Raw genomic sequence first — 72089 nt, 5'->3', positions numbered from 1 at the left:
AGGGGAACAAGAATATCCTTGGCAGGGAATAGAGAGGCAAAGATTAAAACAGAGACAGAAGGAACACCCATTCAGAGCCTGCCCCACATGTGGCCCATACATATACAGCCACCCAATTAGACAAGATGGATGAAGCAAAGAAGTGCAGGCCGACAGGAGCCGGATGTAGATCTCTCCTGAGAGACACAGCCAGAATACAGCAAATACAGAGGCGAATGCCAGCAGCAAACCACTGAACTGAGAATAGGACCCCCGTTGAAGGAATCAGAGAAAGAACTGGAAGAGCTTGAAGGGGCTCAAGACCCCTTATGAACAACAATGCCAAGCAACCAGAGCTTCCAGGGACTAAGCCACTACCTAAAGACTATACACGGAGTGACCCTGTACTCTGACCTCATAGGTAGCAATGAATATCCTAGTAAGAGCACCAGTGGAAGGGGAAGCCCTGGGTCCTGCTAAGACTGAACCCCCAGTGAACGTGATTGTTGGGGGGAGGGCGACAATGGGGGGAGAATGGAGAGGGGAACACCCATAAAGAAGGGGAGGGGGATGGATTAGGGGGATGTCTGCCCGGCAACCAGGAAAGGGAATAACACTCAAAATGTAAATAAGAAATACTCAAGTTAATAATAATAAAAAAAAAAGAGCAGGGAAGAGAGGGTCTCCATGATGGAGGTGCGTCACTGTGGACCACTACACCGCTGCTAGGGTGAGCACATTAAATACACTGCAGTTTCTTTGGAGGGGCTTCCACCTGGGTTTCCTGCTTTGTGACTCGAGGGAGACATAGAAAAATGAATGCCACAAGGCTCTTCTCTATAGAACAAATGTTGTCCGTTTCTGTAATTAACATACTTATTTGCATATGTTTATAGAAACTTGGGAAAAGACTATGGAAAAATATACCCTGTGTGTCTGGGGAGAGAAACAAGTGAAAGGCAAGAAAGTTAAAAGTGCATAGACTAAAATATAAATAGTATATAATTGAGGTAATTTCATGGCTGCAACGTGCTGTATAATGTGAATATATAATGTATAACATGTCACATCTGTGCATATTATACCCAAATGTTCCCTTCAACTCAAACGACACAGGCATGCACAAGAAAACTCTAGAAAAAGAATAGTGACATCTGCCTTGTTCACTTTCCTATACTTACGAAAATTATTGAAATTATGTTTCTCAAGGCTCCTACATTCCCCCACTTTGAAGAAGTCAGTGACAGAACTCACTTCAGCAACATATAGAAATGTATTGATAACACTAGGCACCTCCTCAATGATTTAGAGAGAAACAGTAGAATCCTTAAAATCAATAAAGTGCCTGTCATCATGTAGAGAACTATGCTCGGGATAGAGGTGTGTCTCAGCACCTAGAACTTGGCAGGTATAAGACAGCTTCATCACCTAGCACCACAGTATAGACACAGTCCCTACATCCCACAAAAGATTATGCTTAGAGAAAAAGGTGAGGAAAGAATTCAGGCTATTCTCTGGGAAGAAAGCAAAGTAAATGTGGGTCTCACTTAGGAAGTCTAGAAAAGATAGTGAGGAAAAGAGAGGCCCCACCCAGGACTTCACAGCCTCGGCTGTAACTGTCACGTGTTAAAGATGCTGAGAACTTAGCATAGAACACGAGGAAAGCAAGGTGCTCAGGGCATCCATTCTCTAGTGCTTGGTTATGCAGGGCAGTGGGCTATAGAAGCTGGTGTTGCTGCTATCCTGAGGTCCTGACTGGTAGGAGTCACCCTTCTGACGGTCCTTTGTCCACTCACCCACATCAGAAGAGATGGATCCATGAAAGCCATGAAAGCTTCAGGACAGAGTGGGGTGGGAAGCATGGGCAGGTGCTCAGTCCATGCTGGGCGAATGCACGGATGAGGGGCTGAGTGAATGAAAGGTTACGAGTGAGTGAACGGATGTGTGAGACACAGGTGAATGATCACAGCCTCCTCCGACTATGATCCATCTGAGAACAATGTCCTTTTGGGTCTCAACATGCTTCCTGCAGCCAGAGAATGGAGAAAAATGATCTGCCCTTCATCAGGGTCCCCATCAAGCTTGGTCACATGGCTATGGGAGCCAGTCCACAGGATGCCAGATCTCTGTCATATGCCCAGTACTAGAGCTGGAGGGAGACTCAAAACACCTGGTAAGTATGGAACTAGTTCTTCCCCAAAGAACATGCAGAGAGATTGTGATTAGAATATGTATTGGTTGCAAAGCCTTGAGCAGAAGCCATGGCAGATTGGAGGGATTCTGGAACTTTCAGCTCTCAAGGACTTTGAAGAATTACTGAAAGATCACTAGACAGACACAGAAATAGGTCCTCTTGTAAGAACACATGTAGGTCCGACAAGGTGGCCAAGAGAGTTCAAGCACTTGGTGTGGAGGCTTGAGAACCTGAGTCCCATCCCATGGATCCACAGTGGACAGAGAGAATGGACTCCTAAAAGTTGTCCTCTGGCTTCCTCACATGCTTCCCCACTCCCACTTATCATATATGCATCCAAAAAGGAAATATAAGATAGATTTTCAGGAGCACATCTGTATAGAGAGATGCTATCAAGAGTCAGCCCTGAAGGAACACTATGGAAAAATGGGGCAGAAGAGTCTCCATTCAAGGCCACCAATGGCTTTCCAGAGCATAAGAGGGAAGCAGTTAGAGGCTGATCTCTGAAGTCAGACAGGCCCCTACAGTGTACTCCTATCAGATTCCTGACCTCACACAAGTCCTACCTCTCCTTATTTGCAAAAAGGGATAATGATGTTAATAATGGTTTTCAATATTGTGCAGATTAAATGAACACACGAAGAGCTGCAAGCAGCACTTGCTGCATCTTTATTTGACTGTGTGCTCATGTTCATGTGCACGTTCGTGTGTGTGTGTGTGTGTGTGTGTGTGTGTGTGTGTGTGAAGGTACACGTGTGGTACACGCACCTGGAGGGTGGAGGACAACCTTGGGTACTGTTCCTCAGGCACTCGTCCTCTTCTTTTGAGACAGGGTTCCCTCACCAACTAGTCTTTGCTGGCTGCCTGTGAGCCCTGCTGGTCCACTCATCTCCCTCTCCACAGCTCTAGAATTTCAAGTATTGACCACCATGCTCAGTTTTCTATGTGTGTCCTGGGGTCAAACACAGGTCTTTATGGTTGCATGGCAATTGTTGACCAACTGAACTGTCATCTCAACCCCAGCTGCTGAGCTTTTGTTTGTTTGTTTTAGCTTTTCAAGACAGGATTTCTGTGTATAATCCTGGCTGCCCAGGAACTCACTCTGTAGACTAGGCTGGCCTCGAACTTACAGAGATTTGCCTGCCTCTGTCTCCTGAGTGCTGGGACTACAGACCTGTGCCACCATCACCTGATGCTGTTGAGTATTTTAAGAACAATTCATACAGCCTGGTTCTTTTGTCCTCAGTCTAACCTACGAAGATTTCTAGAAAGGAGACCAAGGGAATGCTAGTCTCAGGCTGGAAGCTTGGGCTGAGGTTTTGAATACAATCATCACGAAAGCAGGCTTCTGCTATTTCCTACCTCTGTGACCTTGAACTCAGCTCTTTATAGTATAATAGAACACACCAGTTTCATGGAAAACACACATTAACCATGCCATGATAAATAGTCATTACTAAAGAGAACCACAATAAATAGATCCCAGAGGGTGAGGAATACATTAAGCATGACATTTCTTCCTTCCCCCATCTTTCTTCTCCTCTCCCAGATTTGTTCAAGGCTTCATCATTATCGTCTGGTGTTTCTATTTTAATCATGTTATAGGTTTACAGTACCTCCCCCTCCCCCCACATCTTTATATGCTATAATTTGGGTACTATTTTTACACAATGAGACCATTTTAACCGAGAACAGATTCAATTGTCTTTCGGCATATATCATTGTTTATCTTAATTAATGCTAAAATATTCTTAGGGGGGAAAACACATCCCACAGAGTATTATGCAAGGAAACTTAGCGTTCGCTTTTGCCTCCTTCTTGTCTGGCATATCAATTTATAAAGGTCTCAGCATCCTGTTATTTCAATGAAGATATTGCTCTTAAGTGCAGACACTCACTGTTCGGTGAGAATTCAGTCACAAGGTGTCAACAGCAGGTGGGGACTAGCACCAGTGAGACATATGTCAGGGCTGCATGACTGACATTTGAAAGAAGGTTACTTTTCTGTTGCTGCAACCAAATACCTGACCGAAGCAACTTAAGGGAGAAGGGTTTATTTTGGCTCACGGTGATAGCAGGGCAGGTGTGCCAGCAGGAGAGTGAGGCAGCTCGTCTCATAAACAGGAAGGAGAGAGCATTGAGTATTGGTGCTCGGTTCATTTTCTCCTTTGAAAATTCAGTTCAGGGTCCCAGCTCAGGAATGGAGCTGTTCACACTTAGGGTGGGGCTTCTTACTTCAATGAACACAATCTCTTGCAGATTTGCTAGATGTAATAGTTAATAATTTCCAACCTGACAGAATCTGGAATCAACCAGGGCAGACATTCAACAGTGCAAAACAGAGACAGACAGACGACCGACAGACAGAAGATAAATATGCCTCACAGACAGTGATGAGCATTTACCATTCTCTCTCCTCTCTTCTAGCAGGTGTTCCACATATCCTTTGGGGAAAGATTGCTTCTACTCTCAGTCTAGATGATTTAACTCCTGCCTCTAGCTCCAGGATGAACAAATGATGCAAGATTGCCCAATCAGTACAAACTAATTCCCTTCCTACAATGATTGGGCAAAGTGCCACTGTGTGACCCAGCAAGAGCCAATGAAATTACACCTGAGCACTTAGCAAAGAACCGTGGAAAGGTTGTTGGATCTGTATCTCCTGGGATGCTAGGCTGGTGAGCCACGAGGTGGATTTGTCATCTCTAAGTGCTTGCTTAAAGACAATGCTCACACAAAGGATCAGGGCTGACCTCTCACAGACCCTGCAGGACTGATCACTTAGAAACATCCAACCAGAAACCCTGGAGTCTTAAAGCTATCTCTTTCCACATAAAATTGGACTGAGCTGTGTTTCTGACCCTTGTAACCAGAGTTCTGCCGAGGGTGGGGCCTCATCGGGGAACTGTGAAGAGAGTAGCCTTTGTCAGGGGGAGGAGGAGGGTCTGTGGGGTTGACCACATCCAGGGAAACACCTCTGAGGGCATAGTCACACAGGGTCCACATGCCTTCTTAACACTGAGCATTTGTTTGGTGTCTGAAATCCCAAATAGCCTTTAAATCACACCAACAGCCCAGAGGAGGCCCCCAAAGGCTGGGCAACATCGTGGTGTGAAATGGAGAGCTTCACAAGGGCCCAAGGTGAGACCTGTGGTTGACAAGTGTGTACATTAATGGTGTAAAAGGCTGGGAGAAACAACCCACTGTGAAGGCGAGAAGATGAACCTGGGCTCCACCTGACTGGAGATGGTGCTCAGGGACCCTGACCTGAGCAAGGACACGTAAAAAGTGTCCACAGGAGTCAATATGTTTTATTGAAATTGCACTGTGAACCATGCACTGTACTAAATACTTGACCACTGTTTTGTATCTTTTCTGCAACATTGTAAACTACCAAGCTTATTGCTTCCATTTTAATAAGGACTTAGTATTTTTATTTCTTTCACACACACACACACACACACACACACACACACACACACACACGCAATTGTGTGGATCCCCAGGCACTACAGTTACAGGAGATTGTGAACTGCCTGATGTGGGTGCCGGGAACCTAACTCAGGCCCTTGGAGGAACAGCAAATGTTCTTAACCACTAAGACAGCTCTCCAGTTCCTTATTGTCTCCATTTCACAAGAAAAAGCATGGAAATGTACGGAGGAGAAGGAACCTAGTCAGCCATCTGCCTGACTCATTCTGACTTCTTTACCCATGATCCTGGCTCATCATCTTCATCTGCCCACGCCATATAGTAAAATGACCTTCATACAGCTTACACAAAAGATACACACGTGGCTCAATGTACGTGAGGTTTCGTCATGGCTGTCTTGCTTTGCACTACCTTGGCCAGAAGGTCATCTCTCCTTTCCCGTGGCTCATCTGCCAAGCTCAGGAATGCTGGGAAAATGATGTGGGGGTTTGCAGAGTGTAGGAGTCTCTTTGGGTCATCCCAAGGAAAGTGATATAAGAAACTTGCCTGAACAGAGGATCACGTGAGGCCTCAGCAGTTGAGAGCATCAGCTGCTCCTGTAGAGGATCAGAGTTCAGTTTTTGACACCCACATAGCAGCTCACAGCCACCAGTAACTGGATCCTATATCCCATGCCCTCTGGCGGCCTCTGTGGGCACCTGCACTCATGCGCGCGCGTACACACACACACACACACACACACACACACACACACACACACATCTTTAACCAAAATTTGCTTGCTATCACTTAATAAGGTAATGATTTTCGTGACTGTGATCCCCTCAAGTGTTGTGCATGTGACCCCTCCATGTACATAATGCAGACACAGATCTGTAACATCACTGTGATAAAACAATGACCTCTTTCTTATTCTTTTTATCCACCCATCAGCTCAGGGCCTGTCGGTCTTTTCTACCCTCAGCTACTCAACATTATTCACTAGAATGTCTCCTTATCCCCTCACCAACCATAACTCAAGGCTGAGAATCCAAATAATGACACGTAGTGAAATAGAGGAGATTTAAGCAAATTCGACTGGAAATAATGTGAAAAAATATTATTCACCCAGGACAGGAGGCTCTCTTTTGATCTTCCTTGGCCAGGATGCATTTGTTCAAGACGGTCCTTTGATAGCAAGACGCAAGCAGGGGCTAAAAGGAAACCTTGTGTCTTTGTTGGGAAATAATGAGTCTGATCAAGTCCCTTGCTTTTCTGATGCACAAAGGCGTCTATAAAGAAAATCATTTGTGTTTTCTGAGCCCTGGTGCAGAGCGCAGCTTTCTTTGGCTTGGCCTTTTAGATGAGGGTTTGGGGAATGGAAGATTTCCCTGAATAAGAAATCAGAAAGTTTGACCCCCACGGCTGCCTCTTTCTTAACATGATAACAATTGGCAATTACTTTCTGATCCGAAGCGTGAGCATGGATATCGTAATGCATAGTGTGCCCACTCTCCTTTCCTAGCCTGTCCTCCCTGCCTGTTACTTGAGGTGATTTTCCTTTTGTTCTTTCAGGCCCAAAGAGTCAGTCTAATTCATAGCTGGAAATACCTCTAGCAGGTACAGTTGTGTGTGTGTGGGGGGGGGCACTTGGCAAACTCATGAATTGGGCCCTATTCTTCTTCCCTAAGGGACATTAACGGTTCCCATGGAATTAGGAATGACCTGGCTGCTAGTGTTAGCCTGTTGCACAGTTGCTTGACACTCTGGCTGTAGAGAAGAAATGTGTCTTCAGAGTCGGGTGCCAGTGCGTCTAAAGCTAACAAAATACATGTGAGCACATTCATGTGGCTAAAAAAAATGAGGCTCTGAAATCCATCCTGCTTGGCCCAAGACCCTACTTGTTCTTGGTCACTATTCAATCTCTCCGATGCTCAGTGTTCTTACCTGTAAAATGGGAATATTAAAAGCAGTGCCTTTGGACAACATGGTTTCTCATCCTTGGTGTTATGAACATCTTGGGCCAGACAGCTCTTTGCTTTGAGAAGCCTTCACAGTCATTTTCCCTGTTTAGCAACAAGCCCAGCTTCTACCCAATAGATGCAAGCCACATGCGACCTCTCCCCACCTCCTTAGTTGTGACAATCAGAAGTGGTTCCAGATATCACCCGATGTTCCACAGAAAGTTTAGTCCTTCCTGCCGCCCTCATTGAGATCCCCTGTGTCAGAGGCACTGTGGGAACTAGATAAAATGATCTGTATGAAATATTGAGACATTGCTCGGGAGATGCTCTGTAGTAGGCTCCCACAAATACCAACTATATTGTAACTGTGAAACAGCAAATAGAAACTTAATGCAAGTTTTCAAAGACTTCCTTTTTTCTTTCTAAAGGTTCTTTCTGTTGGGGATGAGGTGGGCTATGTGCATGTGAGGTCTGAGGTACTGAAGCCCTGGAGCTTGAGTGCTGGGACCCAAACTCAAGTCCTTGGCAAGAGCAGCAAGTGCTCTTAACCATTGATCCATCTGTCTAGTCCTATTTAGAATTCCAGTTCTCAAGTCATGACACCAGAATCCTAAGTACCCCTGTCTACCTCTGATAACTCATTTTGTCTTATAGCAAAGCTTCCAGCTGCTACAGGACATGGTGTCTCATGCCTTTGATGCAAGCACTACAGAGGTAAGAGCAGGTAGACTTCTGAGAGTTCTAGGCCAGCCAAGGCTTACAGAGTGAGACCCCAACCCACAGACAACCAATAAACCATCTAACAGCTGCTAGGAAAAGGGAGTTTCACTGCTAGGTGACTGTGAACAAGTGGTGTCACCTGACCTTACCTCAGTGGAAATGGGAAAGTTGTTTAGAGAAGGATCACTGAAAGGGGAGACACCCAATGTCAGTAGTGTGTGAGCTATGGTCTCACCCAGAACAAAATGCTTGGCAGAAACAAAAAAGGAAGGAAGGAGGGGGATTACTTTTGTAACCTCAACACTTTCAGGTTTTAGTTTTCTGAGACAGGGTTTCCTCTCACTATGTAACTAAAAATGGCTTTTCTCTCCTGCTCCTCCTACCTCTACCTCCACAGGGCTGGGAATACAGGTGTGAGTGACTACTCCTGGCTTGATATTTGGACTCGATACCACAGAAGTAGCCTTTGAGTTTCATTGACTCTAATTTTAATCAGAGAGAGTTGAGGACAATGCCCTTTAGTCCCCAAGTTTTCCAGGTGCGGTCAACCAGCTTGGTCAAGTCAGTGGCTGCCCCTTTGCTTTCTGTGGGGACTTTGTGTATGCAAGTGCAAGTGATTGTTTTCGGCCTGCAGAAGGAGAGAGAATATCCTTCCTCTTATCAGAGATGGAAGTTGTCTTTCTGCGGTTGGGGGGCTACAAACAACAAAATACGTCTCCTTCTGTCCTTCCCAAGGATGACACAGTCTAACCAGCCATGGCAGAGGGAATGACTTGACTTTCATGGTGTAAATCTCTAATGAGACATGAGGCTGCTTGATCTTACCTTAGAATCACTGTGGGGTGTAGGTGCTGTCCCACTGACTAAACTAAGGCACAGTCAGGACCCTTGGCCTCGTATTCATAGTACCCACATGGGTGGTACCACTGGAGGAGTAGCAGTGCCGTAGCTACTTGGTACCCTGACTTCGGCCAAGGCAGGAAGCCGTGAAGACAAGACCTCTGAGCTTGGGTGCTCATCTGTCACCATTTGTCTGACTTTGAACCTTGCCCCTAACTTCTCTAAAAGGAGGCTCAGCAAAGACAGAGATGGAGATGATATCATTTGTGGTCTTTCTATCATCTGAAGCTGTGTGGAAAGCATAGTATTTGAGATGTAGTTTATCTTCAGTAGCTGCTTTTGTTGGTCTCAGTGGGTTAGAACTTTCTAGAATGCATATCATCCATATTTAAGGTTAGGTATGTCTCTAAGAACTCTGGGCTCTCTTCAGGTGTGGAGCTCTTGGAAGGACCTTGGAGGCCATTCTTATTTTGACTGGGGGTTGCATCCCCAACTTAAGGTTGGTTTTAGATGTTTAAAAGTATTAAAATTATTTAATTGAATAATTAGTGGTCATCTAGGTCTTGAGAATTTGAATGGCCAAGAATCAACAGAACTCATTGTTTGGGGACCCAGCCTTTGAAGCCAGACTCAAGACCCATTTGACACCATGCAAACACAGATAGGAATCTCACAGGGTTATTTGGAAACTCTAACTGGACCAGGCAAGCAGCGTGCTTAGCGTGCCTGGCACACCATGAGCCGGAGGAGCCGGCTCAGCCTCAGTAAGCATTTCCTCCTTGTGTGCGTGCAGGGAATAGCTCTGAAAGTCCTTTAAGTTTCTTCTCTCTGCTTCCTTCTCTGTTCTGCTGGAAGGTGACTACAATACAAGCCTGTGTGGGGCCAGGTCTATGGTCCACTCCTGTAATCCCAGCATGAGGGGATCTTACAGCAGGAGGATAATGAGTTTGGGCACAGCCTAGGTTACACCCAAGGCTCTGATTCAAAATATTAATCTTTCCTCACCGGAAAGAAAATTTCCACCTAGAAGAAAGTGTCATTCCTCCACACCCACGGTATCGGGTTAAGATGTTATTTTGCCAGGGTTGTTGTTGAATGACTCAGCAATGACTAAGTGTGCCATCTCTTCAAGTGATGCAACCACCTGGGAAGTTGTCAAAAACACCAGTTCCTGGCTAAGTTTGCCCTTCACTATGAAATTTGGGGAGAGGATTCCCTTTGCCCAGACCCTTAACTTTAACTATTCTAGCAGGACTAAAAGACAAAGCAACATCTAAATTAATCCTCATTTGAATATATCATGATTTATTTTTTTAAAGTATTGAGAATTTCACCCGTGAATATAATAGGTCTTTGCTGAATCTGCTTGCCCCTCCCTCCTCTATAAGGCCCCTCCCATGCTTCTAACCACCTTTCTTGCTCAACTTCATGTACTCTATTTTAAACCCACTGAGTTCACTTAGTGCTGTGGTTGTGTGCATGGGTTAGGGAAAATTCCTGGAACATGGGCAGCCTATCAGGGGCTGCATCTAGAAACAAACAAACAAACAAACAAACAAACAAACAAACCAAAACCCCCAAACGTCTTGACTTGCCCTCTTCCACAACCTGCCAATGGCTTCTCAGCAAGAGGGTGGGTCCTTTTGGGCCCCCCGAATCCTCCCTGGGATTTAGTCTGGCTCAATCTTGTGCTGTCCCAGCTGTGAGTTCATCAGTGCAGTGGTGCCGTTGTGTCCAGAAAATACTGTTAACAGTGGCCCCCACCACCTTTGGTTCTTACACCTTTCTGACCATTCTTCTTTGATGATCGTTGAGCCTTAGCAGAAGGGGTTCATATAGATGCCCCACTTAGGGAATACCCCATAGTCTCTTACTCTCTGCACATGGATCTATTGTTTTAAAAGCCATTCCTCTAATGACCAAGGCTAACACTTACTAGGCCCATGATCTAAGATGACAAACTTATTCTGGCTCTCACCTCCCATTTTCTTCACTGTTTTCTCAGTTTATGCCTTCACTTTTTGCCCAGAGGGATCTATGACAAGCAGAGATGCATTCCTCCCTCGTCCCCAAACTCATTTAACCTGTGTTTTAACATTCCTCAAAGAGGAATATAGTGTTCGATGTGGGCTTTGAAGTTCAAATCCCATTCCTGCCCCTTCCTAGCTATGAGTGTAATACTTCCTTAGCATTCACTCATTTCTTCATTGCCCTGAACAACTTCTAAGAGAAGACTTGGGTGCTGGTAGGGCAGGCATGAGCTCTGCCTTCTAAGAGTACAACCTGTGGGCTTTGAGCGCTCTGAGCAGGACTCATGTGAGGATGGGAAAGAGCTGATGTTAGGAGATCCCATAGCAGAGGACCCAAGTCTGGGAAGGCAGAGGTCAGGGAAGGTTTCCCAGTGGAAGCTATGCAGAAACTGAAATCACCTTTCCTTCTCCAGGTTTGAACCCTGGATCTTGGTTAAATTAAGCAGATACTCTCCTAGTAAGCCACATCTCCAGGCTCATACAGAAAGAAAACTCACACAGAAAATATGAGAAGATGATGCATACACGGTAGGAAGATGATCCCTTATAGAAGCTAAGAGATTAGAAGTAAACAAAGAAACAACCTAAGAAAAGTCCAATGGGGAAGCGGGGAAGGGTACGGTGAGGGGAGAAAGGGGGAGCAAGGGCCAGGGTGCAAATGGAATGTATGTTTTCAGTTATGGAGAATAGACTGCAGTCCTCAGGGTAGTAGGAGCCTCAAATTGTACAATCAAGTTTCCAAAAAGTACCTACAGGGTGTCTACAGAAAATTACAACGTATGGCATAGTTCAAGAAACAAGGAGAAAGGATATTGCGCGCTTTTGTCTTAAGGAAATGACGAATGTTTGAAGATACAGATTTTTTTTTACCCCGGTTTGAACTTATGCAATACAGAACTGCATGGTATCTCATTAATGTACATCATGTTTTAATGTATTAGTCAAAGTGGATTTTTAAAAAATGGACCATGTTGTGGAGAACGGTTTGTGTGGGAGGAGAGAAGCAGGAGAATGTGAAGGACGACACCATGATCCAGACAGATTGCTAGAACAGCTCTCCCCCAAGCCTGGGACCTTTGTTAGGATATTTCTTAGTGCCCCGAGTCCTTGGAATGAATGGAGTTGGCACATGCCAGAAAACCAGTCAAGGCTTACAGAACACAGTGTAACACTGCCCACAATGGTTGCTGGGTGGAGGGAATCTTGGAGACTTCAAACCTAAATCTAAAGAATTAATAATCAATCAAATGGGGATTTAGAATAATTCCCTGGGTTCTGGCTTGAGCCTATAGCAACTGATTAATCACAGGGGTTGGTTGTGGTTTGAATTCGATATACACCCCCCTCCCCTCCAGGTTTGTGTTTTGAAGCGAGCTGTAGTGTTTTGTACACTATACAACCTTTAGGCAGAAGGGTCTATCTGGCAAACAATCACCATTAGATTTGGGCCTTTGAAGGTTATATTCACTGCTGGTTTTGGCTGTGGTATCAGTCTGATAGAAGCAGCCTGCCACATGTGTCTACAGAGAGAGCTGCTCCCACAGGCCCTGGTGTAATGGACTGAAACCTCTCTGAAACAGGGATCCCAAATAATTAAGCTTCCCTGCTTAATTAAGCTGCTTTGGCAAGGCTACTTTTTGTCCTAGTGCATAGAGAATAAGTCAATACAGGGATGCTCTCTGCAGAGAAAACTCCTTAGCCCAAGTCTCAGTTTCCTGACCTGTAAGATGGGGCTGACTTTTGATATCTTCTAAGAATGTAAAGGGAGTCACCTGATGCCTGACACACAGGGGTGATCAGTGCGCTTGACATACAGAGATCACTTTTACAGGGTGCCAAGTCTGTTGTAGGACATGTGTGAAGAGTCCCCGGAGTCCCTAGGTACAATCTCTGTCCCCAGGGATGGCTGTGGCAGCAGAAGTATTAGCAACACAAGTGGAAAATGTTCAGCCTGGAAACAGACAAGCAACTGCAATTGCTAATTTGAGTTTATTTTCTAAAAATGCACCATGATTCTCAGTGTGGTGCACTCACCTGCAGATCTGGTCCTTAATGAGCTATTCTGCCGTTGCTGGTACGAGGGCTTTAGCGGTCAGAGGGGCAGACGGGTGATGAAGCTTTCTTCAACCAAGGAGAATGGGGACGGGGGTCAGAAAATAGCAGAAAGAAAGTTAGTTTGCCCTTTGAGCATCTGATCAGCACAACTCCTTAGGGAGGTTGTTACTTCAGCCCCATATCCTAGGAATCATGGCTGGCAATAGCTGGAGGTGGCGTCATGGAGACCACATTTATTTTTTCTTTTGTGGGAAAAAATATGTAACCATTTATTGGTCATGGTGGGTGTGTAGCTGCCATCCCAGCACTTGAGAGGCTGAGGCAGTTTGAAGTCAGCTTGGGCTACATAGCCAAGTTCAAGGTTAACCCTGAGAGAGACTCTGTCTCAAAACCAACAAACAGCCATGCTGCTAGAGACACTGCAGGCCTCTCAGGACCACAGTCTCCCTCTGCCTCCCCTGCCGGCTTCTCCTACTTCCTAATGATGGAAATGAACCAGTTCTAGCCCATGCCTTTGAGAGAAACAGGGGCAAGCAGCCACTGGCAACCTACAGCATCTAACTCATTCTCGGTGAGGATTCTTTCTTGACTGAGTGATGAATGAATGAATGAATAAAGGGAGGAACAAATGAATGGAAACTGGCATCACAGAAGCCTGAGTCCTTGGAGGGGAACTTGCTTTTACAGTAGGCTTGAGCATAGTGGTTTTAGCCCCTCCTGTTTGAAACGACTTGTTTGGGAGAAATAGAATGACAACTTAAGGACTATTAAACCACGTGGGCAGGAAAAACTAACCATGCTTATCCCTGGAGGGATCTGAAGGACTCTGGTAGTTTTTGCTCAGGCTTTCATTACAGTCTTCAAAAGCAGGACGAGGTGTCATCAGGGGATGGTTTTGCCTTTTGTGGTTTGAGGGAGCTTCTTTTTTCACACAAACATATTTGTTTAAAATACAAATGAACAAATATGAGTTTTGGAGGTGAATCTGAATGCTGGGCTGGCTGTGGTGGCATTCAGAATATCGCTTATGTCCTCTGAACTCGGTATCACAGCTGCGAGAACTCGCCTCCTGGAGCATCATGGGGATGGAAAGTCTAGTGCCTGGAATGGAGGGGCCATTTGATAAATGACAGGTTCTGCTGCCGTTATTAGCAGCAATGATAACAGCGACACACAGGAGCATGACAAATCAGGGTGCACAGAGGTCCCTTATATCCGGGACAGTCCTTGAATCTGATTTTATTTATGACCTGTCTGGTTATGCAGGGTGGCTTAACATATTGATTCCCTGAAGACCATATGGCTTAGCTGTGTAACGAAGGCCTTTTTAATAAACTCCTCTTACTGACTATTTGTGCAAGAGGCAGTGGTGTGGTCTCAGCCATGAAGGGATGCCAGGAGCTTGTGGTACTTGCCATTTACTAAGCTCTTCCGATGCAGTCATCAGTCCACAGTACAATGTCATTGCATCTGACCATCTCTGTTCCACAGAGGAGAGAGCAAAGGGCAGGCTGGGGAAATTCTTTACAGCCACACGGCTGGTAAGAGAGTCAAACTCAGGCCTTCTGGATCAGGGTTGAAAATCTTTTCATTAGACCTGATGTATCTCTTGCTGCAAGTTCTGGAAGGTACAGAAGAACAGTGAGGCTTGGAAGAAAGATGGACAGCATTGTTATCTGTCATAACCCACTGGGGTATAGAAGCCCAGGAATGGAGTGTGGCTCCTCTTGCTGCTACAGTGCATGCCAGAGACTCCTGTGAAACATGAAACAGAGTACAGGTTGGGTCAGAGGAAAGGTTGCCATGGATACCTGAGGATGCTAAATAAGGGACTACTAGTTTTCCCTCTCCGCTCAGTTCCCTTTGTCTAGCACAGTAAAATTATCTTTTTGTCTAAAGTGGAGACCATGGTGTGTAGATTGAAGAAAATGCTTCTCAGCTGTCCTTGGAGTAAAGTGTGGGAAGTGTCCATGCCTGGGCTGATAGGTGTATGTGTCCACACCTGGTACATGCAGAACATGGCATGTTCAGTTCTACAGAAGGAACCCGAATGCTCTTCAGCTTCTGATCCTGCTGGGACGGCAGCTGTGGTGGCTCATGCAAACACTCTGGTAGTGACGTACACGGAGAGGTGGCTGTTCACGGTAGTAAAACCGGGAATTCTATGGTTATGGAGAAGACGTTCACTCCATTATCAAGCTTGAACGATGAGGACATGACACAAAAAGATGGTTGGGGGTTGGGGGGAGACAGGCGGAGCATGAAGGGGCGCAAAGCTTATCTATGGCCTGGGACGGTTTGTTGCCTAAGCTGAGGATGCGCTGCGGTGGTGATGGGCCAAGTGAGAGGTAAGGAGATGACAGTTGCAGAGGAAGAGTTGGGGTGGTATGTGGTGGGTGAGAGAGCCAGAGAGGCTCCATCAGGCAGGTGTCTAAGCGTACTCCATCTTGCTCAGAGTGTTAGACACCCTGAAAGCAAGACACTGGGCCGGGCGGTGTTTGATTCAACAGCAACGAAATCGAACATGGCCCAGAGACCCTTCTCTAGAGCAATGTGGAAGAGGAGCTGGGCCAAGGCTCCCTAACTAGAGGGATATTTACAGAAGAATCCACTGCGCACTCACTCCAGCAGGCGCACACACGTACCATACCACACACCGCAGGGAGTGAAGAAAGCCCCAAGTGAACTCCTGAGTGAATGTGTACAGTTGGCATGGGCACAGCCTTGTCGAGGACTCCAAAGCCTCAGACCCGTGGGAAATTAGCAAAGCCTTCCTCACATCTAAGTGCAAATGTTGAGTGTGTGTGAGGAAAATGCTCACCATGGCTCACTCCTCCACGATGTTGACAATCTGAGGACTCTCCTACAGAGACTGCTCCCACTGAGATTAGCTGAACCTGCCTATTGATCTGGCACTTACCATAACCTCCCACCTCCTTGTTTATCAGTATGTAATCGCTTTGTTCTGCCGAATGTAGTTACCCCAACTCTCTGTTCAACTCTATGTTATAAAAATACCGAGCTTATGGGGTATAGCAATTTCTCCATCCAAGGGCCTGCACCACCTAACTCCAGGACCCAGTTACTTCTGTCCGTGTGTCTGTGTTTATCATCCCTAGTTAGGTCTGTCCTCAGAGCCATGCAAGGACTTGCAACATATCACACACACACACACACACACACACACACACACACACACACACACACACACACATTTACTACACATCCGATCACACTCGCATCCACCTTTACATATCAAAGACTGATGTCAGCAAAGAGTGGGTCCTGTAACTGCAGTTGGAGAGCATTGTCTTTAGTCTTTGATGGTTGATTTAGGGTCAAAGGGTAGCTTGTAAAAATATCTTTTCTGGAATGCACACATGAGAATTCCAGAACATAAGAGCAGTATGGTACCTTGCTCTTCTGCTGAGAGAGAGAGAGAGAGAGAGAGAGAGAGAGAGAGAGAGAGAGAGAGAGAACTCTCCCCTAGGCTTTCTAGTTTCTAAGAGCGTAAATGTCCTAAGGTAAAACCCTCCACCTCCATGGCATCTAAGTTGCAAGGGTGGCCTCTGCCCTTGCCCTTTTCACTAGACCCTGCCCTTCATCTGCAGCATCCAAATCTGTTTTGAAGGGTGTCCCAGAGGAAGGCATTATGGATAGGCATGAACACCTAAGGAAATACAGGATTAATTTTATATATCTGCTTAATTTCAACATGAGAATCCAGGCAGAGGAACTAGAACTTTGTCCTCAGACACTAATATTTAGGAATGATGAAGTTAGTGAGGACTCTTGCCAAGGGGAGGGAGCTCTGCACCCAGACCACTTTCTTGTTGGAGCATGTATTAGTTACTTTCTTGTTGCTGTGACAAAAATACCAGACAAGAAGCAAATTAAGAGAGGAAAGGTTTGTATTGACTCACAGATCAAGAGTACAGTACCTCATGGCAGGAAGTCACAGCAGTAGGAGCTTAGGGCAACTGGACACTTGTCCTTCAATAGCTCACTAGGTACCTGCCTCACACAGCATCCAGAGTCACCGAACAGGGAGATGAACTCTGGTGTTCATCCTACGGGACAGGGCTGCTGATGGTCAGATAGCTCTTTCTTCCTCAGGCAAACATCTCTGAACACACTTGCTCGGATATACAAGTGTGTGGTGTGTTTTCTAGTGTTGACAATGAAGATCAATGGCCATGGAAGGTCACTCTTTGTGTGTTGTGTGGGGTACCCATGGGAGTCAGACAAACTACCCACACCAAAGGGGTCCTACAGCAGTGTACTGTCTCACTCTGGGAACTGGAAGACTGAGATCAAAGCATCAACTGGATTGCTTCCTTCTGTCTTTGGCTTCTAGATTGTGTCTTCTCTCTGTCTCTATATGGTCACGCTGAAGCTGTATTCTAAAATTCCTTCTTCCGGGAACAAATTGGAACTCATGAAGCTCAAAAGCTCCTGTTTGAACTACTGTCCTCTTCAAAGATGGATCTCAGCTACAGTCATAATCTGAGATCCTGCATGTTCTGACAGGGCCACTCTCCTGTTGTCAGTGCTCAACTGTACTATTTGGGTGGTGCTTAGAAACAACTCCCTATAAAGCCCCCCCCCAATACTATGGCAATTGGCACTGAGGCTGACCTCCAGACTGGGTGTGCCTGATTGAATGAATCTGTGGCCATCTGGTTGCAACAGCTATGTCTGGCCATTCTTTATCTCTGATGATATTACTGAGAAGGGTTAGTCTTCATCTGGGTTGGTCTTTATTCACCTCTTTGCAGACATTTGCTATGGCAACCATGGTGGGAAGAGATGACCCAGGGAATGGCAGGGTCAGCTACACCTCATTTCTCCTGGCTTCCTGGATGATCTCACTGTACTCTGGCCACTAGCTTACTAGAGTGTTTATAGATAATGGTTCTGTGTGTTTGTGTGTTCTTTGTGTCTGTGTGTCTATTGTGTGTTGGTGTCTGTGTGTATCTGAGTGTCTGCATCTTTCTGTGTATATGTATGTCTGTAGGTATGTCTATCTGTCTTTGTGTAGGTGTCTGTATGTTTGTACATGTGTATGAATGTATGTCTGTCGTGCACATTCACATGAAGTATGGGGGGGTTGGGAGTGTAGGGGGCAAAGCAATTCTTTCCAGGATGCTGCCAAGTGGGAAAAGGATCCTGTTGTACTTTGGGGAGATGGTAACTACATCTGTGACTGGGTCATATCTGTGCGATCTGTCCCTAGTCGTCCCATACTCTTGTTAACCTGTGGTTCAGCTTCAGCAATGCTGAAAGTATTAAACAGGGCTCTTCCTGCCTACTCTGTGGCTGGGATAACGGTCCCCACTCTTCACATCTTTCCAGAATTTCCTCTGATCCTGTGCATGTGGATCTCCCTGCTGAGCCTCTTGTGGTTTGGAGTCCATTCTGTGCCAGTCTTAGATACCACTCTGGAGACCTCCATGTGTCAGAAGCAGCATGTTAGAGATGGGCAGACAAACAGCAGTGGGAAAGGATTCATCAGTCAAGTAGTAGGTGACTCACTGACTCACCTGCCTGAGCATCATCTGTAATGTCCCCTGAAGACTTGGTGAGACCATGCCTGTGTATGAGAGATAGTTGGGTGCTTGATGTCCCTAGGGCCTTAGATGTGGTGAGACAGTCATGTGCATGAGGGGCCTGGAGAAGGAGATGTGTGGATGTTTCCCCAGTGTAAGGCAGACTGATGCTCTGAGAGGGGCCTGAGGTGGTCCCAGCATCCTGCAGCCTGTAAAGCACCTGCTATAAGGAGCACATTGTGTGTGTGTGTGTGTGTGTGTGTGTGTGTGTGTGTGTGTGTTTTCCACTTTGTCCCCACAACATGCTGGGGGCCTGATTTGTGCAAAAATTGCTTTCTCAGCTTGCTTCTCTACTGAAATTTAGAATGCTCTCTGGCTGACAGACACTGCCTGGAGCAGCCTGTGTGGCTTCCCTTGGGCCTGTCAGAGGTGAGCTCTCAGCATAAAGCCTGAGGAGGTCTGGCTCCTTCTTGCTCTTCTCCTTGGGAGCTGGCTATGGCAGCTGCCAAGGACGGGTCTTATCACTGTGCCTGTTCCCACTTCTCTGGTGGCTTCATTTGGATGTTTCTTTGCTCATGCAGTCACTGTTTTATAAACATTTATCAAATACCAATGATATATTACTACACATGGCCTTACCCTGGGATCATAGAAATAAATAAAGGCCTGCTGTTAGTGCTCGTGTTTTAGTGTAAGTAGGTGGTTAATACATTTGCATTCAGTATATAATCATAAACTTGTATATCACTTTAAATTCCACAATAATTTCTAGTTGGAAACCCAATCACATTCAGATACCCCACTCCATTCTGAATCTCTTTCCTGGATGGGAAGGGATGTGAGGGTTGGGGGGTGTATCCTTAAAACAATGTATTTGTAAGTGTACACACACAGAAAACAGGGCAGGTCTTCCTGCATCTAGAATTACAGATTATTGTGAGCCATTAGACAAGTGTGACAGGAACTTAGCCTGGTTATCTGGAAGAGCAGTTATATGTTCCTAACCACTGAGCCACCTCTGCTATAGAACCCCATTGGGTTTCTGAAATGTATAACATAGAGTACACAGGCCGGCGGAGAAGACCTGTGATGTAAATGTTATGTGCTTCTCACGCTCCCTAAAGCGTTGCTGTCTGATACTGAGTGCTCTCGACTGATGCGTGCAAAGTCATGATTTCACGGTAGGATTATCACAGCTGTGATTCCCAGGTTCTGACGAGTGTCAATGCTATTTTGAAGTATCTGTAACACCTGAAGAATGATAAGAAAATGCCACTGGTTTTGACTGGTGACAAAGTCCCAGATAGCACAGGCCTCACTTCCCCTTTACTTAGCACAGGCCGTTTGTCTGTTGTATCAGTCAGCCAGCGTCTCTGCAACAAAGCTGCTGACCTAGACTGTGTCCTGTCCTGCAGTTCTGAGGCCTGGTCTGCGATCCAGGTGTGCATAGGCCACACCCATTCTTAGGTGATAGGAAGTGGCCAGATGATGCAGCCTTTGCACATACACCCTCCAGGCACATAGAGACAGCTGAGCTGTATTCACAAGAAGACAAACTTTCTAGCCTGTACTCCCTCATTGGGTGACTATTTGTCCTTCAATAGCTCACTAGGTGCCTGCCTCACACAAGCAGCTATAGTGACCTCAAGTGACCTGATCCTCTAACACCTACATAGTTATTCTAGGAACACAATGAAGGGTGCTGTCTCTGTTTTCATTATTTTTAAAAGTTATTTGTATTAATTTTTGGGATTCCTTCTATTTATTTGTTTGCCAATTTCATGTATGTACCACAGTACACCTTAGTCAATCTATTCCCAGATCCATGTCCACACTTCCTGAATACCCTCAAAACATGCCTTCCTACCTTCATGTCCTCTCCTCTTTGTTTCTATGTAACCAGAGGAGTCCAGTTAGTGTTGCCTGTTGGGATGGTAATTGATCTTGTCTACTTGACTTTTGCAGGTCTTGTGCAAGGGACCACAGCTGTGTGTGAGTGGTATGACCAAGTCCTGAAGACAGCATTTCACAGTACTCTTCCTCATTCTCCAGCTGTTACATTCTTCTTGGCCCCTCCTCCACAGTGTTTTAAGAGCCATGGGCATGCATGTATGGGGGTTTTATACAGATGTCTAATTTAGGCCTGAGCTCAACAGCCACGTGTTCTCAGCATTTTGACCAGTAATGAGTCTCTGTACAAACTGTTGACCACTGCAGAATGCAGCTTCTCTGCAAAGCTGAGAACAGTGGCAATCTATGGCTATAAACATTAAGTATTTAGAAGATGGTTTAACAATGTGCCCATTTAGGAAAACAGGGGCAGTAGGTTCATCGGTAGGGCCCAAAACCATTGGCTTTTGACTAGGGTAACAATGCCAGTTATGAGTTCCCTCTTGTGGGTTAGGACTCAAATCCAATCATAAAATGGTTGACTTCCCCTATAACTGTGACACTATTGCTTCAGTGGGTACTTCTTGCTTGGTAGATCAAAATTGTAGCATGCCTGAATATCATTGATGACTTCCCCCTGCTTTCCCCCCACCCCAGCATCTTACATAGCAACTTCTTGATCTATGAAAGCTAGCCAACAGGGAGGGAGTTTTCAGGTCAGTTTCAGTTTCTTTCTATGTCTCACAAACAAAGTGTGTTATGTCTTTAGCAATAGGGTCGTATCATCTAGTTTTTATGGGCAAACCAGAACAATGGAGATAGTCTATGTTGTTGTGAGTAGAGGGTCTCTGAGACCTTGGCATCTAACTCACAGGAAGGCATTTCATGCCTGGCACAGAGATTTTCATTTAATAACCCATGACATACATTTTTGAGAGAGTCTTGCTTTGTAGTCCAGGCTAAATTTGAGCCCATGGTAGACATTTGTCCCATTGCCCTCTATCAAGTCATAGGACTGAAGGCTTGAGTCACCACACCTAGATGTCTTAACTTTAATCAACAAGTGAAAAGTCATCATGTCTCTTACCTCACACTCTAATGGCTTTCTTGCGATCAGTGTCCTTGTGGTAGAGTTTACAGTCCATTATAAGTGGTTTTTTTTCTCTCTGGCTTCTTCCTAGTAACCCCCGAGAGAGTCTGGGCACCCTCTTCCTCTATGGTTAATGAGCATACAGCTCCTTTCTACCTCCTGCCTTAGCACGTGGCATTGTTCTGTTGGGATTCAGAAAGTTTGAGGACTTCTGGCAGATTCCAGAGGCATACACCTTTCCTGTTGCTGAATGGGTAAGGGGAAGATGGTGTGAAAACCCAGGAGCTTAGCAACCTGACAAGGGCCTTTCTGCATGAATGAGAATTTCATTAATCTAAAGGTATTTTGGAATGAAGCAAATGTGTCCCCTTCCTACCAACTATTTCTTGTATTTCAAACTTAAGTTCTGAGTATGTGTGCCTCTGCGCCTGGGCAAATATGTGCATGTGTGCATGCGTGCCTGTATGAATATGTGCCTGTGTGCCTGTGTGAACATGTGCATGTGTGCATGTGTGCCTATGTGAATATGTGCATGTGTGCATGTGTGCCTGTGGATATGTTTTTCTCACAGACTTGGAATAATGAGCTCCCCAGATGTGCAAGCTGTTTGAATAATAACCAACCTGTTCTCTGTAAACTGGGTTCTGATATGTTACCTGTGGGAACAGGAGCATGCCTGAGAGATGAAACTAGATTTGATCTGTATCTATTAGATATATATTTGTGTACATGAAAGAGAGGAGAGAGGGAAGGGTGGAAGGGCGAAGGGAAGAGGGGAGAGGTTTGAGTTTGAAATTTCTTAGTCTTTAAAAATATGTGCACTGCCTTCGCAATTTCTGTCCTAGTATACTAGATCTTTATTCTTTAGAGATGCTTTTCTATAATGTATACACTTGACTGGAAGAAAAGATGTGCCATCAAAACAATGTAGTAAGAACTCATAAAACTTAACAAGGAAGCAGAGAAACTGTGCAGGGATGAAACAGTAGTGGTAGAGAGAGCACTTGGCTTTACAGTAGTGAAGTCTTGGGCTTTGTTTCAGAATAGGCAGGAAGGAAGGAAAGAAGGAAAAGGAGAAGGGAGGGAGGGACTGAGCAATGATTTCCCCATACTATCCACAGCTGTGTTATATAGTGATTTCCTCTGAATTGAAACACTTCCTTCTGGAGGGAGAAGGAAGGTCTATAAGACTCAGGAAGTCAATGAAACTTACAAGATTCACAGCCCCCTCCATAAAGCTATGCAAGCAGCAACAATCCTAGGGGAGGAGGGATTCTCTAACCACTGAGCTGACTGCTGTTGTGTGAGGATTCCATGGCGTCATTTCCATGAAGTCATCATTAGTGGTGGGATGAAACTCTGCAAGGACACAGATACTTTGAAGCCTGCTCCTAGCAACTTCCCTATGGTCTACAAGGTAGTCCATCAATCCCTGGTTCAGTATCATGAACTTTGGTGGAGTTCCTCCTTCAGTGTATCATTAGAGGTGACTGTATTAGTTACTTTCTTTTGCTGTGATAGGACACCATGACCAAGGCTTATAAAATAAAGCATTTAATTGAGCTCTCAGAGGGTTAGAGTCCTGAGCAGAGGCAGCTACCTTCTTGTATCTTTCCCAATAAATCTCTTGTGTGAGGTATGCCAGAATACCTTTCCCTTCACATTTGCAACACTGCTTATGCCCTAACTGAAATGAATGGATATTTGTTCACAACACAAGTCCCTAGGAAAAGTCACCTGAAAAAGGAAGCTAAATATATTACGGACAATTTAACACCACATGCCATCAGGGGCCACACATCAAAATGGCCATGTGACAGCATCCCTGCCCATATCAGAACAGCTAAAACCTAAAACACGGACAGCAATAGAGGCTGAAAGAGGTGGTAGGTCACCATGAGCTCATGTCCATATCCGGTGTGAATACAGAACGTCATAGCCACCTTGGGGAGACAGTTTTGCAGTTTCTTGGAAAGCTAAGGTGTATTCTCACTTGTTTCTCACAAACATATGCTAAAAGTTACATCCACACAACAATCTGCACGGTGGTTTTAAAATTATGAGCAAATCTTGAAATCATCCAAGGTGTTCTTTTATGGATGCATGGATTAAAAAAGTAGTGTACTAGAGAGATAAATATTACTTAATGGTGGAGAAGGCTCCTGGGTGGACAGAGATATGATGGAAAAGAGTGCAGATGATTTTGAGGACAGTGGAAATTACTTTATATGACATGCCAGTTGTGGAAACATCTTACACATTTGTCCAAACCCATAGGAAGCACAACACTGAAGGAAAACCAGGTGTGATTACTTTCTAGTTAAGAGTCATGTATCAATAATAGCATGTCAGTATAACGAAGGTGGCACAATGTAGCAAAATGTTAGTAAGCTGGGAGTCTGCAGGGGTCAGAGCAATAGCCCCAAACTCTCTGCACTTACCTCTCAGCAGACCAAAACTGGCCCTCTCCCAAGCCTACTGCCATCTTTTAAGAACATTTGCAATATTTCAGTCAGTTGAGACTGGAGAGATGGCTCAGTGGTCAAGTGCACACACGGCTCTTACAGAGGGCCTGAGTTTGGTTCTCAGCATCACACAAGTGGTTCACAATCATCTGTAACTCCAGTTCCAGAATTTAATAACTTCTTTGGGCCTTTAGGTCATCTGCTCGCATGTACACATACCCACACACAGATGGCACAGACGTAACTACATGCAATTAAGAATATGCATAAGACTCAGCTTATTCCCCAGCATCATACAAAACTGGATTTGGTGGTACATGCTTGTATCCCTACCACTTAGAATGAGGAGTTAGAGAGGTCAGAAGTCCAAGGTCATCCTAAAGTACGTGAGACCCTCTCTCAATAGCCACAATAGTTGTCACCTAATATGCAGCCAATAGAAAATGTGCTATATATTCTCAGCTTTAGCCATTTGAAAGGTTTCTTCTTCCTCCTCTCCATCTTTCCTCTCCCCTTTCCCCTTTCCTGCCTCCTTTGTAGTGGTTTGAATAAAAATGGCCTCCATAGGCTCATAGGGAGTGGCATATTAGGTGCGGCCTTGTTGGAGGAAGTGTGTCGCTGAGGGTGGTGGGCTTTGAGATTTCAGATGCTCAAGCCAGGCTTGGTGTCACGCTTTTTCTGCTGCCTGTGGATCTGGATGAGAGTTCTCAGCTCCATTTCCAGCATCATGGTCTGCCTGCACAACACCATGCTTCCCATCATGAGAGCAATGTACTAAACCTCTAAACTGTAAGCCAGCCCCAATGAAATGGTTTCCTTGATAGGAGTTGCCACAGCAATAGTGTCTCTTCACAGCAATAGAGACCCTAACTAAGATACACCGCCAACTGGCCCTCTCCCATCCCCTCGTCTCCAGGCTTTGTGCTAAGGGATGGACTGGGACCATTCATGGTCTTTCATAAGCAGATGCCATGTACCTTCGAGTTCTTACACCCAAGCATCTCACCTCCCTCTGCCTAGCGAGATCTTTCTTGGCCTGAAGAATCTGCTGCACAGTTGCTGGAGCTGAGATGGCACAGGAGGTCTAGAGTTCTGAGCTCACCTTATTCTCTCTTCTTTTCCATGGTTCCTATGACTGTTCCTTTCACCCAGAGGGCAGATGGAACCCTGGTCCTCTGAGGAACAGAGCCAAGAAAGTGATGGTCTAAAGGTCATAGGGATAGGCCTCGGTAGGGATGTGGATAATCTACTTCTTACCAAAGACCCCAGCAGATGTGCATAGCCAATGAGTGTGGACAGGATTTTCAGTCCCTAGGCCACAGGTCTTAGCTAACTGGAAGTGCTCTAGAAATGAGGAGGACAGAAACTTGAGGTAGACCCACATGTCCATGGAAGTCTCTTGACAGTTATTCCCGGCTAGAAGTTACTCCAGCTGCAATTGTTTAAGGTACACTACCAATGGGGATGGGAATGGACGCAACCACGGCAAGGAGTAATTTATCACTGTGGGGTCAGGCGAGCTACTAACCTTCTGACCTGCTGCTGTTGTACTTGCAGGATCATGCCCAGAAATTCTTGTACGTGGTCCCAGGGACATGTGCAAAGGCAGATACTGCAACAGTACTTGTGGATGTGACAAACTGGGAGCACTCCAAATGCCCATCAAGAGGGGATGGGTAGCTCACTGCACAACCACAAAATGAAGGACTTGGCAGATGACATCAATGAGTGGCAGCGAGGCTGGATTTCTGAACAGTGTTGGACAAAATAAAAATAAGCCTCAGAGCTCTTTGCATGGGATCCTATTTCTTCTTTAGCTATTGAGCCTGGGTTAGTTTTCAACTCACAGCGGTCTCTTGTTCCTTGCCATCTCCATGTGCCGGGATTGCAGTCCTGTCCTACCATGTCCATCTCTGTTCCTGTCTTTGTAATTGTCAAATACATCAGCCATGCTAAATGCGCTTAACAGATACATGTAAGTATAGAGGCATTAAAACACTGGCTAAAGGCTACATGCCAAGCCCATGATAATGGCTGGGAGAGAATCACCAGAGACTGGGTGACTTCAACACACTCTGCTCACACTAATCTGATAAAAATGTAACTTTTCTGAACATTGATCAATACATATTTATTTATACCTCGATCTTTGTGTTCTTGTTGTAATTTTTGTGATGTAAACTGTACAGATTTATAACCATGAGATATTTCTCTACATGCATCCATTACATCATGTTCAGACCAAGGCAAACATGTATTCCATGAACCTTTGGAGCACCTTTCTTCTGGCTTCCTCTGAAGAGCACAGAGTGCCATTGTTACCCCGCTCTACTGTGTGGCACTAACTCTTCGTGATTACTGCATTAATTTTTTTCCTGGAGTCAAAAGAATTCTATCTTGCTACAATTTACTTATCAAACAGTTCTGCAGCCTGTACTGTGTATCAGACCTGGAAAATCATAATAATTCAAACTTCCTATCAACCCCACAAAGCACTAATTTTAGAAGAGAGGAAATGGATACAGAGAGAGGCCAAAGTAACAGCCAAAAGTAACTCAGCTGGAACGACAGAACGAAGCATGAAGCGCGTCTCGAACAGTCCATGCTTCCAAGAGCCTGCCATGGGAGGTCTTGGAGGCCCTCATCATGTTCTTCGGGTGTGCCCCATGACCTCCCTCACACTGCCTATCTGCCTGTCTTCCCCAGCTTTGTTTTAATCTGAGCAGGAGACGGGTTCCTATCTCTCTCATCTACCGTAGGCTGAGCCAGCATTATCCTGGCTCTGGATGCAGGAGAAGGAAAAGCAGGTGAGGTTTGGGTGCATGGGTGTCCTTGGTTTTTAAATAGGTCATCTATAAATGTTAAGGACAAGGTCACTGCCTCTCAGGTGGCCGCCGTGTCTTATGTCATCCTGGGTGCCGACACTAGTTACACAGGAAATCAATGCAACTAGCAGAAAAGTTGGCTAAAGCAGACACAAAGACACATTGAGTGGGAGCTTTGCTAAGTGCTACCTCCCTCCCTTGCTGTGGAGACAGGGGATCAGGGAAAGCTGATGGGTTTGGAACCTCCAGATCTCAAGGCCAGCTCATTACGTTCTTCGGTTAATTCTCACTCGATGTTGGTTTCCAATGTAATGACGAATCCTTGAGGAGGCTTCCCTAGTCACCTGCTAGTCTTCTGTGAAAATAAATCAAGGCAAAAAACAAGCTTGGTGAATCTGAGCAAGCGACAGCAGTTAGTCCTCAGAGTAACCCCAGCCACACTTGATTCCTAAACAGAAGCAAACCTCAAGCTATTATGTGCACATGCCTGTATTAGAAACAGAACAGCAACTTGACTAACCAGAGGCTTTCAGCACACTTAGGACTATGCAACTGGAGGCTTCCAAACAGAGAAACCAAGTGAGCAGCTATGTAACTATAACCTACTAGACGCTTGCTTTGCATTACTTCTGTTCCATACTGTAGAAGCATTCCCCAGTGTCAGCCCAAAGAATGCCTCCCTTGTGTCCAATCTGTAAAAGCTTCTGCTGTATCAGTCCTGTGAGAGCTTCTCTGTGTCCATCCTGAGAGAGCTTCTCCTGTGTCTTTGCTCTGTGTAGTTCCATTCAGGCCTGGGATTTGGAGCTGCCCAATTTGCGAATCACTGTTCTCTCAGATAAACTCTTACATTTCCTTATGCCCCCATTCGCCTTTTAAAGACTACCCTTTTGCGTTATTAAACTCATCACAATTTATGAATTTGTCTGTGGATTCGGGTGCTTTTTCGTGTTTGTCAGCCCTAGGAAACAATCAAGCCCCAAAGACAAGTCTCTCATATGGTTCTATTCACACCTTATTACTGTAACCTGGTGGGGAACCTGCTACACGTTAGTCATTTTTATGCATCTCGTTGTTGACTACAGTAACTTAGCTGAAGGACACTTTTATCATAATTTTGGAGGTGGAATTTATAGCTCTATTCATTTACACACAGTATTTACAGTGTGTGTGTGTGTGTGTGTGTGTGTGTGTGCGTGCATGTGCACACGCGCAAGCGCACACGTGCATTTTGGGAGTCACATTATGCGTGTGAAGGGCAGAGAACAACTTGCAGCTGTCTGTGCTCTTCTTCCGTGCTGTGCTGTCAGGGAGATTGAACTCAGGTCATTAGGCTTGTGGCAAGCTTTCTTTCTTTTATACCACAGAATTCCTTTCACTAAATGAGATTGTTAAGATTTCCTTACATAAACCAACATGTTTTCTTGGTTAAATTGGGACAGAGGTGGCATAAGAGAGAATTAGCTTGTCCGACCCTCTCCTCACTGTCACTACAGAACTCTGAGGTACCTCACACACTGCTCCTGGGCAAGCTCTTCTGAGCTCACCTTGAGTGCAGCAGAAGGACCTTTTCAGCAAGGGAGTCTCCCTTTGAAGGTTGAAAGACAGGCAATGTGTCCTCTCCTCTCAATGCTGGAGTCAGCCTCCTGGGGCTCTCTGCTAATAGAGCTATAAATTCCACCTCTAAATGAGCATCCTGATTTGGTTTGCTCTTCAGATGACCTGGGGGAAATGCTATGCTTTCCCTGAGTTATGGCGGTGACTCCAGTGGGTGGCTGTGTTGTGTCCTGCCTCTGCCATCTGATAGTCTAATTCCTTTCCAATTTACAGGCTCGTTAGCTCCCCAGCCAGTTCCCACTTCAGTGCAGCTGACCCAGTAGCAATATTTGCCTGTGTCATCTTGCTCAGACAAACATAGGCATCCCTGCTGGGGAGGCAGCCATCCAGCCCTGTCATCTTGTTGACTGACCCTGGCTGACTCCTTTGAAAGCCAGGGAGGAAGGACGATTCATCAGACCACGAAACAGGCTCTGTTCCCATAGTCATTAAGGCCCTCATTGTCACCGAGCATGGATGGAAGTAGAGGCCTTGTGCTTACTGAATGCCTCAGCACCAGGAAGACTCAGGGTAACGTGTGCAGGCCTCTCACAGCGTTAGGACTGCTGTGGGACCCAGCCTCTTTTTCCTTGTCCAGTTTCTGGATCTCCCCGGGTTCTTTCTCTGGAAGCTTGCTGGCCACGTAGAGAGGGCCTCTGCTCATGTTTCATTTATGGAGAAATCTGGGAAGGTTAGATGATGTGTGTGCACTTAGTGTCACAGGGACCATTGGCACTTGCCGATAGTTATTGCTGCGTGTCAGTGTCAGCATCTCTGTCTAGCTCTGGGTCCGAACCTGTCAGCAGTAGGAAGCACCGAGCACAGCAGCTTAGAAAGCTCCCATAAGCTTTTAGGGAGCCCAACCCAAGTAAAACTGGACCCTTGGCCTTTACATAAAAGCTGAGATGTATAAAGCAGAACTGGAATTTATTAAAGACATGCTAGTATGGATTTTAAGAACGGGGCTTAAGAGGAGCCCCAGAAGAGACTAAGAACATTTGGGTATGCTTCTCAAGCTGAGTCCCTCTTCATTGTCTTTGCAATAATCATGCTTAGGATTTGTGGGGACAATGTTACCGGTGTCAGAGAAGCAACAATGAGAACCCCTGACAGGATTATAATGGATAAAATAAAAGTCTAGATCCAAAGTATGCAGGAAGGCAGGGTATCTTCGGTGTAAACAAAGCTCACAATCTTGTTAATGATTTTTGGAAGCTGTCTGGGAAAGGAATAAATCCCTATCAAGGTCACACACATTCAAGGCTTAATCCTGCTTTATTGCTATTTTAATATAAAACACCTATATGAACTTTTGTAGCGGCCCATGCCTTTAATCCTAACACCCAGGAGGCAGAGACAGGTGGATCTCTATGAGTTTGAGGCTGGCCTGCTATGCACTGTAAATTCCAGGACAGTAAGGGCTACATAGTGAGAACCCATCTAAAACAAACAAACAATAAAAACAAAAGAAAAAAAATAAACCAAACCAAAACAAAATGAAATCAACAAACAAAACAAAAGCTAAGACCTCCAAACCCAAACCAAAACACTGTATGTAAAGAGACCATTACATCTACACTGGAAACATTCATAGAAGGTGCTGACTGTACAGGGGTTTTTCTTCACTGATAGTGGAAGGTTTCAACCAGACTCTGAGATGGTGGGCTGTACTTTCTTCCTGTGTATCTTAGTTACCTTTCTATTGTTGTGCTGAGACACTGTAAGATAACTTATAGAAGAAAGAGTTTATTGAGGCTTACACTTTCAGATAGTTAGAGTCCATGACCATTACTGGCGGGGCTTGGGGTGTGTGTGAGAGCAAGCAGAAAGGCATGGTACTAGAGCCATAGCTGAGAGTTTACAATCTCCATCTACAAGTATAAGGTCATGAGAGCTAACTGAAAACAGCATGATTTTGAAATATCAAAGTCTGCCCCCATTGACACATCTCTTCCAACAAGGCCACACCTCCCAATTCTTCCAAAACAGTTTCACCAACTGGGAACCAAGGATTCAAAGATATGAGCCCGTGGGTTCAAACATAGCCTTGTCTCCATAATTTTCCCTTGAATTTTTATCTTGTCTCATACCTGCACTTAAATCTGTGTCGGTGTTCTGTGGCAGCTACAACAGGAAGCCATAAACCAGTGGCTGGCAGACAGAAAAGCTTGCTGCTCAGTGGTGGCACACACCTTTGATCTCAGCACTCAGGAGGCAGAGGCAGGTGAATCTCTGTGAGGCCAGCCTTGTCTACAGATCAAGTTCCACAGTAGCCAGGGCTACACAGAGAAAAGCCCTGTCTTAGAAAACAAACAAACAAACAAACAAACAAACAAACAAACAAAGACAGCAAAGGTTGTGCTCTCAGGACATGAAAGGCAAAGTCTGAAATCAAGGCATAGGCAGGGCTGCATTCTCTCTGGGGTTTCTACAGGGTCCTCTCTTTGCCTCTGCAGCTTTGGAGGACTGTCAGTTTATACAGCAGGGCATCAGACCATGTTGTTCTACATCCCACCTCTGTCTTCACAGCTCCTCCCCTCTTGCCTGTGTGTCCCTCCTCTAGGTCTCCAGTGAAGAGACAGCGTTAGAGCCCTAGCCCTGGGCAATCCAGGGGTCTCATGGAAAGACCATCAACTTTATTCCATCTGCAAAGATCCCTTTCCCCAAAGTCCCTTTACAGGATCCAGGGTTTCAGGATGAACATAACTTCCTTCTCTGCATCAGTATCTCTCTTCTCTCTTATAGCAACAATAATAAAGTTCAACATAATAACACAATCATAAACATCTGAAGAAGGCTGTGTTATCACATGCTTGTAGCCTAGTGCCTGCCACACAGTAAAAACTCAAAAAATATGCATAAACATCATCTGAGTCAGGTTTTCAATGGCATAATAAAATACTAGGGGATGGCTTGTTTTATAAACAAAAGAGATTTATTTAGCTCATAGCTGTGAAGTTTCCAAAGCATGGTGCTGGTGTTGGCTTAGATCTGGCAGGAACTTCCTGCTGGCAGTGTCAAGGTTGCACGTGGCTTTACGAGTTAAGAGACAGGAGTGTGCACATCCCTGTGTGCCCTGCCTCTTCTCCATGTTGTTATAGCGCTGCCAGAAACTAATCAATCATGGGAGCACAAGCCCTATGTCTTGAAGATCTAATCATTTTCTAAGGGTCCTTCCTTTAAATCCCACAGACAAGTTTCCCCATCTTCGCACCACTGGCTAGTAACTTCAGAGACTGAAACAGGGCTCACGTTCAAGGCGACAGACAATATCAAACTGCAGCAGTCATCGACATCATAATGCATTCTTTCCTTGTTACACTCATTAGCAGTGTTGTGGGGCATGCATTTGGGGGGCTACTGAAGATTCTTACGCTGAGGTTTGATAGTCAAGGGAAGCAGAATCTAGAAGGATCCCTGCAGCAGGCAGCAGAGGAAACCATTGCTTGGGAAGAAGAGGGAAGGAAACTGCCTGGAAGGCTGTGGTTCTGTTCCAGGCAACAGGAGACAGTCCCATAAGAAGATGGGAAGAAGATGGGTTTGAATTTGGTGAGTGTCACACGAGAACAAGGTAGATACTGATCAGCTTTGTCCAGAAACTCATGGGTAATAGCTTGAGAGCGATCTACAGGAAGTTCTACACTAGGAAAAAAAAATACATGAGTCCATTCAGGAACAAGTCAAGGGTAACCTCATGGCTGGCATAGCTCCCGAGTGCAACCCATGACTTGTAAGGACAGCGGGAGCTAATATGGGGCATTACACTTGCTCACTGCTCAGTGCCCATGTGCATAAGATGTAAGTCACAGAACTGCTCAGCCTTTAAGGCTGTGTGTGGATCAACGGGCTAAGGTGGATTCAGGTTTCATTTTTGTTTTTATTTGTTTTATACAGGGCCTCAAGAAAACCAGACTAGACTTCAGCTCTCTAAGTACACTTCTGATCCTCTTGCCTTCTCTTCACATATGTTGGGGTTAGAAAAGTGCACCATAGGACACAGTTTATTAGATGCTGAGGACAGGATAGAGCCCAGGGCTTCAGGGGTGCAGGCAAGTGACCTACCAACTGAGCTGCATCTCACTCTAGCAAAGACCATAGAATAGTTCCTCTGGACATAGAACCCTGCATGCTTTAGGAAACTCTTCCAGGCAATGCTCAGATGCACCAAAGAGGGAGAAACATTGGGATTGGTGTCCATGGGGCTCAACAGCGTTCAGCCCAGAAAACATTGTCATGGTAGTGTGTGAAGGTCAGGGTTTGGGAAACTGAAAGTGATTAAAATCAAATGAAAATGCAAAAAATCTGAGAGATCACACAATCAAACAAGAAAGCAAGGCTGCAAATTGTTCTCCTGGTGAAGAGGTCAACTAAATCCAAAGCCATGGGCATCACTGAAGGGGCACAGAAGATAGGGAAGCAGGAAGAGGACTGACCAGAGCAAGATGGACTATGGCACATAGCATTCTTCAACAGCATCGTGGTGCTTCCCGAGTGGGATGAAGACATTGGGAATCTGACAGAATGCGCAGCCCTGAGTCACACCTCAGCCTTAGGCAGAGTCTCTGGAAAGCTCTCTGGGGCTTGCTCGTGGCCCGGAGGTAGGGTCTGTCTTCACACTTCAGAGGGAGCCCTGGCAGCTTGGCATCGATTCCTTTGGAGCTTTGGTTGTTGAGTAAAGCCACATTTACTATAAAAGAAATACTGATAATTAAAAGCAGAAGATCAAAGGTAAATACAAAGTTTCCTCATGAACTACCACCAAATATGCTTTACCCATTGCCCACCCTTCTTTCCTCTGCTCAGAGAGCATTTCAACAACACATAAAACAAAACAAATTAAAAAAAAATTACCCCAGACCATACTAAATCTAATTTTGTAACTTTTATTTAAATGTATATTGAAAATGGTTTTTCCATGATAATCTTTTATAAAAGGGCAACCAACCAAACTATGAAGGGAAAAGGGAAATTGACTCTGCCTCCATATGACACAAGTTTATACATAAACAACCCTAATAGTCTCATCAAAAAATTATTACGGGTCCTCTTGCAAAGGACCAAGGTTTGGTTCCTAGTACCTTGACCTGTAATTCCAGTTCCAGGGGACCCTAAACTCTTTGGATAATAGCACACATATACACACCATACCCCTACACAAACATATACACATAATTCAAAATAATAAAAATAAATCTTTAAAAAAGTTATTGAAACTTATCTTCATTTCTTCCCCTACTTCTGTGATGAGATACCCAGGCAAAGGCAACTGAAGATAAAAGGTTTTATTTGAGTTTGTATTTGAGGGTGCAGTCCATCACAGTGAGGAAGTCATCACAGCAGTGGAGTGACATACTGGCACTGGTCACATTGCCTTCATAGAAACACACACACACACACACACACACACACACACACACACACACACACACACACAGAGGTTAATGCTCATACTCAGCTCACTCTTTTTTATTCACTGTATGATCTCAGTCTAGGAAATGGTGCCGCCCATAGTGGATGGTCATCCCACATAATAAAATGACTAAGAAAATCCCTAACAGACATGTCCAAAGACCCAACACTAAGATGACTCTAGATCTCATTAAGTGGACAGTTGAGATCAACAACCACTATACATGAACTCAGGAGTTCTAGGACATAGACCCAATGTGCAAAATCAACAGTGTTTCCATGTAACAACAACAAAATATCAAAGACAAAAAGACTCAAGAAACAATCACATTTATGGCAACTTTGGAAATATATTTAAGAACAAATAAACCATGGAGGTGAAAGATTTGTGCTCTGAAAGCCATAAAACACTAATCAAAGAAGCTAGAGAAGACAACAAGTAAATCAAAATATATTCCATGTTTATGGATCAGAAACATCAATGCTGTTAAAATGTCAATGCTACCAAAAGTAATATGATGTTCATAAGGTACTAATGCCATTCGTACTGAACCAAAAAGATTCTACATCACCAAGAAATCTTGAATAAAGAGAACAGAACTATAGACTTCACAGTCTTTTGACTTCAAAATACACTACAAAGCTATAGTTAACCTAAACAGCACACTACTGGCAGACAAACATGCAGACCAATGGGATATGGATCAGGAATACAGAAATAAATTTGCATGGCTACAGCTACTGACTGTAGACAAAGGTGCCAAGAACATAATGTTGTGTGACGAATTTTTCCTGGGGAGATGCAACACGCATGCCTTTTCAGTCCAGAGGAGAACCCACAAGACAAAGTGATGATTGCACCAATGTCTACTGATGAACCAATGACATATTTTTTTTTATTGGAGTTGCTAACAGGAACTTGGGTGAGAGGTCGCTTGCAATAAGCAGTGATAACTCAAAAGCAGCTGTGTCACTGAAAAGCCCCAGCCAAGACAGGTGCCAGCTCTTGAAACCTGAGACCCTGAATCCCCCTGCACAGCCTGCAGGCTGGTCAACTATTCAAATATCTCTTCTCTGCTGTTGAGCTGGTCCAGTCTTCTCTATCAGAAGTTGGTTACTCTCTCTTATACTATGGACAGGGGCCCTCAAGAATCATCCAAGTTTCTATTCTCCCAGAATGTGACCTTTGTTCACTTGAGGCTCATGAGTTCCCTCTCCCTCCTACAGGGTATTTTAGTATTGAAGAAACTGTCATTCAATACCTAGAGTGATGGAGATTAGGAGAATAGATCTGTTCAGTAGAGAGTTAGGGAAAGGTATCTATGTGCTGAAGAGTGCAATTAGACAATACCATTACATGGTATCAACTCTAAAATAAAGATTTAAATATAAGATGAGAAATTGTAGAATCACTAGAAGAAAATATAGGGCAGAAACTGTAACATCAGTCTTGATGATGATTGTGGGGGTGACCTCAAAAAGCAGGAGAAAAACCAAAACCAGATCATTAAAATTACCTCCAACTAATAGGATTCTGCACAGAAAAGGGAAATGCTTAAGAGCCAACCCAATGGGAAGAAGTGTTCACAGCTACATATCTCTAGTGCTTGATAGACATGGTATCAAGAGAGCTCAGGTAACTTGATGGCAAAAACAAAACAAAGCACAAACCAACCAAAACAAACAAAGCAGTTGAAATATAGGCAAAGGACTTGAGTAAACATTTCTCAACGTATCATTGACACATAACTTAATTTTATGACTGTTGGCCTAGTGTTTGATCTTTAGTCTGCTTTAGTTTATACATGATTTCTCTTTTACAAATGACAATAACAAACAGGAGGCATATGTAGTCTGAGCCACTAACTGAGTGTTAAGTATTGGCAGAGCATGTCTCTCTGGAGGGAGACCCTTTCCCACTCTTTAGTATTCATATTGGACGTGTTTGTTATCTGCTTGAAAAACTAATAATTTCTTAGAAAAAGAAGATATACAAATTACTCCTGGATGTGTGATAAAATGTCATACTTCTGTAGCATTCAGGTCAACACAACTTAAAATGATGGCAAGGCTCCACCTCCCTTTGGTCGAAATGGATACTGTTGGAAAGACAAGAGGTAAAGTTGGCAAAAGTGCAGCGAAAAGAGGTGCACTAAGGGTGGGGGATGTAAAGTAATACAGCTGCTTTGAAAACAATGTGGAGGCTATAAAATAGTTAAAAAAGAAATAGCATGAGCCCTATTACTGAGCATGTAGCCAGAAGAAACTAAATCAGTATGTTGAAGAGGAGTCTGCACTCTGTATTTACCAAAGCTGTAGTCACAGCAGTCAAGATACGGAATCCACCTGTCACACGGTGGATGAATGAATGGAGGAAACGTGGTGTATCTACACAATGGAAGCCATTCAGCCTTCACAAAGAAGGAAATCTTGTCAAGCTCACTGATCTTACGTGAAATAAACCAGGCCCAGAACCCACCAGTGAATGAGCCCTCTAGTGTGGTTATCTAAAAGAAACAAGACAAGACAAAATGAAAACGACAACCAAACAAACAAAAACCATGTGATCTGAGCTGGTTGGTTTCTGTTACCTGGACAGAAACCTCGACCTATCATCTGGGAGGAGGGAATTTCAGTTGAGGAATTACCCTCTTCAGGTTTGCCCATAGGCAAGTGCCTATGGCATTTTCTTGGTTAATGATTGATGTGGGCAGGCCCAGCCAATTGTGGGTGGTGCCACCCTCAGACAGGTATTCCTGGAACATACAAGAAAGCAGGATGAACAAGTCATGGGGGAGCAAGCCAAGGACTTTGCATCAGTTCCTGCCTCAGTGTTCCTTCAGTGATGGATTATGATTGGAACATGTAACCACTCCAGGTTGCTTTTGGTCATAGTCATTATCCCAACCATAGAAATCAAAATCAATCTTAGATTTACAAGAACCAGAGAATATACTGATAGATGATAGAGCACACCTATCCTATGGTATTAATAGGCTATGGTGGGAGTTGGGAGAGGTGATGAGATGCTGATTTAAGTGTATATTACTGAAGTTAGGAGACAGATTTCAAGTCATGCACTGTACAGCAATGGCTGTAATACGTGGAGAGATGACTATGTTAATTAGCCAAATGTTACTATTTCATGATACATATGGGCATCAATGAAGCACATCGCATATAATCAATGCATGTGATTCTGGCCCCATTGCTGAAGACAATACCTACACAAGTCATTGAACATGGAGATGTTGAGCTGGTGCCTACATTCACAGTACACTACTGTGACTGCACTACTGTTCACAGTACAGGAAGGTACTCTGCATGCTACCCAAGGAGAAAAGTAAACACCAACACAGCTACAAACACTTCAGTCTACAGTGGTGATCTGTCTGTAACATACACGACTGCATTAGAAGTACAAAGCTTGTGGGAAAAACCAACCAAGATCTGATTTGAATTATGGCCTACTCTATGAGGTAGACTCCATGCCCAACCTTGCTCAGGTGGCCAAGAACCTGAGAGGGCAGGAAAAAACCAAATACTACTCTTCTGCTTAAGGAATAAAAGACTCTTAATAGCATCCTGCTAGACTTACAGATCGGTGCTCTGCTCTGGATCTTTAGAGCAGCTTTCTCCTGCAGCAGATATGAGCAAAGACAGAGACCCACAGCCAGGCTGTGTGCAGGGACTGAGAGAGCTTGGAACACTCAGTCCTAAATGGGATGTCTCCAACAGATCCCTCCCCTCGGGGCTCAGGGAACTCTGTAGAAGAGCCAGCGGGGAGGGAGGACACAAGGCAACCAGCAGAAGTGGACACACACCCTCATCCCTAATCCAAAAGCTGTCTCCAGTTGATAACCATTTACAAATGAAAAATTATTTTTCTCCAAGGGAGTCCCATTGGGGAAACAAACCCCTCTAAGGGCAGGCTCCAAGCCCAGCTGAAGATGCCCAACACAGAAGGAACTCAATGGCATCCTTGGATGGTCTTTGTGTCATAATGTTGGCAGGGATTCCTTTTTAACCTTTTAACCTTACAGCTCCTTTGTGAACATATGTTGTTTCCCAGTTTGGGGATTTTATAGGATTCTCATGTGTGAATGCGTGTGAATCTCTGGATCTATCTCTGTTTCTTGTGCTTTTTCTTTAGCTCCTTTTCTTCTGTTAGTTTGTTTAGTCCCATTTCAATTTGTTTGTCTTTGCTTCGTCTCGTTTTATTATTATCTTAGATGTCTGATGAGAGACAGAAAGGAGTGAGTCTGGATGGTGAAGAAGAACTGGGAGAAGATGGGGAGAAGAAACTGTAATCTCAGTATATTTTATGAAAAAAAAACTATTTTCAATAAAAGCCCCCAAATAATTTATTTTTGTTATTTACATTGGTGTTTTGACTGTGTGAGGGTGTCGGAACCCCTGGAACAGGAATTACAGACAGTTAGATCTGGGTCTGCCACGTGGGTGTTGGGAAATGAACTCAAGACCTCTGGAAGAGCAGAGCAAGCTCTTAACTACTGAACCATCTCTCCAGCCCCCCAAAAAATAATTTTTGAAAGAACAAGTTCAGGATATTTAAAAATATTACTACAACATTTATTTATTTATTTAATCTGGCATTGATTCACATGAGTGGAGATCTAATGACAACCTATGGGAGTTGGGTCTCTCCTGTCAAGTGGGTCCCAGAGACTGAACTCAGATCATTAAGCATGGTGGCAAGTACTTCATGAGCCATCTCACCAGCCTCGAGCAGTAGATATTTTTTAATGGTTGTGTGCCATTTCGCTGTGTGAATACTTTAATACTAGTCTCACTCTTGAGATAAGCACAAAAAGCAACTTTTGGTTTTTCCTTTACACTCATTATTGCTTTCTCCCCACACATTTACCTTTGTACAGAAAGCAGGCCTTTGCTCTAGGATGCGCTGCTCCTCTGCTCCGCTCGCTCCGGGTGGATCAGCTGCAAAGGTAAGTGCATTGTGAGGTCTCTTGTTGCACAGCTGGCCACCAGCTGTGATCACCCCCTTACCTCACCCCAGTCACCCATCCTGTGCAGAGTTGTTCCACAATTAGTAAGTGAACCAACTTTGTCTTCCGGTTCAATAAAGTTTATGCTGCTTGGGGATTTTTACTTTGGGAAGGGGAGGTGGGATCTGAAATTTCTGCTACAAAGTTACAATTTATCAGAGGAAAAGCCTTCGAATCCTTGTCAACCACATTTGTAAACCTTCTGCTGTGAGTAGTGTTCGTTAAACCATATTGGGGACAGCTCTCCTAAACCTTCAGGATCCCACATATCAGCAGTTCTCTCCTGACAGGGAAGATCCCCGCCTCACCAGCTTCTGGATTTTGGAAAGCACTGATCCTCTGTAAGGCTGACCTTCGGAAGTCCCTGCTCTTAGGAAGAGATTGATTTGCATGTGGCTTTGGCCTCTAAATACTCAAGAGTTCTGGGGTAGCCCCCTCAGCCGCTGGGTGCTGGGTCTCAGCTCTCATTTCACACTAGACTGGCTTGGAGAGCTTTTGGAATGATGTCTTCTGATGCAGAGACCTCAGCCAGTCCATTTAAATTAGGATCTCTGTGGCTAGTTGGGGGCCTGCAGTGCATCAGACTACCCAGGTGATTTTAATTGTCCCTAATTGAGCGCTGCAGCCTCAGGGCTTTGAGAGGGAGAGGGAGAGGGAGAGGGAGGGAGAGGGAGAGGGAGGGAGAGGGAGAGGGAGAGGGAGAGGGAGGGAGAGGGAGAGGGAGAGGGAGAGGGAGGGAGGGAGGGAGGGAAAGAGAGAGAGAGAGAGAGAGAGAGAGAGAGAGAGAGAGAGAGAGAGAGAGAGTGTTAGTTCAATCCAGAGTACTAGAGAAAGTGAGAAAGTCCGGAGAGTTTTCTCACCACCTATTCAAATGACTTGAAGCTTTAAAACTTCTTCTTGCCCTTGGGATCATAGCCCAAGCTGCAAACTCCTACTGATCAAGCAGAAATCCAGCAAGCTGCTGTCCCACTCTTGTCTGGGCTCACTCCCATCAGCCTGCAGATCAGGCTCAGCATATCCTGATGACTGATTTTGATCTCCTGCCCACATCAGGGGCTGCACCCACCCTTGCCTTGTTTAGGAGTGCTACTGCTTGGCTCCTCCTCAAGACTCAGTTATTCCTGCTCCGCCATCTTTCCATTGTGAATTTGTCGACTTAAATCCCTCAGTTTTGAAAAGAGGAGTTCTATCGGGCAGCTGTGACCGTCAGCATCATTAGGAACAGGACAATCCCTGTTGAAATGTTACTGGGAAAATTTTCCTTTCCTGTGAGCCACTCTCAAAGCATGCATCTCAAGTGGGAAAAAAAATCAATTCAAACTAGTAATAATTTTATTTAGAACTTTTACACAGCAGTAGAATCAGATAGGAACTTGAAGCAGAGAGAAATAAGCAGCATGGGGATATAAGGAGGAAACAGAATGTTCTAGAAAGAACTCTGGAAAAAGTGCTTTTAATCTAGAGATGTTCTGTTCTGACCTTCCCACCCACGAGAGAAGGGAAGACATTACTAAATGTGTGCTATCCCACTCAACCTGGTAGAATCCTTCTTAAGTCAAGCCTCTGGGTACCCAGCAACAATCAATGAGGGGTGGTACAGAAGGTGAGGCCTATTTATTATTCTCTCCTTTGTACCCTTTTTATGCCTTAGGTAAACAATACTACATACTCAAAACGAAGAGTGAGCGTCCCAAAAGATCAGAACAACTGCTTTTAACTTGTTCAGAACCCACAACAAAAGACAGAATCTTCGTTCCTGTAGGACAACAGGAGGTCCAGGTTATTCTAATAATGAGAGGCTTAGAATTTAGCTACAGCCACTGAACAGCAAACCAGAGAGAGGGATGGGGAGGGGGAAGGGAAGGGAAGAGAGGGAGAGAGGGAGAGAGGGAGAGAGGGAGAGAGGGAGAGAGGGAGAGAGGGAGAGAGGGAGAGAGGGAGAGAGGGGAGGAAGGAAGTGGAGGAGGAGAAGAGGAGGAGAAAGAGGAGGCTCAAGGGAGGGGTGTTTTGTGTTGGGCCTGAGTAGAAGTCATGCATTGGTAATTGTTCTATTTCTCGTCTGAATACAAAGCACTAGCTTTGTTTTGTGCTCTTCTGAGATACATTTCCAACTTTAGGTTGAAGCAATATTTTTAAAAAGTCAACCAACCCCTAGAAGAGATTAGAGGAAAGGTGGGTGGGTTTGGCTAGCGGACTGCCTCAGCAAAGGGCAGTAATAATATAAGGGGTAACAATGTAAGGAGTGGGGGCTTCAGCAAGGGGCAGTAATAATGGCAGTGTACTCCTATTTTCTCGTTGGCAGATGTGTTAGGATGGCTGAGGGGGCTTTTCTCACTTCCTCCGTACAGAAAGCCCCCTGAGCAGGACTGTTAGCAACCCCCCTCTCTCTTTAATAGGGGAGATGCCTTCTGCTCAGGGCAGTTAAGTCACCTCTCAAGGCCTCACAGGTGGCAAGCTGTAAGGCTGTGGGACTCCAATGTGGCACTTTTGCTCTTTAAACTGCACATTTTAGACCAACAATGTAGTTTTCTTTTTTTTACTTCAGAATTTAAACAATGATGACTCACTGGCCAGCAAGATGGCCTGGCAGTAAAGGAGCTTGCAACGTAACATGCTGACCTGAGTTCGATCCCTGGAATCACAACAATGGAATGAGAGAACCATCTTTCCTGACACCTCATTGAGAGTGAGGGATTCGACTTTCTTGTGCTTGTCCCTCTTGCTTCATGGTGGATTGGAATTAATGTCTGTCACATGTTTGTCTGAGGGCACTGCTCGTAGTATACTTGTTTCTAACCTTATAGAGGAAGGACTGGCTGTTCCTGTGGCCATGGCACCTGCTTCACTGGCACCTGCACACATATTTATTGATCACCTATTGTACCTCAGACAATGCAGTGCCAGGGTTGCAACTGAGAGGTAGACACGGGCTCTGCCTTAGGCTTGCAGCTCAGGAAGGAGGCAGCCTGAAGAGCAGAACAAGGGATAAGAGAGAAACAGGGACAGGTGTAAGCTGGGAAGGTGGCTCTGGTGGTAAAGTGCTTGCTGAACAAGCCTGAGGACCTGAGTTCCAGCCTAGCACCTAGGTAGCCAGATGAAAAGCTGGCAAGGTGGTGTTTGTGGTCCCAGCACTATGAAGGCAAGGACAGGAAGAGCCTGGTGTTCCCTAGCCAGCCAATCTAGCTGAAATGGTGAGCTAGGTCCTACCTAGAGAGACCTTGTTTGCAAAAAGCAAACCAAAGCAAAGTAAAACAAAACCAAAACAACAAACCAAAAAAGGAAAAAGTGGGTGAGGATGACTTAGGCAGGAAACCCAAGGTAGACCTCTGGCCTCCACACACACACACACACACACACACGCATGTACTCAAAGAACAGGCACTTCCTCAGCCCGGGCAGCTCACAAAGAACCCTGTGAAAGTAACCCCACAGAACTCAATTACACAGCACTGGCCATGGGCAGGTGCTCATCTGCAATAGCCTGTGTCTCACACCAGTTGTTAATCCATAAACCATAAAGTTGTCCTCTCCTCATGCTACACAAAGAGACGGTGGACATCTCTCTCAAGGTCAGGACAGTAGATGCAGGTACTGGATTCAAAACTTGGCTGTGGCTGGAGTTCAGCCTCTCCCCTAATTTACTGTGCTGGGACCCGAAACTGATTTGGGAAAGCTTGGAAAAGGGGGTGAGGCTGTGCAAGAAAGAGGGGTTAACCGCGGCCTGGACAGTGGATAAGGTCCACGAGCCCGAACGTTCCCTGGGAAGAACTGGATGAGTTAAGTGGGTATATGATTTGGAAGGCCTCCTTGAGTTCTTCAGGAAAGGTGGGCTGCTGACTTTCACTTCAACGCTCTTGAGAGCCAGCAGATGGGAATTTTGTCCAGGGGAAGATCAGTTTTTATGTTTGAACACAACATGTCATGCTTGAGGTCCATTTTCCATTAATTTATTTACTCACTTTAAAACAGCCCCCACTTCTCCTGGACACTCCTTCCATCCCCCCTCCTCTTCTCCTCTGATGAGGAGGAGACATCCCTGGGTACCAACCCACTCTGACACTGCAGGACTAGACACATCCTCTCCCACTGAGGCCAGACAAGGCCGTCCAGTTAAGGGAACAAGATTCTCAGGGAGGCGACAGGTTCAGGGGCAGTGCCTGCTCCAGTTGTTGGGGGAACCACAGGAAGACAGTTCTGAATCTGCTACATATGTTCGGGGAGGGGGAAAGGGAAGGGGTAGATCCGGCCCAGGTATACTCTGGTTGGTTGTTCTCTGGGAGCTCTCAAGGGTCCAGGTTAATTGATGTTGGTCTTCTTGTGGAGTCTCTATCCCCTCCAGGTCCTACAATCCACAACTCTTCCACAAGACTCCCCTGAGCTCTATGTTTGGCTATGGGCTTAATATCTGTTTCAGTCAGCTGCTGAGTGGAGCCTTGAAGAGGACAGTTATGCGAGGCTCCTGCTTGTAAGCACAACAGAGTATCATTTACAGTGTCAGGGATCAGTTTTTGCCTATAGAATGTGTCTCAACTTAGGCCAGTTATTGGTTGGCCATTCCCTCAGTCTCTATCTTTGTCCCTGCACTTCTTAGATGTAGGGCAAATGTGGATCAAAAGTTTTGTGGGTGAATTGGTGTCCTCATACCTCCACTGGTAGTCCTGCCTGGCTACAAGAGGTGGCCACTTTAGGGTCCATATCCCCCACTGCTAGGAGCCTCAGCTGGAATCACCTTCAGATGCTTTCTGGAGTCTACCCTGACCCAAGTCTCTGGTGATAATGATGCTCCCCCTGCCCGCTGCCCTCTGCTGATTTCCATTCACTCTCCCAGATCTTCCTTGTCCCCTTTCCTGTTCCTATTCCTTTCATCTAGTTCCTTCCCTTCATCCATAGCCCCCCCCCCCTCCACACACACACTATTTTATTTCCTCTTCTAAGTGAGATTCCAGCATCCTCCCTTGGGCCTTCCTTCATATTTACCTCCTTTTCATCTGTGGAATGTAGCATGATTTTCTTGTCCTATATGGCCAATATCCACCTAGATACCATGCATGTCCTTTTGGGTATCCCACGATGTCTTCATTTTTAACAGCTGAGTAGTATTCTATTGTCTAAATGAACCACATTTCCTTTATCCATTCTTTGCTTGAGGGACATCTGGGTCGTTTCCAGTTTCTGGATATTACGAATAAAGCTGCAATGAACATAGTTGAACAAACATCCTAGTGGTACGGTGGAACATCTTTTGGGTATATGCTTAGGAGCAGTATAGCTGGGTCTTGAGGTTGAACTATCCCCAATTTGCTGAGAAACTAACAGATTTCCAAAGTGATCATACAGGTTTACCCTCCTACCAGTAGTGGAGGAGTATTCTCCTTGCTCCATATTCTTGGCAGTGTGTACTGTCAGTCTAATTTTTGATCTCAGCCATTCTGATGGGTATAAGATGAAATCTCAAGTCATTTTTTTGTTTGAATTTTCCTGTTGTCTAAGGACTCTGAAATTTTCTTTAAGTATTTCTTGCCCATTAGAGGTTACTCTGTTGAGAATTCTGTTATGTTCTGTACCACATTTTAAAATCTGGTTATTTGGTTTGTTGGTGTCTAATTTCTTGAGTTCTTTATATATTTTGGATATTAGCCCTTCTGTCAGATGTAGAGATGGTAAAGATCTTTTCCCAATCTGTAAACTGCCATTTTGTCCTATTGGCTATTTCCCTTTGACTTACAAAAGATATTTTCAGTTTCAATTTATTGATTGTTGGTCTTTGTTTTAGTTAAGGTTTTACTGCTGTGAATAGATACCATGACCAAGGCAATTCTTATAAGGACAACATTTAACTGGGGCTGACTTTCAGGTTCAGAGGTTCAGTCCACTATCATCAATGCAGGAGCATGGCAGCACCCAGGCAGGCATGGTGCAGGAGGAGCTGAGAATTCAACATCCAGTTAGTCTAGCACCATTTGTGGAAGATACTTTCTTGTTTCTATTGTATGATTTTGGCTTCTTTGTCTAAAATCAAGTGTCTATAGGCATGTGGGCTTATTTCTGAGGCTTTGTTTTGATTCCATTGATCACCTTGTCAGTTTCTATAGCAATGCCATGCAGTTTTTATTATTGCTCTGTAGTACAACTTGAAATCAGGGACAGTGATACCCCAGAAGTTCTTTTATTGTACAGGATTTTTAGTTGTCCTGGGTTTTTGCTTTTTCATGAAGTTGAATAGTGTTCTTTCAAGGTCTGTAAAGAATTGTGTTCGAATTTTGATGGTAATTTCATTGAATCTGTAGATTGCTTGTGGTAAGATGGCTATTTTTACTATGTTCATTCCTACTAATCCATGAGCATGGAAGATCTTTTCATCTGAAATCTTCTATTTCTTTTTTCAGAAATGTGAAGTTCTTGTCCTACAGGTCTATCACTTGCCTGGTTAGAGTTATACCAAGATAATTTATTTCTCTGACCATTTATTGTTTGTATAAAGGAGGGCTACTGATTTCTTTGAGTTACTTTTATATCCAGCCACTTTGCTAAAGGTGTTTATTAGCCGTAGGAGTTCTCTGGTAGAATTTTTGGGGTCAGTTATGTATACCATCATATCATTGACAAATACTTTGACATCGTCCTTCCCAATTTGTATCCCATTGATCTTTTTTAGTTGTCTTATTGGTGTAGTTAGAGTTTCAATTACTATGTCGAATAGAGAGGAAAAGAGTGGACAGCATTGTCTTGTCCTTGATTTTAGTGAAATTGCTTTGTTTCTCTCCATTTAATCTGGTGTTGGGTATTGGCTTACTGTATATTGAATTTATTGTGTTTAGGTACATGCCTTGTGTAGTGGCTATTCCTGGTTGTCAACTTGACTATATTTGGAATGAACTATAATCCAGAATTGGAAGGCTTACCTCTGATCCTGATCTTGAGGCTAGGCGATACAAGTTTCTGACCTGGATTTTGGTATGGAGATCTTGAGGCGAAGTGGCTATGAATCTCAGAAGCTTAAGGCAAGGAGATGTCTGAGTTTAAGGTCACCTGGGACAAAACAAGTCCCAGACCCAGGTGTGGTGGTACACACCTTTAATCTGGTACACACCTTCTGCTGGAGATTTACATAAGGACACTGAAAGAAGGAAGAGTCTTTTTTGCCTGACTGCCTGCCTCCATAGGACTGAACCACTTCTAGATCCTTGGACTTCCATTCACAACTGCTGCTGACCATTGTTGGAGAGTTGGACTACAGACTGTAAGTCATCAACCAATTCTCTTACTATATAGACACTATCCATAAGTTCTGTGACCCTAGAGAACCCTGACTAAGACACATTGTATCCTTGATTTCTTTAAGACTTTTGACATGAAGGGGTATTAAGTTTTGTCAAAGAGGCTTTCAACGTCTAATGAGGTTATCTTGTGCTTTTTCTTACAGTTTGTATGGTGGATTTGTATGTAAGTTGATGAATTTTTGTATATTGAATGATCCATGTATCACTGGGATCCAGCCTATTTGGTCACGGAGGATAATGTTTTTTGATGTGTTCTTGGATTTGGTTGTGAATATTTTATTGAGTACTTTTGAATCAATATTCATAAGGAAGGTCAGTCTGAAATGCTTTTCTTTGTTGAATCTTTGTGTGGTTTAGGTATCAGGGTGACCGTGGCCTCACAGAATGAGTTTGGCAATGTTCCTTCTGTTTCTATTTTGAGGAATAGTTGGAGTATTGGTATTACTCCTCTTTATTAGCTCTTCTTTGAAAGCCTTTTAGAATTCTGCACTAAAACCATCTGGCCCTGGGCTTTTTTGTTTGGGAGACTTTTAATGACTGCTTCTATTTCCTTAGGGGTTATAGGACTGTTTAGATTGTTTGCATGATCTTGATTTAACTTTGTAAAGTAGTATCTACCAAGAAAATCATCTATTTCATTTAGATTTTCCAATTTCGTGAAGTAGAAGCGTTTGAAGTATGACCTAATTGTTCTTTGGATTTCCTCAGTGTCTGTTGTTATGTCTTCCTTTTCACTTCTGATTTTGTTAATTTAATTTGGACACTGTCTCTCTGCATTTTAGTTAGTTTGGCAAAGGGTTTTTTTTATCTAGTTGATTTTCTCAAAGAATCAGATCTTTGTTTCATTGATTTTTTTTGTATTGTATTCTTTATTTCTAATTTATTGATTTCAGCCCTGAGTTTGATTATTTTCTGCTATCTATTCCCCTTGGGTCTATTTGCTTCTTTTTTTCTCTAGAGCTTTTAGGTCTGCTGTTAAGTTGCTAGTATGATATCTCTCCAATTTCTTTATGAAGGCATTTAGTGCTATGAACTTTCCTCTTAGCATTGCTTTCATTGTGTCCCACAAGTTTGGGTGTGCTGTGTCTTCATTTTCATTAAATTCTAGAAAATCTTTAATTTATTTCTTTTTTTACCCAGTGGTTATTGTATAGAGAGTTGTTCAGTTTCCATGAGTTTGTAGGTTTTCTGTTGTTTCTGTTGTTGTTGAAGTCCAGCTTTAATCCATAGTGGTCCGATAAGATACAAGGGGTTGTTTCGATTTTCTTGTATCTGTTGCAGCTTGCTTTGTGACTGAATATATGGTTAATTTTAGAAAAGGTTCTGTGAAGTGCTAAGAAGAAGGTATATTCTTTTGTGTTTGTGTGAAATGTTCTGTAGATATTTGTTAGTTTTATTAGTTCTTTGTTTGGTTTCTGTCATGATAACTTGTCCAATGGTGAGGTAGGGTGATGAAGTTTCCCACTATCAATGTGTGTGGTTCAACGTATGACTTAAGCTTTAGTGGTATTTCATTTACAAGTGTGTGTGCCCCATGCATTTAGGGCAGAGATAGTAAGAACTGAGATGTCACCTTTGGGGTTATTTCCTTTAATGAGTATGAAATGTCCTTCCCCATCTCTTTTCATTAATTTTGGTTGAAAGTCTATTTTGTTAGTTATTAGAATGGTTACTCCAGCTTGTCTCTTGGGTCTGTTTGCTTGCTAAACCTTTTGCCAGTCCTTTACTCTAAGGTAACATTATCTTTGTTGTTGAGGTGTGTTTCTTGTATGCAGCAACATCCAAGATCCTGTTTTTACATTCAATCTATTAGCCTATGTCTTTTTATGGGGAATTAAGTCTATTGATATCAAGAGATATTAATGAGTAATGATCATTAATTCTTGTTATTTTAATGTTTGTGTATGTGTGCGCATGTGTGTTTTCCTTCCGTTGGTTTTGCTTGTATGGGATTATTCATTTCCTGTGTTTTCTTGGGTGTAGTTAGCCTCCTTTGGTTGGAATTTTCTTTCTAGTATCTTCTGTAGGGCTGGGTGTGTGAATAGATATTGTTTAAATTTGGTTTTGTCATGGAATATCTTGTGTTCTCCATCTGAGATGATTGAAAGTTTTGCTGGGTATAGTACTCCGGGGTGACATCTGTGTTCTCTTATGGTCTGTAATACATCTGCCCAGGCCCTTGTGGCATTTAGAGTCTCTGTTGAGAAGCTGGGTGTTATTCTGATAGTTCTGCCTTTGTATATTACTTGGCTTTTTTGTTTTGCAGCTTTTAATATTCTTTGTTTGTTATGTACCTTTAGTGCTTTGATTTCTTTATGGCAGGATTTTCTTTTCTGGTCCAATCTATTTGGTATTCAGTAAGCTTCTTGTATGTTTATAGGCTCATCTTTCTTTAGACTGGGGAGATTTTCTTCTATGATTTTGTTGAAAATAATTTCTGGGCCTTGTAGCTGGGAATCTGCTTCAATTTCTACTATTCTTAGGTTCGGAGTCCCTGATTTCTTGGATATTTTGTTTTTAGATTTAACATTTTCTTTGAATGTTGTATCGATTTCTTCAATCATATCTTCTGTACCTGAGATTCTCTCTTTCATCTCTTCTATCTGTTGGTGATGCTTGAATCTGTAGTTCCTGTTCCCTTATGTAGGTTTTCCATCTTCAGGATTCCCTCCGTTTGTATTTTCTTTATTGCTTCTATTTTCATTTCCAGTCTGAAACAGTTCTACTCATTTCCTTCACCTGTTTGTATTTTCCTGTATTTATTTAAGAATTTATTCAATTCCTCTTTAAAGGCCTCTATCATCTAAGTATAGTGATTTTAAGGTCACCTTCTCCTGCTTCAGCTGTGTTAGGATATCCAGGGCTTGCTGTAGTAGGATAGCTGGGTTCTGGTGGTGCCATATTGCCCTGACTGTTGTTGATCATATTTTTGCACTGGTCTTTAGCCATCTGATTGTCCCTGGTGCTGGCTGGCCATCTGGATGTTTCTGCTACTGGCAGGACGCCTCTAGAAGGCAGGCAGAGCAGTCTGACAGACAATGGAACTCAGGGGACAGAGCTCAGCTTAGTGTACCCCAGAGGGACCTGGCCGGCAGGGGATTGGGAGGTAGGGGTTTAACTTCTATATTCCTCAGGGAGGAAGGTCTCCTTGGGAAGGCAGGCAGACCAGTGGCTGAGCCAATGGAGCTCAGAGGACAGAGTATTGTTCACTAATGCTGGCTGTCAAGGTCCATGTTTGCAGAGGCCATGGAATGGAGCTTTAATAAATCTGGTTGGAGGAAGCAGGTTCCTAGGGTGACCTTTTGAGGTTATAGTCACTGCTGGCCATCTTTCTCTTTCTGGTTCCTGGTCCATCCTGACACCAAGGCTATGATGGTCTCACTGCTATGCACCTAACTGTTCCACCATATCCCTTCCCAGCCATCGTAGGAGGAATGAGTCAGCATGTTCTGACTAGCGGCTGCAGTGGCCCACACATGCGCAATAGTTGCTTCTGCATTTACTAACCCTGAAACCTGCCTGATGCCTCAGAGATGAATGACAACAGAGCACGTGACCAGAACAACCAATCAAATGGTGCTAGTAACAAGGGGTGAGAAGTTGTAGACCAATGGGGCACGGGTGGAGGGTTTATTGATCCTGCAATAAACAAACCTGCTTTCACTTCTCACCTGGTTTCGGGAGTCTGTGTCATCGCTTCTGTGCCTTCTTATCCCCTACTTCCATGGGCCATCTTGAGGGGTCGAGGACTAGGGCAATATGTCATGATGAAGGAAAGCCTCTCAAACTGTGAGCCAAGTGTCTTTCTATTTATAAAATGCTGCTACCAGATATTTTGTCATAGTAGGAAACAAAGCAGCTGATAAAAGGCTTGCCCTGTAAAATGCTCTGTGGACTACTAAGATGGTTCCTGAGGGCTTGGGGGGAGGGGTAGTTTGTCAGAGCTGGAGCTAAATGACAGAATGAAATATCTTAGGACAACCACTATTCCCACAGTGAGGGTTTCCCCCAAATACTTGGTCCTCTCACCTTAGCCCTGACCCTGACATGTAGGTAGAAGTTCCAGGTACAGGTAACATTAGCCAGGCTCACAGGGGACTCATAGATATGGAGCCCACATTGTCTAATGACTGTGCTGATCATCACCAAGCTTATCTCAGTTTTTGCAGCCAGAGGATGGAAAGTTGTATTGGGTAAAAATGTCTTTTAGATGTGTGTTCATTAAAAATCTTACAAGAACGTATGTATGTGTATGTGTATATGTGTGCAGATTCTTGTGTGTGTGAGATAGTGTCTGTGTATGCAGATACCTTTGTATGTGTGAGTATGTGTGTGGTTTGTGTATGTAAGTGAGCGTGCATGTTTGTGGAGGCCAGAGGGCAATCATGTGTATTGACCCTCAAAAGCCACATATTTTGTTTCCTGAAAAAGGGTCTCTCACTGACTGGACAGAGAGCCCCAGGAACCCACTTGTCGCTTGTCCACATTGCTAGGATTACAAGGGCACACTATCATACCCAGAGTTCTCACACAGGTTCTAGGGATGGGTATGGAAGGCAGGCCTTCACGCTTCCACAGCAAGCAGTTCTTTGATTCAGTCGTCTTCCCGGCCCCTCCCTCGTTTTAAAATTGGTGGTAGAATGGGAAGGGAGTGAGGACCTGAGGACACAGCGGTAGAGACAGGGCTTTGAACTAGTAGGATGGAGAATTAGATAATAAACTTGTTGGTAAGTGTGGAGCCAACAGGCACGCAAAGCGAGTTCCTGCAGAGTGGGGAGAAAGCTGACACTGCCTTGCAAGGAAAGGTTCATCCTCCTCGAGGTATGGGTTCTCAGCATCACTTCCTTGTTCTGAGGCCCTGGGAGAGAAGTTCACAAACCGTGCTTTAATCTTCCGCAGCAGGAACCTCTGAGATTTGCTAAGACTCAACCAACTTGGACGACTTTCAACAGAAAAGATGTTGGCTACCTCTCACTGTCAGCCCTGGAAAGTTCCTAAAAACCAGAAAGATTAAAGGGTTTTTGAACTGATTCTAAATGCCTGCAACAGAGGGGTAAGGATCCTGGTAGAGTACATTTACATTAACTATCCTCTGGAGTCCTGGAGTCCTGTGCTTTTGGGTTTCCATGCTAGGGAAACTTCTAGATTGAGTTTCTTGGGGAATAAGGTCTGTTTCATCTTTATTAATTTGTGTTTTTTTCCCTCTAATACTATGGCTATATCCTATGGCTGACCCCATACCTAGTTTGATTCAATCCCAGCCTGCTTGGACCCCCTCAAGATTACAAGCTTGTTTTGCCTGTCAACACTTGAATGACCTAAAGCCCCACCAAAATGGATTTGGGTTTTGGTTTGCTTTTCTGTTTTTCAAAGGAGGATGTCGGGCTGACCTCAAGCTGCGTATATTTGGAAGGAGGTTCTTGAACTGATGCCTGCCCCTTCCAGCTTTAGCTTGAGTTTAAGTCCAACTTTGCTGTGCATCTGCCTGTGAGCTTGAGCAAGCAGCTAGACCTTGATAAGTGTGAAAGGGGGATTAATTGCAGTGTCAGGCTCCATACCTGCTAGAGGCACGAGTCTAATCGTGAGACAACACGTACCAGCTGCGGGCATAGGCTAAGCATTTGTTACACGTTCTTCTTTCAGTGTCATTAACAAAATTTATAGAAATCACAAGGCTTCACTTTTATAATTGATTAACTACTGTGCACTTAAGATATTAACTTTTATTAGTACATTCCAAGTGATTAAAATTATTAATAGGTTAATATACATTAATTTCCATCAAATAATTAGATTAATTACATTATAAATACATCTCTAATGATTAAAAATCATATAGCCAATAATGAGACGGGTTGAAAGATTAAACCTGTTGACAGACAAAAAGCATTTGGAGTAGTACTCAACATGCCTGCCAGCACTCAGCTAACTGTTTTATTATTTCCTATTATTATTGTGGTTGTTTGGAGGCAGGGTCTTATTATGGACCCCAGCGGACTATGAGACTGAGATCTTCTTACCTCAGCCTCTAAGTGCTGGGATTATAGGTATGCACCACACACCATGTCTCCCCACTTAGCTGCATTGAAAATTTTTGAGCATTGAATCTACCTGCAGAGATTTCTTCAAAGTGACAATCATCTTGGGAAAAAACAATTGCATTTCTTCACCTGGATTATATCAATAATGTCACATTCTTCTGTGTTCCCTCTAGTCCCCCATTTGACTTTCCTACTCTTCTCTTACTCTCTGAGTGCTGGTAGTCTGAGAGAGGGAATGGCAAGGAGAGAGCTGAGGTCTTGACCAACAGGAGAAGCACTGTTGAACCTCATTTGAGGCTGAATTTAAATTTTGACCTCATTTCAAGTTTTCAGAGACACCACAAGAATATCAAAGATTGTGATCTGATTGTCTCCTCTACCCAGTTGCCATCGGTCTGCCCCCTCTCTGTTCTGTCTCCTCCTTCTATGGCCTGCTCTCCCAATGTCCACTCCCAGAAGCTCATTGCCTGGTGTGGCTGTGTCAGGCAGATGAAGTAGATCAGTTCATCAGAGATGCTGTCTTCTGATGCAAGAGATCCATGCTGGTCCTGCAGGTGTTGTAAGGTGGGGTTGGGGTCTAGCCTTAGCCTGGCGTGTATGGAACTGATTCACTTTTTGACACTGCAACGTGTTGTGAAGAAGTTGGGGGTCCTTGGTGGGCCCCTGTACCAGGTTTTTATTTTATTCATTTATTTATTTATTTTGAATGTCAAAGTGACCAAACAGGTGAGTGAGGTAAAGTTCTTTTATTGTGATTTACCCAGTGTCTGGTATTTTCCTTTCTTTGCATGCCATGTAACTTTTCTTGGGGACATGTGAACAAGTGCTGTTCACTGCAGCTAGGACACCAATGACAGAGATAATTCTACCTGTTTAGCTCGAGCTCATAAGTTTACTGGGGTTACTTACAGGCACATGGATGGGGATTTACTTCGAGGAACATGGTTGAGTCAAAAGCAACTGCATCACCCAAAAGTCCCCCACCCAAGCCTGGGTGATTATTCACAAAGGCTGCATCCCTGGAATTGCCTGTCCAACTTGTAGGCAGTTCTACTGAAGAGGCTCCTGTCCCAGGCAACTGTTACTGTTTATATGCATCTAGGAATGGGTCATGAAACCTGTCTGCCTAAGCTTTGTGAACCTGTACATTTCACTTTCTTCCCATGTCTTCTAAAGCTCTGTCCTCTTTCTAGGAAAGGATGCTTCAGTTTAGGGAAAATACCTCCTCTCTCTTTCTCTAGAAGAAAGTGTTTTTAGTTTAGAGAAAATAGCTGCATAATAGTTTTGTCAGGAATTGATCCATCTGCACATATAAATATATATCCACATGCACAAACATATACACATGAACATATGTGCACATATATCACACACAAACATACATACACACATACATATACCCCTACACAAACATATATCTCTATATAGTCTTATTTCCACAAACACACATACTCATATATACATACATACATGCATACATACACTAAACACAAGCACATTTACACATACATACAGACACACACGTACATACATATACCACACACACATACATACATCACACATATTTTTAAGTTTATTTTTAATATTAAAGAGTGTCTTTGTGTTCATGCCCATAATACTCCTTGTTCCAAAGAGCAACAGTGCTCTTTCCCACATAACTGTAGTTCAGGGAACTTAATATTGGTCTATTTCAGGGTCTATATGAAATTTTACTAGATGTTAATTATTTTCTTCCATGTCCAGAATCCAGTTTAGGCTCCTCAGTTTTCCTCACGTCCTTTGTCATTTTGGTCTCTCTGAATCTGGAACAGAGCCTGTGCTTTGTGAGCATGGCATTTCTGGGGAACACAAGTCGTCATTTCAATGGCTGCCTCAGTGTGGGTGTATTATGTGCATGGGCTGAAATGTCCTGGTGACTTTGTCAGTTGCTTTTCTGAAGGATTTTTGAAGCTTGTATCAGTTGGAATGTTCTTGGCTGCAAGTAAAAAAGGATCCAGGTAACTGTAGTCCCTGGGGAATCTGGCAGAAGCTGTCCAGACTTGACTGGACTCTCTCTGTGTATATACTCTGCACACAGATGTATATGACAAAGTTAACTGACTTAAAGAAGAATGGGACAAATGATTCATTTCCTATTATCATCTTCACAAAGGCAACTTGAGCATTAGAATAGGAACAAACCATGTTTCTACGATGCCACATGTGCACATGTGCTGATGGCTTTGAGAGAATGCTTTCCTAGAAGAAGTTGGAACAAGGATGAGGGTTCAAGGGATTTATGGGATGGATTTGAGGAAGTACCAGTCAGGGAATGTGGAACAAAGCAAAGGAAGATGTGATACTGGAGCTACTCATAGGCAACCAGGGCTTGGTCCTCTGGAGACTTCTGAGGCCACTAAGGGATAATGAACTAACAGGCTATGTGACAGATCCTGCCATCTTTAAGAGATGGATTTGCTCCTTATCATGCACAGACTAAGTATAGTGGGGCAGCTCCCTGGGAGGGGCTTCAGATCCTACTCCTGGCATAGGAGTGAAGGTGGTGTGGGTGGAGCCTGGCAATAGCTGCACTTCCTGCAGCTGAAGTGAGTGTTCCCTCACATGAACACCAGGCCCCTCACTTGCCACTTTGCACATATCTGTCATGATGTGGAGACAGGCTTATTGCAGTGCACCTCAAGTCTCTGTGTCTTCTCTTCAACTTTTATTGAGATTCTGTTTCAGTAACCCAGAACCCAAAGCCACAGCCTTTCATGTGGAGGAAGGTCTTTGCTTTTTTTATATATACATTGTCTGTGTTTTCTCCATGGAGGTAGCTTGTGTAATGACAAGTGGGTGGGTTTGGGGGTGGGGCAGGGCTCTGGCTCTGGCTCTGGTCTGTGTGACTGTTGTAGATATGGACACTTTTCTAAGCCTGAGTTTCCTCATGGTAAGCTGGAGATTAAATATCCACTGCAGAGGAGCAGAAGAGAGGATTAAATAAGACTTAAGCATCAGCATCCAATTCATATGTAATGGCAGTTCAAAGCAATAATGTGTATGAATTAGTTTGCATAGTGCCTAGCACAGCACCTCCGTCATAAATGGTAACTGTAATTCAGAGGTGGCAAGCTTTCTCCTTTTCTCTCTACCTCCCACCCTTCTTAAATCACATTTAAAATACTCTTCTATAATTTCATATGTACATACTGAACTTCAGTCATTTTCAGCCACTGTTTCTCATCCCCTTTCCTTCTCAGGCTGAACCCCTTTTCCTAACAAGTCTTACCCCTCCTTCTGTGGCTCCTCTGTGTGACATACTGAGTTTAATTAGAGTTGCCTGCAGGAGCATGGGTGGGAGGTTGTTTACTGGGGCCTGAGCAACTCATCAGTGGCTGCACCATGGAAGAAAGTGTCACCCCTGTTCCAGCCATGTCCCCTGCCAAACATCCTTCAGGGAGTGGCATTGCCTCATGACCTCCTCCCTCATTTGTGATGTTTTATTTTGAAGCAGCATCTTACTAAGGTGCTCAACAGGCCCTGAACTCACTGTGTGGTCCTGGCAGCCAGTGAACTTGGACTCCTGCAGACTTTTACCCTTATTGCACTTAAGGGCAGTAGGAGCACTTTAGCATTGTGCTTGGAGGTGAGACATGGGTGGGGTCAAAACCAGTTCAAGGAGGCAACTCTACCCAAAATAAAAGAAAGTATAAAAAAATGTGAAAACATTCTCCCTTCTAAGTAGGACTAAAGCATCTACTCTTTGGTCCTCCTTCCTCTTGAGCTTCATGGGGTCCGTGAGTTGCATCATGGGTATTCCAAGCTCTTTGCCACTTATCAATTAAGTACATACCATGTGTGTTCTTTTGTGACTGGGTTACCTCACTCGGGATGACATTTTCAAGTTCCATCCATTTGCCTGCGAATTTCATGAAGTCATTGTTTTTAATAGCTTGAGTAATATTCCATTGTGTAAATGTACCACATTTTCTGTATCCATTCCTCTGTTGAGGAACATCTGGGTTGTTTCCAGTTTCTGGCTATTATAAATAAGGCTGCTATGAACATAGTGGAGCATGGCATGTGTCCTTATTACATGTTGGAACATCTTTTGGGTATATGCCCAGGAGTGGTATAGCTGCATCCTCAGGTAGTAGTATTACATCCAATTTTCTGAGGAACTGCCAAACTGATTTCCAGAGTGGTTGTACCAGTTTACAATCCCACCAGCAATGGAGGAGTGTCCCTGTTTCTCCACATCCTTGCCAGCATCTGCTCTCACCTGAGTTTTTGATCTTAGCCATTCTGAATGGTGTGAGGTGGAATCTCAGAGTCATTTTGATTTACATGTTCCTGATGACTAAGGATGTTGAACATTTCTTTAGGTGCTTCTCGGCCATTCAAGTTTCCTCAGTTGAGAAATCTCTATTTAGTTCTGTTCCCCACTTTTTAATAGGGTTATTTGGTTCTCTGGAGTCTAACTTCTTAAGCAGTTTGTATATATTGGATATTAACCCTCTATCAGATGTAGGGTTGGTAAAGATCTTTTTCTAGTCTGTTGGTTGCTGTTTTGTCCTAATGACAGTGTCGTTTGCCTTACAGAAGCTTTGCAATTTTATGAGATCCCCTTTGCTGATTGCTGGTCTTAGAGCATAAGCCATTGGCGTTCTGTTTAGGAAAATTTCCCCTGTACCCATGTGTTCAAGGCTCTTCCCCAGTTTTCCTTCTATTAGTTTGAGTGTATCTGGTTTTATGTGGAGGTCCTTGATCCACTTGGACTTGAGCTTTGTACAGGACGATAAGAATGGATTGATTTGCATTCTTCTACATGCTGACCACCAGCTGAACCAGCACCATTTGTTGAAAATGCTACCTTTTTTCCCACTGAATGGTTTTAGCTCCTTTGTCAAAGATCAAGTGACCATAGGTATGTGGGTTCATTTCTGGGTCTTCAGTTCTATTCCATTGATCTACCTGTCTATCTCCGTACCAATACCATGCAGTTTTTATCACTATTACTCTATAGTACAGCTTGAGGTCAGGGATGGTGATTCCCTGAGATGTTCTTTTATTGTTGAGAATAGTTTTCATTATCCTGGGTTTTTTGTTATTCCAAATGAATTTGAGAATTCTCTTTATAACTCTATGAAATATTGAGTAGGGATTTTGATGGTGATTGCATTGAATCTGTAGATTGCTTTGGCAAGATGGCCATTTTTACTATATTAATTCTGAAGAGAGGAGGGGGAGGGGAAAAGAGGAGTGGAATCAGATATGGGAGGAGATAGAGGAGATGTACAAAGGATCAGGAAATTGAACAGATGTGTGTAGCAATGGAGGATAGGAAACTGTGGGTAGCAACTGGAAAGTCCCAGAAGCTAGGAAAGTGAGAACCTCACAGGACCCCACGGGGATGACATTAGCAGAATTACTCCACAAAGGGGAGGAAGAACCTGTCGAGATCATATCCAGAGGTTAGGCATGGCCCCCTGGTTGAGGGATGGGGCCACCCACCCATCTTCAAAATTTTAACCTAGAATTGTCTAAAGGAAATACAGAGACACAGAGTGGAGCAGAGACTGAAGGAAAGGCCATCCAGAGACTGCCCCACTTGGGGATCCATCCCATATGTAGACACCAAACCCAGACACTATTGCTTATGTCAAGAAGTGCTTGTTGATAGGAGCTTGACACAGCTGTCTCCTGAGAGGCTCTCCCAGATCCTGATCAATACAGATGCAGATGCTCGAAGCCAACCATTGGACTGATCGCAGTCCAACAGAGGAGTTAGGGGAAGGACAGGAGATGAAGGGGCCTTATCTGGCATCAATGGGCAGGGTGGCCCTTGGTTATATGAAGGCTTGATGCCCCAGTGTAAAGGAGTGCTAAGTCAGAGAGGCAGAAGATGGGAAGGTTTGAGGAGTTGCACCCTCATAGAAGCAGGGTAAGGTGGGATGGGATGGGGGTTTGCAGAGGGGAAAATTGGAAAGGGGAAAACATTTGAAATTATTACATTATTTATGTAAATAAATAAAATATCCAATTTTTAAAAACGTGAAAATGTGGCATTAATCAGACAGTGGGAGCTAAAGCAAGAAACTGGAACTCTGCCTAGCTCAACCTGAGCTGGAAATGTGTGTATGAGTGATGCTACAGAACCAAAGGAAAATTCCACAAGCTACACCCCTCCCCTATGAAAAATTCCCCTGTCGGGAAATTCCACCTGTTATACCTCCTCCACCCATTTGTGGTTTTATGAACTAGTTACACCCTATCCTCATGGTCCTATGACCAGCAGGTGGTAGCCTCATGACCAGCAGGACCAGCAGGGACTTTCCACTGTCCAAAACCACAGCATTGCTCCAGTCACCAAAGACAATGTGACCACGATGTGGACCAATGAAGTTAAAGGGCAAATGGTTCCAACCAGTCCTTGTGTGCCTTTATGTACCCATCCCCATTCCTGTGTTTTTTGTGTTTTTTTTTTGTGCTTAAAAGTAGCCTCTGTCTGTAAGACTGGGTTCTTCTCCTTCTTCCTCTTGAAGGCTGAGGAACCCCGGCACAGTGGAATAAACCTCTTGCTGATTGCATCAAATCTCAGCTCTGGTGGTCTTTGAGGATGAGAAGATCTTTGGTGGTGGTCCTTGGGGTCCAACAATGTGTGTTCATATGTCCACGTGTGTGTGTGTGTGTGTGTGTGTGTGTGTGTGTGTGTGTGTTTTGCACACCATCTGTGAATGATGTCAGAAGGGCTGCAGTTTTGATCCTGATGTTATATATACATTTTAGCATGTGGGCAAATTTAAAAGTATGGGCTCTGTGAACAATGAGGGTTAGTTGTATTTCCTCAACTCTGGTCAGTAAATCAAATACTGAATGAGTGTTTGCTATGGGAAATGAACATGTGAGGCCAACCCCATAGGCTTTGTGTGGTAGAGCTGTCTTTGTTCTTATTTTGTCTGAGTGTTCTCTAGTTAACTCTTTAATAGTTCAGCTATGAGTACACGCTGAATACAAAAACATTAAAATGACACAGTTATAAATAGTAAAGTGCAATTCCTTTGCCTTGGGTCTATCTTTCTGGAGAGATAGCCAGAGAGTGGTTCTTGTGATTCACTGAGATGTAAACAAATGCGAGTTTATGCCTGTGGTAGTCTGAATAAAAATGGCCCCTATTGGTCCATAGGAAGTGGCAGTATTTGGCCTTGTTAAAGAAGTGTGTCACTGGAAGTGGGTTTTGAGGTTTCAGAAGCTTAAGGCAGGTCTAGTGGTTCACTTTCTCTTCCTGCTGCCTGTGAATCCAGATATAGAACTCTCAGCTACCTTTTCAGCACCAGGTCTGCCTGCATGCTGCCATGCTTCCCACCATGATGATAATGGACTAACCCTCTGAAAGGCGAGGCAGCCACAATTCAGTGTTTTTCTTTATAAGAGTTGCCTTGGTTGTGGTGTCTTATCTCATCAGTAAAACCCTAAGACAATGCTTCTAAAGATTATTTTAAAAATCAAATGGGTATGCAGAGTTTTATAGTGGCTTTATTTAAAATAGTACAAATTTGTAAGCCATAAGTTTTGTGTCTTCATTCAGTAGGATAAATGGCCACAGTGGGGTAAATGAGTTGTCATGTGTGATGACACTGGAATATTATTCATCTCTAAAGAGAGATGAGCTAATGAGTTGTGGGAAAATGTGGAGGAAACAAAATGACTAGTGGCAGTCAGAGATTGGGGCAGGGAGGGTTGACTAGGTGAAGCACAGAGGGTTTTTGTGGCAATGAGACTATTCTGCATGGTACTTACTATAAGTACAGGGACAGTAATGCAAACTAGGAGTTTGGAGAACTACAATATAATTTGGCCATATAGGTGTTAAATATGAGGGAGGAAGAGGAGGGAGGGGAGGAGGAGGAGGAGGGAGAGGAGGTACAGTAGTAGTAGTAGTCCAGGAAAAGGGAGCTGGCACATTATTTTCTTCAAAACAAAAATAAGGTTTCTTAGAAGGGCCTTGAGAATATGATCAGGCCTTAAGGTGACAAGCATTGGAAAGAATTATTTAAAGCAGCATAACAAGACCTGAAAATGAGTTTCAGAGATAGGAGAGAGGAGGAGGGAATGAGAGAAATGGCACTTTAGAAAACATTCCCAGATCAATCACCAGAACTGTTGGGATGCCCTTCCCCCTCACTGAAAGTGTGTCCCTGTTTTTCCAATTGTTAATTGCTGCGCCTGCGGAGAGCTAAGTGCTGCCAGGATTTCCGTATTGTCATTTCTATGGCCCATTGCCAGTTTTCTAAGTTTAAGATTGTCCTTCCTCCCCTGCCCAAAAGATGATCCTCTGAGACTATCACATTAAAAAAAAAGCTGTCCTGGTGAAGGGCAAGGGAGACGGATGCAGCTGGAAGCAGGTAGTGAGAACCAAGTGGAGAGAGGAGGAGGTAGTGCAAAAGTCAGGATAAGTTAGCTAAGGGACTGCCCGAGCTAAAGGCCAACAGCTTCAAACCACATAGAAGTGTCCATGTCTTAATTAAACCTCAAGCGGGATCCTCAGGAGCTCCCAATACAGAACAAAGGAATTATCAGCCTTTCTTTTTTTTTTTTTTTTTTTTTTTTATTAACTTGAGTATTTCTTATATACATTTCGAGTGTTATTCCCTTTCCCGGTATCCGGGCAAACATCCCCCTCCCCCCTCCCCTTCCTTATGGGTGTTCCCCTCCCAACCCTCCCCCCATTGCCGCCCTCCCCCCACCAGTCTAGTTCACTGGGGGTTCAGTCTTAGCAGGACCCAGAGCTTCCCCTTCCACTGGTGCTCTTACTAAGATATTCATTGCTACCTATGGGGTCAGAGTCCAGGGTCAGTCCATGTATAGTCTTTAGGTAGTGGCTTAGTCCCTGGAAGCTCTGGTTGCTTGGCATTGTTGTACTTTTGGGGTCTCGAGTCCCTTCAAGCTCTTCCAGTTCTTTCTCTGATTCCTTCAATAGGGGACCTATTCTCAGTTCAGTGGTTTGCTGCTGGCATTCGCCTCTATATTTGCTGTATTCTGGCTGTGTCTCTCAGGAGCGATCTACATCCGGCTCCTGTCGGTCTGCACTTCTTAAAGTTTAGGGCGTTGGTAGGAAGTTTCCCATCATGTGATTTAGTTCAGCACTGTGCAGTGACAGAGCGTGGAGGACAGGCAGGTACCATAAACTAAGAGCTGTCAGGTCACAGAACAGACTGCTTCTTGAGTCTGTCCCAGGGAGATGCAGGTGGGTGTGACTAATCTCTTCAGGCTGAAATCTGACCTTGTAAGAGTGATCACTCTCTTAAAAGGTCATGCTCACTTTATGATCACAGCTCTGTGGATAAAATGCTCACAGAATGCTTCCTTTGTCCGAGGAGCATATTGCTCTTCAAGTAAGCCCAGTGCCTGCCTTACTGTAATAAATTGTTGTCAGTTCTTTGAATATTCTGCCATACTTCCTTGCCATCCCTCTGGAACCACAAGCTAAAATAAAGCCTAGTATTTTATCCTACCGATAGAACAGTACTTAATATCTAGTTTGGTGAGATGTTCTTACGAAGAACATGACGATGCTAGGTTTTTTGTTTTGTTATTTTAGACATATGGAAGACTGTGGGAATTTCTACTAGGAAATGCTGCAAGTAGAGCCTAAAGGACCACTTGTCAAAAGCCATCTTAGCCATCCAGGGTAAACTTAGGGAGGGCAAACAGTCTCCAGGAAGCTCACTTGCCCATTACAGCTCCTCCTGGATGGCAGCCACCAACCACTCAAGCAGGAGCCTGGAAGATAGTAGTGTTGCAAGCAGTACAGATATTGGAGGCCCAGCTAAAGGGGGTTCATAGATGAGCAAGGACTCTGGAAACAGGCCATTCATGTGCTATTTGGGCGAAGAATCTGGCTACGTTCTGCCTGTGTCCCAAGAACTTGCTTGAGGCTAAATTAAAGCATAATGGAAATTTCAAGGCAGTATAACAATGGGTCCGTGGAATGGCTATTGCTGACTACTGTGTGTAGGCCTACAAGGAAAAAGAGCAACAAGAGGGGTAGAAAGAAATAAAAACAATGTGTAGTTTGGAATGGAAAGGGATACTGGGAAGCTCAAGGTTGCTTTCAAGTTGTGTACAAAAAGAGGCTGTGATTGTTAAAGATCTTGTTGACATTACAGAGCACAGAGGGGGTGGGGCAGCCAAATACTCAATTTGTGAATTTTCTGCTTTATAGCCAGTAAATGCTAGGGAAGGTTTTCACCACATTCATTATACAAAAGCTGCTGGAACCGTGGTTTATGGAGACCAAACTTCATCTCAATCTGGCAGTTCAACTTGACGAAGTCATCTATGTAGGCTGATTTGGGGAGCAAAACTAATATGCAAAATGGAGAGGGTCATGGATTCTTGCTCTTTAAGAGAGCTGCTGAGTAACACATGGTTGTGTCAGAGTCCTTGTAAGGAGGCTCTCAGAAGGCAAAGCCTGTGGAGGAGACCCCAAGATGTTAGAGATACCCAACTGTCAGACATCTTCTAAAGAAGGTACAGAGTGGGTGGAAGCAGCCCAAGAAACAGATGCATGCTGGAGGCACCAAAGCTAGAGGGTGGAGCCATCAAGCCCTTTGAAACTAAAGTCCCAAATACTAGACCTGAAGCTAAAAGACCTGGGATGTGCTCTTCTGGGTTTTGGTCTCTCCTTCACCCAGTATTTCTTCACTACACTCCATGTCTCACTTTGGGAATGGCGGGATGCATTCTGTGCCATTGTATAAGCTATTTTTAAATTATTTTACAGAGGTCACAGTTAAGAGAGTGCCTTAAGGCCCGGAAAGTGGATGGAAATGCCCCAAGAGGCAGATGTATGCTGGAATTTTGAGTGTTGAGACTGTGAAAGACGATGGAGATGTTTGAAATTGAGCTAAATGTATTTTTCATTAAGACACAGTCCCAGAGTCCATGGGTCCAGAAAGTAGAATGTGGTAGTTTGAATGAGAAATGTTCCCAATAGGTTCATGTATTTGAATACTGTTCCCCACTGTTTAGGGAAATTTCAGACCGTTAGGAGGTGGGGCCTCACTGGAGGAAGTATGACAATGGGGATGAGCTTTGGGGGCTTATAGTCCCACCCTAATTGCTATTGTCTCTGCTTCCTATGTGGAGATAGAATACATTATATCTGCTGCCCAATCCTGCTGCCATACCTTTCACTCTGTTATGGACTGTCTCTCTGGAAATGAAAGCTAAAATAAACTCTTTATTTCTTAAGTTGCTTCTGGTCATGGTATTTTTTCACAGCAACAGAAAAGTAACTAATTTAAGAGCCCATACATATTAATAAAGGAAAACCCATGTTGCCTCAGGCACATTGTAAGCATGATATTTTGAGGTAGTAGTTAAGAAAGGGATGATGAAGGATGTACTTCTGAGCATGCCCAGTTCAAGGTCATGAGAGCACATGTTCAAAAAGGAAAGATGGCAGACATGAATATTACTGGATACTCCCTGCTAAATATATGTATCAAGTTTTGCTCTAGGTCACCTATGAGTCAGATTGAACCAATGGCTTTAAATGCTTCCTTCTAAGTTTCTCCAAAGAATTTCAGCCAAAATGAAATGGTGCGTTCCTGTGGGAATCTTTCTTTAGTAGCCAACAATTGTACCAATTTATACTTGAGTCATATACAAGAGTTTCAGATAATTCACTCTCTTTTAAAATTAGTATCTCGGGGCCAGATGGTGGCAGCACACACCTTTAATGCCAGTACTCAGTAGGCAAAGGCAGGCACATCTCTGAGTTCAAGGCCAGCTTAGTCTACATAGCCAGTTCCGGGACACCTAGGACTACACACAGAGAAACCTGGTCTCAAAAGATCACAAAAGAAAGTTCAAAATTTTATTATTTTTCATATGTAAAAAGAAAGTAAATTTATGTTATAAAATAGTGCGATGTCAGTGTGCAATGTAATATATATATACATATACATATATTGTAAAAGATAGCAATATCTATGGACTGAACACATTGTAACAAAAAGGGAACAATTGGAGTGTATAAAAGAAAAAGGTTTAAAAACATACAGTATGATCCAGCTGAAGAAAAATAAATGTGCATAAACATTTAATATACCTTGGAGAAGTAAAAATAAACAATATAATTGAAGTTTCAACACAGTTTTAAAGAAAGAAAGATTTCTCAATATAGGATGTAATTAAAGATCTGTGGAAACCAGCGCTCCACAGACTGGGAACACACAAATGACAAACTACAGCCTTTTTAGGACGAAACAAAGAAGAAAAAAGGGCTTGTTTTATTGCATTTGAAAGTACGCAAAGATAACTCTTCTACCCTAATATGTTTTTGATTATAAAGAAATATACAACTCACAAAGACAATAAATGTCTGCCTCAGAGTTGATGCATTAATCTTAGTCCTCAATAAACATAATGTTCATGGCTCTGTTCTCACTATAAGTTCTTCTCTTCTGACCATCATGTTTGGTGATGTGTTGGCACAGTGTGGATCCTCACGACTGAGGTCCTCTGGAAGACGAAGGCACTGGTCCTTTGTTCTCCCTCAGGTGTTTCCTCCGCTGGCCAAGATTACGTGGTTGGCCACATGACTTGAATCATTCACTCATAGTGTTGTCTCTTAACCACCGCAAAGTTGAATCTGCTTCTTTCCAAAGAGGAGTTCTGAGATTCTGCTTCATTCCAGGCGGTAGGAACATTCAGAGACTTGCGTGGGCTGGCCCTTGGCGGAAAGACTGGCTGCCTGAGCGGTGATGATAGAGAAGTCTGGTACCATGGTACATACATGCTCAGGGGATGCCTCCGCGTGAGCAAGGATTGCTTGCCCTGAGCGTGCACGTGCACTGCGTTCTTAATAACTTGCGTCAGGCCCAGCCCACACAGAAGAGAGTAGTCTTGTATAACTTTGTAGTGTGATGTGTCTGGATCACCAGCGCCTGGGTCACATGCTGCTCTCTCTCATCCCTGGCACACAAGGCTCTTCTTGAGTGGGTCTAATGGTTTCCTCAATCCCTTTCCCCTTGCGTCTTTTTATCCTAACTGGTTCTATGTTCATTTCCTGGACAGTCCCTTCTTCTGACCCACCAGTGTCTTTCAGACTGTTTCTCAGGGGTTTCCCTCATCTGAGATGACTTTGGTTTTTATGCGAACGCAGCTCTTGCTAGAAAGTGAAGTCTTTTTTACATTTTTCTCGGAACTGATTCTTGGCCTCTTTTTTTTTTTTTTTGAAAGGGTGGCACTAAAATTCAGGACCCATGTTGGTATTATGAAGTGCTTTCTCCCTGCTGTAGCCCCATTTACACTGATTTTCAATGATTAAAATCGATAAGTTGTAGGCTGTTAAAAGAGGTATCCCTGGTCCAATTCTTTGTTGCCACATACGATAAGCAGAAACCTCAATAGGTCATCTTTGGACTCGAACCCACACTTCTCCATTGTTCCTAGGTAGTCTAGGCACATAATCACCATGCCACAAAGACATGTATACGTTTCACTCAGGGTGTTCATTGGTAACACTTCTCTGTTCTTCAGGACACCCAGATGAAATGCTCTCCCAGTCCCCATTCCTAGAAATAGACATCGAGACTGGCAGTCTTCCCACATTCTTGCCAGGACTGGCTACTATCAGTTTCAGTCTGCCAATTTGATGGGCTCGTTGTTGTTCACAACTTAAGCTCTTACAACTAGAACCTCTCACAAAGCCAATGCCTACAGACTCCCTATTAGGCAGTGGGGGAAGGGGGGGCGGGGACAGAAGGCGACCGTTTCTCCACCTCTCTGATTTGCCACATACACATTTAGGCTCTTAGGAAGATTAACAAATATCTACAGGGGCAATTCTGAAAAGAAGTGGGGGCAGAGATTCTCAAGCAGAACTTAATGGTTTCTGAGTAGGGGCGTGATATGATTGGCTACAAGACCCCCTTTGCCGGATGTCAGCAAATCAAAGACATTCATCCAGCTGAAAGCAAGTCATTCAGGCGTGTGGGCAACACACGCAGCCAGAACCCTGTGTGCTTGGCTCAGGGTAGTGAAGTAAATAGGACTTAATTTATATTTTAAAGTCTTTTATTTCTCTTTAAGCCCTCGTGCTTCACTGAAATGGAATTTGATGGAGGTGGGAGGAAGCGGAGGATGGGGGTTTAATAATGCATAGTGCCATGCCTCAGCTTCGCCCTTGTCCTGAAGGCAATAGTTCCCTTCGCTTCCTCTTTCCCGACTCCGGAGTCTGGTCCCTCTTCAGCCATATTCCCTCTAGTTTTAAGGGAGACCGGAAGGGTTGGCACCCACTTTGACCAATGAGGGCCTTCTCGGGCAAGCTGGGTCCTTTACCTTTCTCTCCGTGAACCTCTGTCTGCCAGTCAGCTGCCATATTGGTGAGATTAGCTAGTAATTACCAGCCCAGCCCAGCCAAGCGGAGGAGAGGACTCAATTAGCAAAATGTCACCACATCTAATTTACTTTGCTTATCAGAGATTTAGTCTCTAATGACTACAGGAAAGAGAGCAGGGCACCTTCAGTACAAGTGATCTGAAGGGTTTAAAAGCTTAAATGTGGTCTCACCTTACTGTCTGCTGGCTTGTCTGGCAAGGAGGAGTCTGATACTGCCAATCTGGGGGGACTACTGGGCTGATATATGGATCTCAAGCCTGAAGGGAAAAGGAGTAAACATTTTTTTTTTTTTTTTTTTGTTATTTGAATCCCTCGCTTCCACTTATATGTTGAGATAAGTGTGCTTATTGTATTTATTTGGTGAGGAAGCTCCTGCCTCGAACTTTCTGAATAAAGGCAAATAAAGGGTTGGCAAACTATTTCCTACAGGGCCACACAGGAAAAAAGTTGTCTGTTTGTTTAGCTGTGGGGATGAAGGGCTATCTGTTTTAATTGCCCGACTTTGCCATTGAATCAAGAAAGTAGTCATCAGTGAGTAACTAGATATGATTGTGTTCCAATAAGACTTTATTTACAAAAAACAGACACCCAAGACCAACCAGTACCTGCTCTGTGATCCATCCCTGAATCAGTGAGGGTTGCAAAGAAAGTCAATTTTGTTGTTGTTTCTGGTTTTGTTTTTTTTTTAACCATAATATTTTTATCATTTAGGAGTTTCACATAATGTACCCCAAACATATTCACTTCCCAGCCTTCCGAGGTCCATCCCCTTTGGCGGGGCGACCTTCCCCCAAAAACAGAGGAAGAAAAGAAAAAAAAAAGAAGAAAAACCTGCCAAGTCAGATTTGTATTGCCCATATACTCACTGGAGCATGGTCAAACTCTCAGTGGGCAGCCCCTTAAAGAAAACCGAGTCTTTCCTCACTCCCATCCTCACCCTCTCCAGAAGCCATGGAGGGTGTAAGAGCTACACTTCAGGACCCCTATCACGATTTTTAAGAGTTCTTTTTAATGGCTTCCTGTCTAAGCTGTTTCTTTTGTGGGAGTACAAGGGTCAGGGAGAGAGGTTGTCACAGAAACCTTTCGCGTCTCTCATTCTTAACTGTGAGTCTGCAGTCATGGATTCCACTGATGGAATCTGCTACTCTAGAAGAAGCCTCCTTGCCCCTTCTATCTAGGGGCATCACGGATAACAGACTTCCACGTGGACTCTGCCACAGCACAGCCCACGGACCTTCAGCATGGTCTCTGGGAGCAGCACAGGTCACACACATAGACACAGCCTCAGGCAGCAACATGGGTCAAGGACACCAACATGATTTCAGGAAGCATCGCAGACCACAGACATATGCATGGCCTTTAGTGGTGATGTGGACCACAAACATCAGGCCTCCTGTGAGTGCAGAGACCACAAACATCCACATGGCCACTGGCAGCAGCACACACCATGCACATAAATATGGCCTTTAGTGGTAATGGATCACAGACACCATCATGGCACAGATCACTGACATCCACACAGCCTTTGGTAGTAAGACAGACCATCCATATCAACATGCCCTCCCCACCCCCAGCTGTAGCAGGACCATAGACATCAACATGGCTTCAGATGGCAGCATAGGCCAAGGCCACACACATCAACATGACCTCTAGGGCCAACATGGACCATGGGTATCGATATGGATTACATGGGCACTCACAGCAGTAGCACAGGCCACTGATGTCCTCTGGTCCTCAGGCAGTGGTAACCCAGACCTTTAACAACATCGACCTCAGGCATTGATATAGCTTGAGGCGACAGCAAGGACCTTGAGCACCAAGGTGGCCTCTGGGGGACAGCACGAACCCTAGAGGCCTTTTGAAGAATACCAATCCAAATAAAAAGAACTATTTTTTTATTTTTTTTATCTCAGACATCCTGTTGTTGCTCAGAGCTGGAGTAAGTTTGTGTCTGAGCAGGAAGCTCAGCATAGAGCCAGCGGGAGCTTCAGGGTGCTGCACATCACCCTGCCAGCCCTGCTCAGCAATGACATGCTCTCTTGTCCCCTGCAGCCTTCTCTGACACCTGTAGCCTCTAGTGCTGCCTCTCTTCACTGAGTATGCGCCGTTCCATTCCTCCGTCTTTCTTACCTTGCCGCCGCAGTATTTGTTCTCTGAAGCCGCACTGCTAACTGCAGTGTGTCTCACAGTATATATTTGTTCGTTTTGTTTTCCCCAAACAGCTTTATGTGCAAATATTCATTGCAAGGAATCATTGGTTTGGTTCAAGGTTTCTGGTTTCTGAAGAACCGGAAATACTGGACCATCACTGGTCTTGGATATCCTGCTGTTGTGCAGAGTCAAGATGGTCTTGAGAGTAGTCGGAGCAGGTCCTGGGAGCAGGGTCCAAGAGAACGCTAGGCTGCAGTACACCTCCCTGCTCTGGATCTGGCACAACCTTTTAGCCTGTGGGCAGTGTCTCGGACCCTGAGCTCCTCTCCTCCCAGTAGGGCGAGCTGCTTGGGCTGCAGTAAAGTCAGCCCCGCTGAGGACTGGCTGTCCGGCCCAGGGCCCGCCCGATTCAATAATGGCCTGTTTTTGTCACTTGTGGCCAAGCTCTCCCATATTGCTTCCATACCCTTTGCTGACGGGTCTCTAGATTCTCCATTCTCTGCCACGTGTGCTTTGCCATCTTTCAATTTTGTGAGACCATGTTTTAAAAGCACCTTCCCATCAGACGTTATTGTTGTTGTTGTCGTCGTCGTCATTGTCTTGGAGATACTGTGGCTCAGGGTTAGGTTGCAGCCACCATGGCTCCTTAGTGATGGGTGTAGGGCTGACCTCAGGGGCAGGAGGCAGGATAACAGGTTCTTTGCAGCATCTCTCATTCATGCACTGAGCCCCATAGGGCTGCTATGTAAAGCAAATCAATTTTAAAGACACGAATTAAACCCAGGCAGGATGAAAACCATGTCAGTATATCACATTTAACATGGATAATGAGTGTTTTGTGAAATTTTGACTTCTCATGTGTGCACACATATGCACTCAGATATGCCTACATATGTGTTTATGTCTCCGTGTACGTGTGTGCTGGGCTTGGATATATAGTGTATATTTTATGCAGAAAAAATACTGCTCTTAGCTGCTCCCCTGTTCCCACAAAAGACCAAGTCCCATTATCCCTGGCATTTTACAGGTAAGAAGACAGAGACATTAAATAACTTGCTAAAACCCACACAGCTGGATCCCAAATGCATCATCACTCTGAGTAGGCTCCAGAGGTAGAGAGCAGAGTCTGAGACAAGTAGATGAAAACTTAGGATTTTCCCATAACACAGGAAACCTTCAAGGTATAGCTTCTTCCCTTGCCCACTTTGCAAATGTTCACCAGAGGGGCAAGGGTTAAATTCTTCACTGTGAGAGGAAGATAAAGGTGCCCAGGTGACAGGTCCATTGCCGGACCCAACTGGACGTCTCTCAGCAGAAGCCAGCAAGCAGCTTTTTTCCTCTCTGTGTTTTCATTACAATTGTTATTTATCACAGTGTATTTTCCCCTCAACACATTTTCAGAAAGTCAGTTGGAATTGATTTGAGACTCTAAACAGTCTCCTGAATGAAAAAGCGAAGTGCAACCTATTCAAACAGTCCCTCTTCCTTAATCTAGTAACACAGAAGATGCAATTTAAATGATAATGTTAACAAAATTCAAGAATGCAAGGCTGAACCAGTAGTATTTTTTATTTTTTTTTTAAACCTTCACAGAAAGACAAATGGCCGAGACATTTATATCTGCAGCAGTTATTAAGGGGGAAATGTTCAACCCATTAATTCTGCTGCTGTGGTGCTGACTATGAACGAGAATGAGTACTGAATGCTGAGGACTCCAGCAGTTCATACAAGATGGCGGCCGGTAGAGCCGATTACTAGCCACACCCAGAAGCTTCAATCTTGCACACCACAGCCTTCAGGAAAGCTCTGCGGAGCTCTTGGTTCTGTTAGTTGGACTCCTCCAAACTTGTTCTTTTAAATTCAGGCTTTGAGTCACTTGGTAAGTTTGTGTTTTCATATCCAACCCTAAATAAGGTGATTGTTCATCATTAAAAGACAGGTCTCCCTGGCAACCACATTTTACTCGGGGTATGGATCATGCATTCAGAGCATGGAAGGCAGAGTCATCAGTAATATGGTGTGTACATGTTAAGTTTCAGTGAAAATAGTTAAAAATGAAAGAAAGCACGTCTAAATCAAAAATACATAGCTCGGAACTGAGGAATAAAATAGAGTATGTGTGGTCCTGGAATTTGACTTTTAGGGTATAAGTCTAGGGAGCCCCAACAGGCTGACTTCAGGTACTCATCCTCTTATGTCAATCGGGATGGAGCAATGGGGAAAACCAGACAGAAGATTTAACCAGTGATGTGGTCATGCTGGGAAGAACAGAACAGGTCCAGTGCCCCTCCACCCCCAAGCCCTGCACACCAAGCCTATCTTATGGTACTTAGGTGCTTAGTTAGGTACACAAGCTTTAAGTTTTAACAGAGAAAGACTGGGTAAGGGCCAAGAGGCAGGCACAATGATGCTGCCCAGGGCAGGTGTGGTGTGCTCATCATTATCTGCTGCTTCTGCAGGGGTTGGGGGTGGGGTGGGAGTGAGAAGAAGTCCTTATAGCACAAGACCAGTGCTTCTCAGTAGAGAGAGTGTGAGGTGGAGTCTCAGGGCTGATTTGCATTTCCCTGATGACTAAGGATGTTGAACATTTCTCTAGGTGCTTTTTGGCCATTTGATATTCCTCAGCTGAGAATGTTTTGTTTAGTTCTGTACCCCATTTTTTAATAGGGTTATTTGGCTCTCTGGAGTCTAATTTCTTGAGTTCTTTGTATATTTTGGATATTAGTCCTCTATCAGATGTAGGATTGGTAAAGATCTTTTCTCAATCTGTTGGTTGCCATTTTGTCCTAATGACAGTGTCTTTTGCCTTACAGAAGCTTTGCAGTTTTATGAGATCCAATTAGTCTATTGTTGATCTTAGAGCATAAGCCATTAGTGTTCTGTTCAGGAAATTTTCCCCAGTGCCCATGTGTTCAAGACTCTTCCCCACTTTTTCTTCTATTAGTTTGAGTGTATCTGGTTTGATGTGGAGGTCCTGAGGCGCTTGGACTTAAGCTTTGTACAGGGTGATAAGAATGAATCGATTTGCATTCTTCTACATACTAACCTCCAGCTAACCACCTCAACCTAAAGTAAAACTGTGTTCATCCGGGAGGTGGCCTTTCCCCCTCGACTTGGCTGCCCTGAAACCCAAGGTAAATAAATGGACTTTTTAGACAATGGCTGAGACCCATAGGAACCTTGGG

The sequence above is a fragment of the Rattus norvegicus genome, chromosome 1 (genome assembly GCF_036323735.1).
Source record: "Rattus norvegicus strain BN/NHsdMcwi chromosome 1, GRCr8, whole genome shotgun sequence".
NCBI classification, from domain to species: domain Eukaryota; kingdom Metazoa; phylum Chordata; class Mammalia; order Rodentia; family Muridae; genus Rattus; species Rattus norvegicus.
Note: the sequence above shows the minus strand (reverse complement) of the source record.